Source organism: Ahaetulla prasina, chromosome 2 (genome assembly GCF_028640845.1).
Source record: "Ahaetulla prasina isolate Xishuangbanna chromosome 2, ASM2864084v1, whole genome shotgun sequence".
NCBI lineage: Eukaryota > Metazoa > Chordata > Lepidosauria > Squamata > Colubridae > Ahaetulla > Ahaetulla prasina.
Genome location: NC_080540.1, coordinates 74,757,797 through 74,818,744, shown reverse-complemented (window position 1 = coordinate 74,818,744; position 60,948 = coordinate 74,757,797). Strand labels below are relative to the sequence as shown.

Below are 60,948 nucleotides of genomic sequence, written 5' to 3'. Positions count from 1 at the left end.
AAAGCGTTCCGTGTGCCTTTGGCGTTTAGTCATGCCGGCCACATGACCATGGAGACGTCAACGGTCAGCGCTGACTCTTCGGCTTTGAAACGGAGATGAGCACTGCCCCCTAGAGTCAGGAACGACTAGCACACATGTGCGAGGTGAACCTTTACCTTTAAATAAAGAGAAAATGTCTACGGAGATTCTCAGTCATCCAGATCATGGTTGTCCCACAGGTGCTTTTTCCAGAGGCAACTAGACTTTCTGGTTTTTCTTTGAAGACCTTTCGCTTCTCCTCCAAGAAGCTTCTTGGGAGCTCTGAGCTGAAGAAGCTTCTTTTTTTTTTTTTTTTTTATAAAAAAGTTTTATTTTTACAATCTTATCAAATAATTCATCCAATGTACAGTTATATACAATTAGTCGGGCCTGCCCAGTCACCACCCCCCTTTTTAACCTTCTTCCCTCTTCTACCTTCTTTTACTTTCCAAACCTTCCTCTCCTTCTCTTATCTACCTCCTCTCCTCCCTCCACCCTCCACTCTTCTTCCTCTTCTACCCCTCTTCCTTCCTCTTCTCCTCTTTCCTACCTCCTACTCTCTCTTTTTTCCCTCCCCACCGTTCTAAAATGGCAACTGGTCAGACCCGACCCTACATTAATTATATTTATACATCTTCAATAATCCCTGTACATTAACCATCACTCCATCACTAACCTCAACCCCCAATTCCTTCCCCTTTACCCCCCATCCCCCACCCCGACTTCCCAGAACAAAATGCAGGGTATCAAAACTAACAATCATAATCTAAAATAATTCCTAAATTATAATCTCTAGTCTCTCCACGCTTATTCACACTCTCAATTCCCCTCTCCTTCAAAAATATATCTAATACAAATTATTCCTAAATTTACTCATATGCTATTTGATATTTTTTTATCTGATACTTATTTTGAATATAATCAATCCACATTTTCCATTCTAAAATATATTTTTCTTGTGTATAGTCTTTCAAGTAAGCAGAAATTTTTGCCATTTCTGCCAGATTTGATACTTTAAGAGTCCATTCTTCAATTGTAGGTAATTCTTCTTTCTTCCAATATTGAGCAATCAAAAGTCTTGCGGCTGTTATTAAGTTCAGAATCAATTTAGTCTCTATAGCTGTACAATCCATAATTATTCCTAGTAAAAGAACTGCGGGTAAACTTAATCTTCTTTTCAAAATATTCTGCATGATCCACCATACTTTAATCCAAAATGCTTTAACTTTTTTGCAAGTCCACCATATATGATAATAAGTAGCATCTTCACAATCACATCTCCAGCATTTAGCCTGTACATTAGGATACATACATGACAATTTTTGGGGGTCTAAATGCCATCTATAAAACATCTTATAAAAATTTTCTCTCATATTTTGCGCTTGTGTAAATTTAACATTCCTCACCCAAATTCTTTCCCAAGTTTCCAACATTATTGGTTGCTGAAAATTTTGTGCCCACTTAATCATACAATCCTTAACCAAATCAGTCTCTGAATCTATTTCTACTAATACATTATACAACCTCTTAATATGCTGTTGACCTTGATCTCTCATTTGTTTTAACAAATTATCCTCAATTTGCTTAACACCTATTTTTTGATCTAATTTCCATCTAGCTTGTAGTTGTCCATATTGGAACCATGTATAATTTTTCCCTTCTTCCCCCATCTTTTCTCTAGATTTTAATTGTAACTCCCCCTTTTCCATACAAAGAAGTTCTTTATAAGTAACTACCTCCATCTTTTGATATATATTTATATTTTCTATCATGTGTCTCGGGTTTGCCCATATTGGAATCTTTCCATCTAATTTGTATTGATATTTCCTCCAAACCCTCAATAATGCATTTCTAATTATATTATTTTTAAATATTTTATCAACTTTCTTATCATATAATAAATAGGCATGCCACCCATATAACAAACCATAACCTTCTATATTCAGAACTCTTTCCTCAGTTAAATTAATCCAATCAGTAATTAATGATAAAACAACTGCTTCATAATACAATTTTAAATTAGGCATTTTAAGTGCCCCCTTTCCTTATATCCTGCATTACTTTTAATTTTATTCTTGGTTTTTTGCCCATCCATACAAATTTACTAATCCCTATTTGCCATTCCTGTAATTTAATATCATTCTTAAACACCGGTATCATTTGAAACAAAAACAAAAACCTGGGCAAAACATTCATTTTTATAGCCGCTATTCTTCCCAGCAAAGATAGTTGTAACTTCTTCCAACTCTCCATTTCTTTCCATACCTTCTGCCACAATACCTCATAATTATTTTTGTATAATTTAACATTTGAAGCTGTAATATATATTCCTAAATATTTAACCTTTTAACGATTTCAAAACCTGAAGTTCTTTCTAACTCTTTTGTTGTATATTCATATTTTTAGTTATCATCTTTGTCTTTTGCTGATTCACCTTAAATCCAGATACTTTACCATACTGACCAATTATATCTTTTAAACCAGTTACTGAGTATATTGGTTGAGATACAGTAACAACCAGGTCATCTGCAAAAGCTCTTAATCTATAATCTTGATGTTTAACTCTAATTCCCTTTATTCGATCGGAACCACGTATGTTATTCAGAAGAATTTCTAAAGTTAAAATAAAAGTAATGGGGACAAGGGACATCCCTGTCTCGTCCCTTTCTCAATTTTAAAAGTTTCTGTTAACCCACCATTTACTATTATTTGTGCTGTTTGCTTCTGATATATTGCTTTAATTGCACGAATAAAATAATCCCCAAATTGCATTTTTTCTATTACTTTAAACAAAACTGCCAATCCAATCTATCAAAAGCTTTTCAGCATCCAAAAAGGAATGCCGCTGATACTTGGTTGTTTCGTTCCAAATATTCAAGTAAATTCGATTTGCCTCACATTATATCTCATCTGCCTACCCTTAATAAATCCTGACTGATCATTATGAATTATTTGATTCATCACTGGCATTAATCTATTAGCCAATATCTTGGTAAATATCTTGTAATCAGTATTTAAAAGTGATATAGGCCTATAATTCTCTGCTTTAATACCATCTCGATCTTCCTTCGGTATTAACGAAATAAAGGCTGTCCTCCATGAAGGGGGAACATCTCCTCCCATTTGAATTTTATTAAATAACTCTTTAAGTGGTTCAACCATCTCATTTTGTAAATTTTATAATAAACAGCTGTTAAACCATCTGTTCCTGGTGCTTTACCGATTTTAAGTTGTTTAATTGCTAAGAAAATTTCCTCTGAAGTAATTAATTGATTCAATTCTTCTCTTTGATTTTCTGTAAGCTCACAAATATTTTGTTGTTGTAAATATCTTTCTATCTCTGTATCATCAACCATATCCCTAGAATATAACTTACTATAATACTCTAAAATGCTTTTTTAATCAAGTTCTTTTGATAAACTTCCTTACCCCTATATTCTATTTTATCAATCGTTCGTGATTTCTGTTTTTTCCTTATTAAATAGGCAAGCCATCTTCCTGGCTTATTGGCATTATTAAACGTATTATGTTTTACATATTGTAAATTAATTGCTACTTGATCTGCCATCAACATATTAAACTGACCTCTCAATATATTTATTGATTCTTTTATTTTACTATTTCCTGGGCTATTTATCAATAATTGTTCTTTCTTTTAATTTCCTCTTCCAGTTCCTTTTCTTTTCTGCAATTTATTTTTGTATTTAATATTCATTTGTATAAGATTTCCTCTCATATAAGCCTTACTGGAGTCCCAAATCATCTCTATAGATGTCTCTTTTTTCATATTCATAATAAAAATTCTTTCATTTGTTTTTACATTCATTTACATTTTGTTCATATTTAAACAAATTCTCATTCAACCTCCATGATCTCCTAGCCTCCTTTTCCGATCAAATTCAATCCAAACTGGACTATGATCAGATAAAGTTCTTGAACAAATCTTAGTCTTCTTCACTCTAGAATACAAATCATTAGTAATCAAAATAAAATCAATCCTCGAAAATGATTGGTGCCTATCAGAAAAGAAGGTAAAATCCTCTCTTCTGTATTATGTTCTCTCCAAATATCTCTTAATTCCAAGTCCTCCATCATATCAAAAAGCCTTTGGTAATTTACCGGCTTGATATCTTCCTTAAGCTTTTTTTGTCTTTTTGAGTATCCAACACACCATTCCAATCACCCATTAATATATATGATTTATAATCCCAAAATACTATTCTTTTATGTAAAAACTTGAAAAAAATTTCTTGTTGTTGATTTGGAGCATAAACTCCTATTAATAATGTCTTCTTTCCCTCCAACAAGAGTTCAATAGCAATGTATCTTCCTTGCTTATCCACCTCAATTAATTTTGCTGATATATCCTTCTTTATATATATAACTAAACCATTTTTTTTCTCCAAAGAGGAGGCAACAAAATGTACTCCCAGTTTTGAATTTATCAAATATTTCTGGTCTAAAGATCTAATATGTGTTTCTTGTAAACAAGTAATGTCATTTTTAAATTGTTTCAAATAGTGAATGAGCTGAAGAAGCTTCTTGGATGAGAAGCGAAACGACTTCAAAGAAAACCCAGAAAGCCCAGTTGCCTCTGGAAAAAGCACATTTGGGGTCTCGCCCCTGTAGTTTAAATAAAATGCCCTGAATTTTCCTCGCCTCAAACGAGAACGCTCTCTAAACCAGGCGACAGACCCTTTCGGAGGAGGCGCGAAGGCTCAGAGAAAGACACAAGGACCACCCCCGCCTCGGACAGACCCTCCCCTTCCCACTTCAGCCGCGCCTCCCAACCCTTGGCGGGCGGCAGGGCTCCCCTTGGCCGCTAGATGGGGCCCGGCGCGTGGAGGCGGGGAGCCGGGCCGGCGGGTCGCGGAGGAAAAGAGTTGGCGTCACCAGCTCGCGCAGCGCCCGCTCGTGGGAGGGAAAGAGCGCGAGAGAGAAGACGCCGCGGCTGCGAAGCGCAGGTAACGTCGGCCGGCCGGCTGGCTGGCCTGCCCCGCGGAGGGAGGAGCGTTTTGTCCCCGCGGCGTCTGGTTTGGCTCGCAGGGTGCATGACCGGCGGCTGACAAAGGCCCTCCCGCGTTGGGCGGGCCGGGGAAGAGACACCTGGGGCGGGTGGCTGTCGGCCTATGCGCGCCCTTCCCTCCGGACCAGGGCCCGGGGAGGGATTCGCCGAGGGATCGCAAAAAAAAAAAAAAAAAAAGGATTTGCGGGAGTCTCTTCTCAGCCTTCGGAAGTTTTCGTTGCAGAGATTAAAAAGCTCGGTTGCTTTTTTAGTGCGCGCGTGTTGCATGTCAAGTCTTTTTGCAAGAAGCGCGCGGTCGAAGGGGGGAAAAAAAACCAGCCTGCGATTTTTGTGTCTGCGTGTGTGCGGTTCCCCTGGAAGCCGAGGCTGGCTCCCCTCTCATGCAGAACGGGTTGCCTTCCTCCAGTTCCCAAGGCGAAAGGGTTTTGGATTGTTTTTTTTTTTTTTGCATGGATGGCCTGTGGGCCGGGATGCCGGGCGTGGGAGTAGAACGGGAGCCGGACAGGTGCTTGGAAATGGGAGGAGAGAAATTAAAGAGGTTGACGCGCCTTTGGGGGCGAAGGGCTCTTCTTGGAAGTGCCTAAAACATCGGAGGCTGGAATTGAAAGACTTGCTGGGTCAGTGTAAGAAGTCTATGGGGAGTAGAGTGGGAGAAGATGGGTGTCGAATGTGAAACTCTTGCTTGCTCTCATAGGCCTTTGAGAATTTGTAAGCGTCTAGTGAGGTTTATATTTTCCCACCCCATTAAACAATGCCTTTCTCTCACCTTTACATGCCAGTGAAACTGCTTGAATAGAAACAGGGTTTGTATGAGTAGGTGTGCACAGTCTGAGGTTAAAAAAAAATTACCTGGTAAACAAGGGTGTGTCCTATACTTAAACCAAGCAAAGGCAGCGGAAAGCTTCAGCTTGTCTCAGCAGGAATGGTGCCGCTTCTGCTATTTTCCACATAACGATGTTTCGTCTGTTCTGAGCTGGAATTAGCTAATGGCTCCAAAGAATCCAAAAAGGAAGTAGAACAAGGGTTATGATGGATCTTAGAAGAATTCAGGATGCACACTTCTCTCCTCATGTGGCAAATTCAGTTCAGGAGCTGTTGGAGCAAATAATATCGGAACGCGATGCCTTACGCCAAGCCCTGGCATCTCTCTCTGCTGGTTTAACAAAGCTTGAGAAATGCCAGGAAGATACAGATTGCCGCGTGGGAGCCCTGGAAGCAAAGGTGGTATCTACTCAAGGCTGCGTTGTCAAACATGCTACGTTAATGAAGGAGCTGGCAGTAGGAAAGTTGGTGGCTGACTACAAGCTGGAGTCACTAGAAAACAAATTGCGAGCTCGGAACTTGAGGGTCACAGGTATACCAGCAGCCATTGGAAATGTGAACCTTATCCCGTTCATAGAAAATCTGTTACCAGCTGCCTTAGATTTAAATGGCAAACAGGTTCCTGTCTGTATAGAAAGTGCTTACCGTCTCCCAGCAAATAATGCCCAGGTGGGTAACGGTAGTACTGTACTAATCACTCTTTCTGATTTGCGGCATCGGGAGAAAATACTGAAGACATCCTGTACAACAAACTTCCATGGACACAAGGTATCCTTCTTTCCCGATCTCAGCCCACTCACATATGCCCGACGGAAACGTTTTGTGGCTCTCAAGCAACAGTTCCTGAAGGAAGGAGTTCAGGCCTACGTATTGTACCCTGCAAAGTTAAAGGTTCTGTACCAGGGGAAAATGTACATCTTCAAGGACATTCAGTCTGCAGTTCACCTACTGGATGAAATCCAAAAAGGTAGTTGGTAAATGGAGAAAAATTAGTACAGATTTGAGAAGAAAGCTTTGCTCCTTTGGGGTATAATATTGACAAGATTACTTTAGAAATTTTGACTGTTATTTTGAAGTAAGGATAATGAATACCATTAGTAACAGATTCAGTGGAATGAAATCTAGTTTAGGTGTGCCATGATACGCAGGCATGCAAACCAAACCTTCACTTCAAGACAGTGATATGCTGAGACACTGGGGAAGGCTTGGAAGGCCTTCATCTTCCTCATCACACATTGCATATGTCTGAATAGGTAAATCTGAATATATGACTTAGGGTCTTCACCTGAGTCTATTTAATGAAATAGAGGTATCTTGGTTCCTTTTGAGTTTGCTTCTTCTGTGATTCTTTTATCTCCTACTAGTAAGCATAAAAGGTTGAGAGGTATTTTTATACTCATTTGCAAGATTCTGCTATTGATATAGAGGTGAAAAGGGTGCTTCCAACCCTTGTAATCAAGTAGAAAAGTACATCATTTACAAGAGGGCTTTTTCATTGAGTACGCAACTTCTACCATATTTATAAAGGATTTTGAAATGGCATGCTAGCAAGAGATTTGTTTGTATTACTGTGTTTTCAAGCATACAGAACTCTTTAGAAGCATATATCCTATAGTGCTAGAAAATAATGGACTGATGTTTTTTCTTCGCATACGTGCTCAATTTTGCCTGCAGATGGGCTTTGCCTAAAATTGATTTTGTGAAATATTTACCAGGTTTGTACATAATAAACATAGCAATTAGTTTGCTCTGATTTTAAAAAATACATTTTCCTCACTACCGATAATCTCTCCAAATATATATGGCCAATCCTGCAGTATATTTTTCAACATTTAGTACTCAATTCTTATAGGGCACAGCAGGAGGTGCTTTCAGAGGGAGTAGTGCCCATCTTTATAATGGCAACCTCACTTGTGGGATTGGCAAATTCATATTGGACAAGTGACAAAGTCACAAAGCTACATATTCAACTTTTGTATAGATGTAGATCAGTATGTTTAGGACAGGGGTCTCCAACCTTGACAACTTTAAGCCTGGTGGACTTCAACTCCCAGAATTCCCCAGTCAGCAAAGCAAAGCTGGCTGGGGAATTCTGGGAGTTGAAGTCCGCCAGGCTTAAAGTTGCCAAGGTTGGAGACCCCTGGTTTAGGAGATCTGGAAAATAATTCCCAATTGTAGTGATGACTGGATGTCTGATTGCTGTTTACAACTGTCCTGGCTGATTCTAAAAGGGTGGGAGAAGCACTTGGTGCTATTTTAAATAATCTGTGCGACAAGATGATGATTTCTGAAATATTTGAATACAAAACCCCAATTATTGTGAGGTCAGCTAGAAGATGAAGGACCTAAATATTTATCTAAGGCAGTCTCACATATTGGAAACGGAACTATTTTCCTCAAAGGCACAGAAATAGCTGTTCCTTTGTAAGCACTTTTGCATGGATATCTACAATATATGCTGGGTGGAGTATTCTACAGCTTTCCTATCATTTTTGAAAGTGACATTTGCTCTGTTAGTAAAAAAGCTTAATATACTTTTTGTTGGGAAAAGGCCATAGACTCTACTTTTTGTGCATTGAATCTAATTATCTTTTGTGTTTGTCTTACCACATAACCTGGTTAAAGTCTTGATTTGACAAGTTGGACATATCATTAACAAAGATTGAAAAAAACCGCAGCAAAACCTGAGGGTTTAGAAGGAGAGGATGGGCAAATGTTTTGCAAAACCTGGTCTGATGCAGTGTACCAGTATGGGAGACATAGGGTGCATTTTAATTCTGTACTGACTGAGTAAACTTAACAGAATTTTGTTTCAGTGGTAAAATAAAAGGAAAGACAGATCTTTTTGCTCTTCAGTGGGACCTAACAGATAAGTAGTTTAGAAGAAGGAAAGTATAGAAAGTGGGAATCTTCTTTTCTGTGGATATGGGTAGGTCTTAAACTGTAAATGAGACAAGGAGAGAAGTATAGTTGCTGCCTTATATTTAAGATCTATTTCATATTCTTGTACTAAAATTGTTTTCACTGGCATGGATATGCAGAAAGTAAGTATTGGCAATAAATAGTAGAATGCATTTCTTTTTAATTAGCCAGCTGATAAAAGCATCAACCATTATAGAGATGGAGACAGTTTCTACAACTACCTTCTGATTATGAACTGGAATTCTGGGCTTTAGAGGTCATTTGTGCAAGGTGGGTGGGACTATCTTATACCTTCCAAAAGGTTTATAGCTCATACTTAACTTGCTAAGGAGAAAGGTGAGATTTAATATTGGCAGCTGCTATTGCTATTGATTACCTGGAAAAAGAAAGGCAGGTGGGAAAGATGAAATGACACAGGAGGGCTTTTAAAAGTATTTTTATCCTGCCTTTTTCATATACAACTCAAGGCAGCAAACGTACCAAGACTCTTTTCTTCGCCTATTTTCTCCACAATAACCATTCTGTGAGGTGAGTTGGGTTGAGAGAAAGTGACTGGCCCAAAGTCACCCAGCCGGTTTTCCTGTCTAAGATGGAACTAGAAGTCATAGTCTCTTGTGGCCATGACTTTAACCACTATACCAAACTGGTTCTAATTTATAGTTTGTAAATACCCTCTACTTTCTCTATCTTTAAAATTATGTACTTAGTTTTATACTTAGTTCTGTATGCAATTTGATCCCTGCAGTAGCCCTTGGTTGCTGATTAGAATCACCGAGTAATCTTATATGATTATCCCAATCACTCAACCATAAACTTGATTTCTTGTATCAAATAAAGCCATAAATATTTCCCTCCCTTCTCAAAAAAAGCATAATGGTTGAGGAGGAAAGAAAACATGTCAAATCACTTGCTTTCCCATGTTCTTACAGACTACAGGAGTAATCCTGCAGTTTTGTGGTGCGTGGTATTTGTTGGCTCATTGCCTTACCATAGCAAGCTCTCTGATCCTAGTGGATCTTTCTTTTTCTTTCAAATCCTTTCAGAAAAGATGACTATGACTTTGATCCGCAACAGGCTGGCGCTGCTGGTCCTAGGAATCCTTGTCACTTTTGTCCTCTACCTGTTGCTTCCTGCAATCCAGCATGAAAAATTTACTGCTTCAATAGACATCCCTAAACCACGGGCCATGGAGGAAGAGGTGAAGGGTACAGGTGCTGGGAATGTCACCATTGCGACAGGGACAATTTTGCACTCTTCCGTTTTCTTCAGAGAAGCTGTGCTGGTACAAAAAGATGTGGCTTCCTCCACTGAAAGGTAAGTTACCTTCCTGATTTTTGAGGCTTCAAAGAATTAAATTTCCTTCACATAACAAATGACACTCAAGCATCTTATCTATCTAATAGTACACAGAAACATTAGCTTGAGTTTGGGCTGCTGGCAATGATTCTGGTTGGTTTAAAGAGTACCAAAGTATGACAAGTAGTGGCTTATTTAGTTTTTAAAAGTGAATTATTCTCTTGAATGGTTGATTTATTTTGCTTCAGTAAAAGTGGCAGTTTTGGTATTTACTGTATTTCAGTGAATAGGTGATGAAATATATATTTACTGATCTATTTTACTTGGCACTTCCTAGACAGATGTCATATTACTTATTTGATTCATAAGCTGCCCCTATTTGTATGGTCGTGCAGCTTTCAAAAAACCCGATTATTATTCCTAACTAGATCCTGAATCCATAGAGAGAATACATTTTATTTCTTGCAGAGTGCAGAGTAATTGGTAATCCATGGCTGAATCGTGCTTGCTGATGCTGGAATTTTCTTTCTACTGTGCATTTGTTGTGTTAATCTGTGGCTTTTTTAGTGTATAAAATAAGAGACGGAACTATTATTCGGACATTACAGGAAGCCTAAATACATTTTTCTCACCACATTTGCCACAGAGCAATCTCATTTGCTAAGTTTGTAAAAGCATCACTTTTCATCTCTTAAAAAATGACTTTCTCTTAAATAGCAATTATTTACAATTTGGAGCATCATATGTTTTCCCTATTCTAAGAGTGCATACACTTCTATTATTGAGTGATTGTGGTAATTACTCAAGCTGTTTAAGAATATGTTTTCTATCAGATAATCTGGAGTATTTATTTCCTTCTCTATTAGTACCTGTAGCATATAACCTTTTAAAGATTGGAAAATAAATATGGCAAAGATTGCCAAATATATCTGATTTCTTTAATAACATAGCATGTTGTTTTATGAACTTTTTTTCAAGTCTTCAAATTGTTTGAGATTAGTCTTCTTTAACTTGATGGGAATTGGATGCATTGAAATAATCATTACCAGATCTCTGTTGATTGTATTGCAACAAATCTGATGTATTGCAATGTATCCACCAGGCAATATTGTAATAAACAATAGAATATGCATCTGTTTTCCCCAGCTGTATTTATTCATTACATTGCTCATGTAACTCATAGCCAGATAACTTTCCCTAACCATACTTCAGGCAAGTATTATTTTGGTGCTAAAAAATCCCCAAATTCTCTTAATTTTCCTGAAAGATATTTGGATGATGTTTCAAAGTGATAAATTTTTTTCTTTTCCTTTTTTTGAGATTAGTTTAGGGATTTTGTTTTACTATAATATTTTGGGACTTAAGTATTTTTAATACATTACTCATATCAGAATAGTAAAAAAAATATGACATTAGCGGCTGTTCTTTTTCTTAACAGGCTGGCAGTGATCTTTTTGCATGGCCAGTCCTTCACATCCAAGACATGGGAGACTCTAGGAACACTGGCTTTGCTTGCAGAGAATGGCTATCGTGCAGTAGCTATTGATTTGCCTGGTAAGAGTAAACAGTGAATTAATATTTTTTTTACCCATTTTGGCTTTTCAGTTTTGGCTTCATTTTCTCTTGGGCTGATATTCAGTAATAATATATATTTCTGGGGTTAGGGTTAGGCTTTGGCAACTCACTTTGGATAAAGGCAGTGAACCAAAGTAGAGGGATGAGCATTATTTAGTAAATCACTCCCATCTGCATGTTCCATTGGCAGTAATCCCTCTCTCTCTCTCTCCCTGGAGTGAATACCAACAGTTGTAGAGGCCTTTCTAATACCTTTGATCTATTTTCATAACAGGGAGAATGTAGTTTATTATTATTATTATTATTATTATTATTAATAATAATAATAATAATAATAATATTTTAATTTGTATACTGCCCTTCTCCCGAAGGACTCAGGGCGGTGAACAGCCAAATAAAAACAACAATCAAATACACACAATACAGATAAAACAGTAGCTAAAAAACTTAGTCAAATTTGGCCCAAATTTAAAATACATTTGAAATCTTAAAAAACTAATTAAAATTAAAAACATCTAAAAATTCTATGCCAGTCCCGCGCGGAAAAATAGGTACATCTTGAGCTCGCGGCGAAAGGTCCGAAGGTCAGGAAGTTGTCGAAGTCCAGGGGGAAGTTCGTTCCATAGGGTAGGAGCCCCCACAGAGAAGGTCCTTCCCCGCCAGCTGACATTTAATAAGGGGGAAAGGTTCTTGGAATCTGTTAAGTAGAAGGGTGAGCCAGGTTTGTTTGAATGGCATGCCCTGTAAAGATTGTGATCAGCAGCACACTGAAGTTTTCATTGCCAGATATATTTGCCAGATTTATTCCCCTCTTTCAAATACTATTGTATTTTATTGTCTTTGCTGGAAGAAAATGTTTGGATTGTGTTTGTTTAGCATCCTCCTCCCCACCTAGAGTCTCTTTAGCCCCCGTTCCAGAGGTGGGTTTCAGCAGGTTCTGACCAGTTCTGGAGAACCGGTAGTGGAAATTTTGAGTAGTTCAGAGAACCAGTAAATACCACCCGACTGGCCCCACCCCCATCTATTCTCTGCCTCCCGAATCCCAGCTGCTCGGGAGGAAATTGGGATTTTGCAGTAACCTTTCCCTGGAGTGGGTAGGGAATGGAGTTTTTACAGTATCCTTCCCCTGCCACGCCCACCAAGTCACACCCACAGAACCAGTAGTAAACATTTTGAAACCCACCACTGCCCCATTCTAATGAAAAGTCCCTAAAAACCTGGCTCTTCCAGGCTTTGGAAGTAAGGTAGCTTTTGAATCCCTATAGAGTACATTTTGTACAGTGCTTGGCATTTGTGTCTGGCTATGTATGGTGTCTTTGTTTTTTATTCTTTATAATGTAAGCCTCAAGAGTCTCTCTTATTATTATTATTATTTATTAAATTTCTATACCGCCCTTCTCCCGAAGGACTCTCTGGAGTTGGGTAGCCTTAAGTCTAATGAAAAGCATAAATACGAAAACATGAATAGCTTTAAAATTAAAATTAACAGCAATTAAAAAGAAGGTTAAAACCAAAAGCGCAGGGTAGGCTTTTGTCAACCAGCCTAGTGCACCCCCATCGGGGTCCCAAGCCAACCAGCAGAGCCAGGTTTTAAGGCCAGAAGATTGGAAGAGGATCTTACCCCTGGAGGCAAGATGTTCCAAAGGGCAGAATTATAATTATCATTTTGGAGATGTGGCAGGGCTAGTTTATAAAAGTTCAGCTTGCATTATCAGTGATTTATATTTTAGAAGGATTTCTAATGGCTGGTGCTATAGGGTGAGGGAAATTGCTTAACTAGTCAAAAGAAAGCCCGAAGTAAAGTTAGGCTGGTATAACTGCATAACCATGTTGTTTTTCTCTTTGAGAATACTTTGACCTCTGCACAAACTCAGTGCTGTATTTTATAGCATATTTCAGTCTCACAGGTGTGAGTTGTATAGTTTATTTATGCTTGAAATAAATAATGCTACTTTGGAAGGACATAAATTTGCCACAGCTTCTCTTAAATTGTATTTGACTAGAGGATCAGAAAGAAGAGCCAAATTTTCCCTTGAAAGTTGGAGGACAATGGTACATTGCTGATTATGACAGCCTTCCTGAGCCTGGTACCCTCCAGAACTGTGGTCTGAGAAATTCTAGGAGCTGTGATTTCAGCATATCTGGAGGGAGGTTTTTTTAAAAAAAGGTAGTTCCTCTATAAAGATCAGAATGATATGAATTAGAACAATACATGTGTTGATTTCTAGATTTGGTATCAATGATTAAAGCTATTAGAATTGTTTTAATGATTCTCATTGTTTGCTTAAAATTATTGTCCAATTCTACTTATTTTAGTCATTCCAATTTTTGTTTGTTTCTGAACAGGTTACGGGAGCTCCCCACGTTCAACCTCCGTCGGGACTGCAAAAGGCCGCGTTTCCTTTCTGGAGCAAGTCTTCAAGGAGCTAGGCCTTCAGAAGCCCATTTTGATAAGCTCGTCTATGAGTGGCCGATATTCCATTCCATTTCTCTTTTCTAGTGGAGAACAGCTGAAGGGCTTTGTGTCTATTGCACCAGTGGGTACAAAAGATTTTACAGCTCAACAATATCAGCAGGTCGAGGTAAGAGATCAATGGACTGGAAAAGCTAATTATACTTATTTGCATGGAAGACATCTCTCTTCCCAAAGCAGAAAAAAAAGTCTCTTGGTGAATCTAAGTGGAACCTCCAGTTTAAAGACAAATGATTTCAGAAAAATACATATATTCATTCCAAGCAAATACAATTCATTTGATTTAATATTAGCTTTTAATTCCATTAAATTAGTATGGTTATTTTCCATAAATTTAACCCTTCTTTCTTAACATCCCAAGGAAATAGTCACTCTTCGGTATTAACCTTCGGGGCTGTGTAAGTTACAGATGTTTTGCAGCAACATGTGTCTCCCTGGGAATGCAGACAGTACAGACCCTGGTCTAGAGTTTATTAAGAAAAGATGTTTTAAATTTTCCTTGCAATTTTAGTAAGGAAGTGGAAAAGTGGGGATGAATGGAACCTTTCAAAGACACATAGCGGGTGTAGAATCTGATGTCTGGCATAGAGGACTTTTTATATAAACCCATAAGGCCCCATAATATAGATGTCTTACGTATGTTGAAATGCAGAAATAGGAAAGAGAGACAGAACTTGGAGAAAGTTACATAGACAGTGATGCCAGGAAGGACAATCTCTCTAGTTTTATATGCCTGAAAGAAGCTGAAGGGAAGAAGTTCTACTGTGTAGATATTAGGTAGTATAATCATTGTGTCGGTACGGTATAGACCAGTCTTTCCCAAACTTTATAGCCTGGAGAAAACCTTGAAGTAATTTCAGGCCTCAGAGAACTTGTGCATAAAAATAGTAAAAAACAAAACAAAACACAAGAACATCACAATACAATTTACTTCTAACCCACTCAATCCTCATTTTACACTGTTCACAACAACAGCAAAGCAGCAGGCCAGCAGCTAAGTTGCAGAATGTAAAATTTCCTTTCCGGTGAGTGCCAGCACTGCACAAAATATGTAAAAACACCCCCCCCTTTCCCCCCCCCCCAATTGATCACCTCTTACGGAACCCCACTTAAGGCTGTTGTAGACACTTGCTGGGTTTGTAATTCTCCTTATGACAGATATAGCAAGTATGTGTTAATGGTCCACGTAGGATTGCAGTACTTCAAATATCATTTCATCACCAATCCCTACCATTTATTTCTTTTTATTCCTGCCATGGCACCTCCCCTGTGGAGCATCATGCCTCCTGAGATTAGATTGTACCTGTCACTGTTTGCCTTTTGTAAGATCTTGAAAACTTGCCTTTGTGCTTGAGCATAGGCTAGAGTTTATCTCCTGGTTGTATGGATGATAGGTTAGACTGTGCCTGACTGCTATCAGTTTTTATTTTTATTTATTTATTTATTTTATATTTTATTTGCATTTATATCCCGCCCTTCTCCAAAGACTCAGGGCGGCTTACACTATGTCAGGCAATAGTCTTCATCCATTTTGTATACTATATACAAAGTCAACTTATTGCCCCCCAACAATCTGGGTCCTCATTTTACCTACCTTATAAAGTATGGAAGGCTGAGTCAACCTTGGGCCTGGTGGGACTTTTGTTTTCTATTTCTCATTTTTTTCTTTACTGTAAGCTGCTTACAGTGTAAAAGATGGGCAACTATATGCATTGAGAAAATAAATAAAATACACATTTCCATAACAATATCCTTTGAAGCTCCTGATGTTCTGTCCCTTGATTTGAGTAGCCAAGAGCAACTGGTCGAAGGGCCCATAGTAATTGAAGATCCCACCCTCTAGAATTGATAGAATTATTATCTGCTGTATTAATGTCAGTCTTGGGAGTACTGCAGACAAGAAGTCTGTAGACTGTAGTTACTAGCTCTAACTTTCATTGTAAGGTTACATTAACAGAATCTTGAGAGTCTGAAAGTACGGTACATTTCTCCCCACCTCCCTTTGCCAGTCTAAGAAAGTAAGGAAGGTTTCTTCTGAGATGTTCGCCACACCCTCATTTCTTCTGTGGACCATTGGTACAAATAGCAGTGATACCACTGCCATTGGGTAGTCTGCAACTCTTGCTCCTGTCTCACAAGGTCATTCCCATATAGTAGACCAGTATCCAGATTCTGATCACTGTCTCAAGTGCAACCTTTGGAAAGGGCATCCAGATATGTTATGCTGATGTATTTCACAGGGCCTTTTCGCAAGTTTCATGGAAGAGAATGGTAATTGTTTAGCAGTAGTTGGGAAGTGATCTTAGTGTTTATTTACATAATTCTTGTGGACCATTGCTCATTTATTTATGTTTTAATATTTTTAGATACCAACATTGATACTTTATGGACAGCGTGATACTGACCTGGGTATACAGTCTCTGCAAAGTCTTCAGCAGATTCCCAGATCCAGAGTTGTCATGTTGTTGGGAGCTGGCCATGCCTGCTATCTTGATAAGCCTCAGGAGTTCCACAAAGCACTGCTGAGCTTCCTCGGTGAATTAAAATGACTGTGGTATCCATTCTCACTTGCTCTGCTGAATCCCATTTTCCTTTTCCCAGGGAAAAAGTAAAGACTGAATGTCTGTTATGTAACCTGGATGATGTGCATATAAATCTGGTTCTTTATACTTCAAGGGCTATAGAGTTTTCTGACTGTTGATAGAAGAATTTATCTCTACTTTTTTGTGGGGTTACTTCTTTTACAAGTGCTCAAGGTATAATTGCCAGAATCCTACAAACTGGCAGAAGTATTGGATCAAGGACATACAGAGCAGGGTAGCATTTTCACAACATGTTTGTGAAAAGACTGAAGAACTTGATCTGCACATCACTATTCAATTTTCATTTGTTTTAAGAGTGGATGTCTCCAGAGAAAGGTACAACATCAACTCCAATATCTTATTTCAGGAACCTGGGCCACAGATATTACACCAAGATTGATATTTTGCTTTTCATTAACCACAATCTACTACTTTTAGTGTGCATACTTCTGTTTTGAGGGTGTTTTATTGTACTTTTTATCTTAATTCTACAGTTGTGGTTTGGAGGGTCTGCTTCAGTTTTTTTCAGCAGGGGAAGGAGACAAAATTGATGTGCTTGTCCTTGCTAGGAGTAAGTAATATTTGAAATTGCCCAAGAGACACTTGGGAAATTTGAAGAAAAACTTTGGAAAAGAAATGACACATTTTGAAGTATGTTTTTTCCTTTAACCTTGATGACCACTGTAATCTGTTGGTTGCTCAGCTGTAACATGTTGACTCTCTGTGAATGAAGTATTTAGTTAGAATTTGTCATCCAGACTCTCACCTGAGCAGGAAAATATGGAAGAAAATAAGGAGAATGAGTCGACCTTTTGAAGAAGCATAGTCCACATGTTAGGAGATGGATAATTTCTCCTACTCATTAGGTCATACGTTATCTATTTTGAGTGTTGCAAACTGTTTAAGGGTTATAATAAATTGTTTATACTGGTATTTGGTGTATGTGTCTATGTGCAAATATACAATGCTGGACAGACTATTCAGAGGCTATTTTCATTGGCAGAGAGTTGGAAGAGGCCATCGCAGCTGAAAACAGCTCACGTGGGCTGCGCACAGCCCTTCCGAGCTCCGTTTTTGCTGGCAGAGGGTTCCAGGAGGCTGTTGCAACCAAAAACGGCACTCAGGAGCCCATTTTCACTGGCAGAGCACTCAGGCCACCACAGATGCCTAACACGACTGACATCAAGCTGGCCACGCCCATCCTGGCCCCATGCACTTGCCCCCCACCCCACCCCCGAGGTCAAACACAACCCTGATGTGGCCCTCAGTGAAATTGAGATTGACACCCCTGCCTTATGGAATAAGATTCTATTTTGTTAGATATTTTAATTATAATCTATTACAAGAATTATGCCCATGATTACCTATCTCCCTATAATCTAATTTTTTTAAAATTTTCCAAACAGGTTTTCCAACTTCAATGCACAGACTCCTAGTCTGAGTTTTCACCCAATTACTAAATTCTCTCTAAATATGTTCAAGTGAGTTTCTTTATATATTCTGTTCCAGACTGAATTACCAGGGTATTTTCAACCATCAGTTGAATAAGAAAAGCTGATAATTCATTTTCTTCCATGATAAATGAAGCTAAGAAGTTCTGTTTTCTTGTGCTCTCAAAACAGAGTTATGAATTTATTAGAAGAGAAAACTTTTTTCTGAACAATTCTGGTATTCAGAAATTTCTAAGCAATGATATTTAAGAGGTTTGAGCGTTTTGTAGCTTATCTTGATGAGTGATAGTTTTAGAAAGTTTGTAAAATGTAAATGTAAATGTATATTTCTTCTAGCTACCTTTTGAAACTAATGCTAGAGTGAAGCTACCTGATACATTCTATTGCTTTTGTAGAAATTAACTGCCTATGTTTTAAGATTCTCATTTAATGGCATGTGCTTTCACTTTCATTTTATCCAGACCCATCTTTTATTGGTCAGAATTATAAGTGCTCATGTGAGTGAGAGGGCAGTTAAAAGAAAGTACTGTAGATAGGGACAATTGGATCTGTGTCCTTGCACCAACAGATCTCTTCTATTCTTCTGGAGATTGTGAACTTTCCCTTAGCTTATAGAAGGGGTGTCAAACTCAAGGCCTGCGGGTTGCTTTGATCTGGCCCATGGGCCTGCCCTGGAAACAGCAAAGGATTGGCTCGCAGTGCCTCTGCCAGTGAAAACTGAGCTCGGGAGGGCCACATGCAGCCTGTTTTCGGCCACAATGACCTCCTGCAACCCTCTGCCAGTGAAAACGGAGCTCGGGGTGGCCGTGCGTGGCTCGCCCAAACTCCATTTTTGACTGTGATGGCCTCCACCCAGAGGGCTCTCGGAGGCTGTTGCGGCTGAAAACGGAGCCTCAATGACTGACGTCGAGCTGGCCACACCCTCCTCCAGCCCCCAGCCCCCTCATGCAACCCTGATGCGGCCCTCAATGAAATCGAGTTTGACACTCCTGGCTTATAGTGACCTGTGTTACACATTTGGTGTCTCTGCTGCTTAGTTATAGGGTAATAGGAATAAGACAAGGCTTATACTTTAGTTCTTTTTTTCATAGATACGGATTAATATTGGAACGCATGTTAACATTTTAAAGCAGCATTCCTTGGCCTGGTGCTCAAATGATTTCCAGCAAATTGGATATTATGGCAGTATCCAGCCCATTGTAAAGGCATTGAGTTGGCAGGCTGACCTACAGTACAATAATACAAAATCCAGAGGGAGACTAAATTGCACAGTTAGATGCTCAAGATAATTATTGAAAGGCTAGTTAGGTAATAATTATCTGTGCACAATGCAGCACATACAAAGTCCAACATTTTATATGCAGTAGAAGTTGGTTTAGACTAATTTTCCTTTTGGCCTAGATTACAAGTAAGCATTTATGTATGTGAAATACTACGAGATCCAAAGAATATAACATTTTATTACTGATATTTTATTGAATATCCACATACACATTCTCTTAGCATTTGCAAATCATTTCAAATAATTTTCTTCAAAAGCTGTTGGCTGGTTATTTCTCTCTCATGAAAAGCATATCCGCTAATCCTTTAATTTGCAACCACAAAAGCCATGTTATACACTACTAAATGTGTGGGGTATCTGATAAGAATGCTAATACTGGCTGGCCTTGTCACCTATGTGCATGCTGCATATTAACTATTATTTGCTGCAAAATCAAAATAAATTGGATCTGAAATATCAATTCAATATAATATGAAACTTAATTGTCATAATGATTTGAGAGATGGAAAGCATCGCTATTATCCATGTGAAATCTGATATAGCTAAGAAGTCTCTCACATGATACAATAAGCGAGATCCACCTAGCTCAGTGTTGGTGAAACTTTTCGGCACCAAGTGCCAAAATGGGAGCGCGCGCGTGGTTGGGAGTGCCGGAAACTGGAAGAGCAGTTCCCTGGTGCACATGTTTGCGCCTGGAAACTGAGCTTTTGGTTTCTGGCGTGCGCAGGTGCACTGGTCACCTGGTCTCCCAGTTTCTGCCGCACATGTGTACGTAATGACCAGCTGGCCGGCGTGCATATGCACACCGGAAACCAGAAGCTCAGCTTCCAGGCATGTGCATGCGCACCAGGGAGTTGCTCATCCGGTTTCCGGTGTTCCAGCATACGAAGACCAGTTGGCTGGTGCAGAACCCGAAAGAGCAACGGGTGATGGCTGGCGTGCCCAAAGAGATGGCTCTTCATGCCACTTCCAGCATGCGTGCCATAGGTTCGCCATCACTGACCTGGCTTATTTCAACCTTCTTACTGAGTACCTTAAAACATCCCTTCTATGAAACTTATAGATTTGTATAAAAGCTTCATGTCTACGTTAATCTTTCCTTTTTGCAAGCCCCTGGGAATTTGACATATATACCTGTCATTCCTTTCACTTTCAGGATAAGCAATGTGATTGAAAGTGCAGAAAGGAAATGAATACTAAGCCAAAATATTTTTTCCAAAGCTGTGTGATTAGAAATCAGGAAATATAACTAATTCTAGTTAGAATAAGTTAGAATGAATTCTAGTTATATCATCACTGTACAGCAAGACTATTTACTGTACCACTTGAGATCGTTCTCTGTGTCAGCCCTGGAGACCATCTTTTCTTTGGGACTTCAGTGACTGGAAGCTGTTCGGACAGTTCGGACAGTGGATTGATTGAATCATGTGACAGACATGTGGGTGTAGGGGATGGGTTTTTGACTTTCTTTGGGACTTCAGTGACTGGAAGCTGTTCGGACAGTTCGGACAGTGGATTGATTGAATCATGTGACAGACATGTGGGTGTAGGGGATGGGTTTTTGACTTTCTTTTGGGTGAGAAAAACCCGGGAACTTTCAGATTCGGGTTTTCCCGGATGCGCCAATATGACATCTCTAATAAAATGGATCTTTAAGGACTTGCTAGCCTCCGAGTCTTCTTTAGTTGGGGGTGTTACTTGGAGCCCTGACACTCTGTTTGCAAACCATTCCTGCTTCTACCATTTCATACATTGCCTTTTCATCTTCACACATTTCATCTTTTTCTATTTGAGTATATCATCAATTTCTTTTTCATTTTTTTTTAGTTATCATTTTTCTTCTCACCCCGTTTAGTTTCCCTCTATGTATTCGTCTTTTATTTGATCCTCTCTATATGATGAAACTACCTTAACATTATTTCATTTTGGTAACTCACTTTTTTGTTTTGCTCACTTCCATTGAATATTTATCCATTCTTGATCTTATCTCTTATTTTACCACATTTAACTATTCCATTTCCATTTTATTTAACTTATGTTGAAGTTTATAATTTATTTTATTTGTAAAATATATAGGCGGTCCATTTTACCTCAAGATAACTTTGGATGGCTTACAAACATTAAAAATTTCTCTGTATATTTCAGAATCAGTCTGTCTAACGTAGTGGCCAGATATATATCTTGATAAACAGACATTTTTACTTTTTTTTTTTGACAAGCATTAATTCCTCGCAACACTTGTATTTTTAATTCAATTCACTTAACCATCTTCATCTATTTTCTAAATCATTTTTATTTCCACGAAAACCATTGTGCATTTCTTCTGCTTCTTTATTGTTCCTGTTTTAACTGAACCCTTTGCAATTTTTCACATATATACATTCTATACAATATATTTATGCATATATTTCTCTTACATAATTTCTTCCACATTCCACCAAGCATCCTTTTGCCCTACTTCCTTGTTAGCATAACACCATATATTTCTCTGTGTTACTTTGTAACATAATCATTTTCATTTTTTTTTTTTTTTGCCAAGCAGGTTCCAAACCATCTTTCTTCACATGTAGTTTCTTTTTTTGAGATTGGGAGATTCATATTCTAATACTTTCTCATAATCTCTTTCTATAGTGGCTTTATTTTCACTCTTACTTTCCTTAATTTGCTCCCCCCCCCCGCACCGGAATCCATTCTTGCCAAACTGCAGTTTTGGAATCTCCTGTCACCTTTGCATCCTTTCATTGTCTCAGTCTTTCATCTTAAATAAATCAATCACACTTTTAGATTTATATTAATTCCTTTGGCACATCCAGGTATGAAGACTTCTGCTTAAACCACGTATTTTTAACAAAAGGTCTTTTATCTAAGCAGATACCTGTCACTATTTTCATTCATTCTTAAGTCTCTATGTAGCCCAATTATTTCTTCTTTATTCTCTTGGCACCTAAATTCTTTCCCCCTCTTCTCCAACTGCATTCATTAATTTTTTTTATTTTTTTCCCCAAAACGCTCCCTCCAGGAGTTCAGTGAGTAAAGCTGAGTAAGATTTGCCTGTTGTGCTAACTTTGACTCCAACTCCAGTGACTATCTGGTAAGATGATGTACTATGACCCACCAACCTGGACGTAGATGCAGTGTACTGATAAACACTCAGGATATCCCACAACATGACTAGAGGTAATTATAAGAATGCATCAGTGGTGGGTTGCCCCCGGTTCGGACTGGTTCTATAGAACCACTAGTAAAACTGGCGGGAGGCTCTTCCCACTGACCCAAACGTCATCAAAAGTAATCTGTGCATATGCAGAAGCTTTATGATGCGAACCGGTAGTAAAAGTAAGTACAACCCACCCCTGGAATGCATATAATAAAGTAATTGGAAACTTTAGGGGATTCATAATGATTCAATCAGTATAAAAATTAATAAAATGATCAAGTGCATTTATACCTAAAGTATCATTAGTATGTTCTGTATATTTTCCATGATACTGTTTTTGTTGAATTTAGCTATTGCTGCTATGTGAGCACTGCAATTCTGCAATATTAGATCTTTTCTAGGGATGCTGGGAGAGGATCCTTCTAGGCTACTTATTTGTATAAATTCTTGTTCTTGCCTGACTGAATTTTAATGGTGACACTCCTGGGAGCAAATATGAATTGCTTACTTGGCTTTCGACTTCAAAGGTGTGAATAAAATATTTTGTATCCTTATATTACTTTGTTCATAAATGATACTTGTAGTCAAAGTGACCGTAAGCAGTTCAGCAACTTATTCTTTAAACAATATGAAATTACCATTTAAGATAATGGGGAAGTATTTCAAAAGGTTAAGTAGAAACAGCTAGAATTTGATACTTTTTTTTAAAAAAAGCATTTGTTTAGCAAAATGAACTAATGTTAATTAGGCTTTCTTGGTAAAAGCATGAGTTTGGTATAGTGTAGTCTCATCTTGCATCAGGCTAGACCTGAATTCTAATTCTCCCTTAGGCACAAAGACAACTGGGTAACCTTGTCTCATTCACTTTCTTTCAGACCTAGAAAGCAGCCAATGGCAAACCACTTCTGAATCTTGCCAAGAAAACTTGCAGAATTAGTCCAGGTCGTCGCCAGATGTCTCCAGAACTCAATACAACACCACAGAACTCAAAGGAACACACACACACAAGCCCTCCCCCAGATATATAGTAACTATAATTTGAAAGGTTCAAATTACAACAAAAATCTTTTCCTATTGTGGAGTCATTCATATTAATTAGGGTCCTCATATTTTGAAAACAATCTGCAAAAAGACCTCATGTGGGTTGATACAGAAATACCTCTCTGGTATTCTGTATATGCAAAACAAACAAACAAAAAGAGATGCTGTTTCTGGAACGAATCAAATAATTAAAGCAGCATGTTTTTAATAGACCTTTTTTAGTTCATGCCTAAGTCTGATAAACTAGGTTTACATTCATGAATAGCAAGAGATATTATGCTTGTGAAATCAGAAGCACTTTAACCAAATAATTTTCAAAGTGCCAAGCCCTAGTCTATGTAATGAAAAATATCGTCATTGCTGAATAGTGATGAAGCAAAATTTAGATCTAGTCTTTTCTACTGTATAACTGGAACCTTACAGGCCTGTTCAATCTGGAACTTTTTGTGGCTGTTTTAGGAACAATATTCAGATTGGCTCTCTCAGCCAATGCTGAAAGATGCTTAAAATTCAGACCCTGTGCTGCAGCCAAAACTGCAACTGAATGAACACACTGGCCTGTAAGGTTTTGTGTGGCAAAGGCAGTAAATAATACCAAAGAGTTTGGGAAGCTGAAAGGGAACATTGGCAGCAAATGTTCCAGCAAAAAGCCTGGTGTCATGTCACTTCATGCCACAGGAAGACTAAAAGTATGCAACTTTTATGCAAGGTGCATTCAAAACTCACTGGACAGTATTAAAAATTCAGAATGCTTTCTGTATATAACTGCATTTCTTCTGGAACCTGTTAAACATGAAAAATAGACATAGTTGTTTACTTAGAATTGGGTTACAAACTGAAGTACTGGACAGAGTGGGTAGATTTTAGAAGTGTTCCACCAAGACTTGTACTCAAAGGAGAAAACTTTGGTACTTTCTTCCCTTTGTTAAATTGGCAACACAATAATTGAATATAAAATAACTCACTTTCTTTAAAAAAACAATAAAACAGATTATCCAAGCAGGAGAGAAGATCTGGAATCTTGGAACTGTTTTAGTAATGGAGCTTTGTCTCTTGACTGTTAAAACTTTGCAAGAGATGGAAAAATAACAGCTTTCATTCTCTACATGCTGAATTTTAGTAGCCTAGTTTTACTGGAATATTATGATATAAAGTATAATGGATGATTTCCAAATGTTCTGCCACAAGTTTCTCATCCTCAGATCTTGATTCTACTATATGCTTTTGCTCAGAAACTATACAAAGTTATATAAATTATATAAATTTAAATACTAAATTTATGCAGTACTTTTATCACCAGGCTGCATAGAAAACCCGATTTTAATTCACTAGAAGTTACCTAAGTGCTTAAATGTACATTTGGTCCTGTGGTGAAATCCAAATTTTTCTACTAGCGGTTCTGTGGGCATGGCTTTGTGGGTGTGGTGTGGCTTGGTGGGCATGGCTTGGTGGGCATGGCAGGGGAAGGATACTGCAAAATCCCCATTCCCTCCCCACTCCTGAGGCCAGCCAGAGGTGGTATTTTCCGGTTTTCCGAACTACTCAAAATTTCCGCTACTGATTCTCCGAACTGCTCAAAATTTCCGCTACCGGTTCTGCAGAACCTGTCAGAACCTCTTGGATTTCACCCCTGATCTGGTCCAAAATCTGAACTGTTGGTTTCACAAATTTTCACAACAACACAAATGGCTAACCACAATTGGCTGTGTCGTGTCCCACTCCTCCGCTGATGGCCGGGTCGGGGAAGTCCGTATCAAGCGTGCCTCTGCAGCTCTGCCAAAGTCCTATCAGAGTTCTCAAGGCAGGCAGGAGACCAGGAAGTGACTTCAGCAACCCAAGTTAGACTTTGCCTGACTCAGAGAATGCCAGAAAGCAGATCCTTTATATAGGCCATGGGGTGTGGCTCCATGACTCAGCACTTATCCAGGCCTGCCCCTCCCTTCTTTTTGTTGACGTCTCCGGAAGCGAGGATCTCTCCAGCCTCCAGCTGTTGGTAATCTGAGCTCATGACTGGCTTCACATTCTTCAGGCTCACATGCTGCGGGGGAGGGGTTTAGTTGCTCCGTTTGCCTGGGCATGGTGCCAGGACTGGGGGCTGAAGGCACGTCAGGCCCTTCGTCTTGCTCAGCCTGTCCGGGCATGGTGCCAGGACATTCTTCCGAACTATCAGCGTCTGGCAAGAGATAAGAGGGGCCCGGCTGCGGCAGGGGGAGCGGGCAAGACATAACAGGCTGTGCTTGTACATCTTTGGTGATTTTACCGTGAATTACTCAATCCATCTTCTCTGCTTTTAAACACTATGGTAGATTAAAATATGCTTGGCTTGTGCTGCTGAAAATGAAAGCAGGTGGTTTCTGGCTGAGGAGGAAATGTTCATAACCCTGGAGGATCCCAATTCTGAATAACAAAATAACAGAATTGGAAGGGATGTTGGAGGTCTTCTAGTCCAACCCTCTGCTCTGGAAACCCTATACCATTTCAGAAAAATGCTTGTCCAATCTCTTCTTAAAAGCGATTAGTGTTGGAAGTTTTTAATTTCTTGGGGAAAGTCATTCCACTGATTATTTGCTCTAACGATCAGGAAATTTTTCCTTACTTCTAGGTTGCTTCCCTCCTTGATTAGTTTCCATCCATTACTTCTTGTCCTGCCTCCAGGCACTTTGGAGAAAAGACTGACCACCTCTTCTTTGTGGCAGCCCTTTAGATATCGGAACAGTGCTATCATATCACCCTTTATCCTTCATTTAACTAGACATACCCAGTTCCTGCGACCGTTCTTTATATGTTTAGTCTCCAGTCCCCTAATCATCTTTGTTGCTCTTCTCTGCACTCTTTCTAGAGTCTCAACATCTTTTTTATATCATGGTAACTCTTGATTACATGGTAGTTTGATTGCTATGGAGGGCAGCCAAACTATATTTCTCCTAAAGGGCCATCGCCCATTGTCCTGTGGAACCCCAAATACAGGTAGTCCTCCACTTACAATAGTTCACTTTGTGACCATTCGAAGTTACAACAGCACTGAAAAAAAGAAATTTAGGACCATGTTTCATACTTAGAACTGCAGCAGCATCCCCATGGTCACGCGATTTACATTCAGATGCTTGACAACCGACTCAAATTTATGACAGTTAGTGTCCCAGGGTCACATGATCACCTTGGGCTACCTCAGTGCTTCTCAATTATTTTCTGTCATGCCCCCCTAGGAAGAAGAAAACATTTTTTGCGCCCCCCGCGCGACTGTAAATAGTATCATTATTAAAAAAAACGAGATCAAACGCGCCCCCCTTTACGGAGCCTCGCGCCCCCCCTGGGGGGCGCGCCCCACTATTTGAGAAGCACTGGGCTACCTTCTGACAAGCGAAGACGGAAAAACCGGATTCACTTAACAACCTGGTTACTAATTTAAAACTGCAGTGATTCATTTAACAAATGTGGCAAGAAAGGTGATACAATGGGGCAAAACTCAGCAAATTTCTCACTCAACAATATAAACTTTTGGGCTCAGCTGCGGTCGTAAATTGAGGACTACCCGTATGGTTAGATTTGAGACCGCCCATTCCCTCTGCCAAAGTCCTGACAGTGCTTTGCGAAGTCCCTGCCTGCCCTACACAGCTACTTTCTCAGCTTTCTGCTTTCTTGCTTTGGAGAAGAGGACAAACACCACGTCCAGGCGCTTCTGGTCGTCCCGAAAGAAATCCCGCAGCTGCCGATTTGTCCCCCAGTGGCTTGGGCCGGAGCAAGGCAAAGGGCTGCAAGGCAGGGCGGGCGTCGGATTGGGCGCGAGCGGGCGCCTGAGCTCAGCCCTCCCCAGCGCTACTGCTTACCGCCGCCCCCGAGGCCGGCGTGGAATCAAGTCGTGGCGAGCAAGGCTTGAGGAAGGCGGCGGCGGCGGCTTCCGCAACGAGCAAAAGAGGCGGGTGAGGGCTAAGGAAGGAGAAGGGGAGACTCTTCGGGGTGCCACTTCGGGGAAGGGGGGCTCTTTTGCTGCCCGGGAAAGCTTCCCTGTCGCTTTGCCCGACCGTCGGCTTTTTTCACTGAACGGGGGGACGGGACGGGTCGACGAGGGGCAAGGCCAGCCCACCGTTGCCTCCGAGGTGCCTGCCGAAGAACTTGTTTACTTGGCTGCCGCTGGGCCGGGAGCTTACAAGGGAGGCAAGGCGAGCGCTGGACTGCGGTATCTGGGAGAGAAAAATCCAATGAAAGGGGGCGGGGGCGGGGGCTGTTTGGCTGGCGCTAAAGGGCCAGAGCCCGGGCAGTTTCCAGCTGCCTTGCGCGCTTGTACTGTAGTCTGCCGGACTTTCGCTCCTGCAGCCGATGAAGCACTCAGTGAATGGGGTGTAACTCACAGTTCTGCAGAGCGCGGTTGTAGCTAATTCTGCCTTGACTGCAGCTGTTAAAAAGACAGACCATCCTATATCGGGGGAGAGTGGCAATTTATTTATTTTTTATTTATTTATTTTGTCACAATATCATACAAAAGATTATATAGTATATAAACATATATATTATATATATATATAAAATATATATACATATATATATTTCATGCTATCCTCTGTAACTCTTCCGGGTATATTTTTTAAATACTCGGTTGCTTTTGGCTGAAGTGAGTACTTGAAGGTATAGTACAGTACCTTTATAATGTACAGTGCAGAAATTCGAAGTGGCAAACGTAACTACCATAACCTCCTTCATTATTTCCAGAATAACTGCCTTCTCACCCAGTCCCAGTTGAAAAAGTGCAGTTCTTGTATTCTTTATCCTCACTTTCTGTATGTTCCTTTCTTGCTACAATTGATATAGTACTTTACTCTCCGGAGACAAGAAGGCTAACATGCTACCAGACTCTAAAACGCTTGGGGAGAGGGATCCCAAAGAAGACCCATCTGTCACTCTCTTCCGGGAGTATCTGAGAATCAAGACAGTCCAGCCTCAGCCTGATTATGGTATTAAGTCTCATTTTTTCTTTCTTTCCTTAAAGAAAGCCAAAGTGGTACGGCTTTCTATTTGACTAGTTCCAATCTGCAGCCGGCTTTTGGCTGAACCGTTAGGTGTCCACCATCCCATAGGAGCACACTGTCAAAAATGTGGTTCCTTTTAGAGTTGGCACTCTTGCATGATTTGTTAGACAAAGAGAAGCAAACTGATTTCTAAAGTTTACTTGAACAGAATTTATCTTACCTGTTCTGTCCATGGTGTACTCGATTCATTTGCCACGTACAGTTGGTCTTATTGTGAAAAGAAAAGGCTCGTCCAATTCAATTGTATGTATGTGAACTATAGTATATGTCTAAACTCCTTCATTCCTTTTTATTCCATATGAATTAAATGCTGCAATACTACATATCTTGTGCATATTGACTTTCAGAATTTGTTGCATGATAAGCAGCATTTGGTACCTGAAACCTGTTAACAAAATGTGTGTTGGGGGAGGGAATTAACTTTCAAATTATATCATGGGTTTTTTTTTATTTTGAGAGCAATATATGATCAGACTGTACTATATTACATTATGAGATTATAATTCTTGGTAAAGAAAAGGTTTTTTTTTTCATTATGCATAGCTTGCTATGTACTTTTGTACAAATAACTAGCACAATGGGTAGCATATCTTTGCAAGCTGGCTATATTAAATGACATTTTAAATATATATGTACTAAATGAAGATTTTCCTGAGCAAATACACAGTACCAACATAACTGTTTGATTTATGATTTATTTATGCATGGTAATACCTGCATGGTATTTTGTCCCTGGCACGCTCAAATAGAATTCTGCCTATGTAAGAAACATATTAGGAGTGCGATTATTTAGGATAGTTCATTCATTACTAAAAATGGCTCAAATAATGTGATAAGAAAAACATATATGTAGTTTTGTGTTTGTGTGTGTGTGTGTGTGCGTGTGTGTGCGTGTGTGCGCGCGCTCATGCACACGCATCCATGTGTGTATGTATGTAGTCCTGGATGTATGACCATAATAAGGACCAGAATTTCTATTGCTAAATGAGATGGTTTTTAAGTAAATCATACCTAATTTTATGATCTTTTTTCACATAGTTGTGAAATAAGCAAATCATTGCAGTTGTGAGGTGAATCGTGCAGTCATTAAGCAAATCCAACTTCCCCCACTGAGTGTTTATTGGAAAATGGCTGGGAAGGTTACAAATGACAATCATATGTTCCAAGGATAATACAGCTGTCATAACTACATGTTGGTTGTCAAGCAACCAAATTTTGATTGTGTGACTGTGGGGATGATAGAATCGTCATAAGGGCCAGAACTGATTGTAAGTCATTTTTTTTCAGTGCTGCGGTGATTCGAATGTACTCTAAACAAATGGTTGTAATTTGTTTACAAATTAGGTTGTACATGTGTGTGTAAGTATATGTATACATATATTGTGATCCAAATCCATTGAGAGTAAAGCAAGGTTCTTTTGCATTAGTGTGGCATACTTTTGAGATGTAGAAACTAGGCAGAATGATGTTGTGTGACTTGTTCCTTATGTCCAAAAAAAGAAAGTTACACTCATACACACTAGCAAGCACTGAAGGAAGAAAATATTATTACCTCTCTTTTAAGTTTGGTTTGAAGGGGCATCTCCAGGAGAAGAATCCATCAATAGATAGATAGATTTGTAGAACTTTCATTGTAAACAAGTCTATTCAATAGAAACATTCATTCAGAATAACATTCTGAAATCTTAAGGCCTCCATATTAATTCTAGAATGCCTCCGTATGTCAATGTTTCTCCTTTTAATAATTGATGCTTTTATTTTAATTGTTTGTGGACTGGATGATACATGTCAAGGAGAACTGAAATGCACCACCTTGAAATGTAAAGTAGAAACAATGATGGCTCAGTTGAAGGAGTGCTGGAAGCACTGCTTGTCTCTTCAGGGGTGTCTCATTGTTAATTATATGGCTTTGGGCAATTTGCTGTATGTCTTTCCACAATAATGGTTGTCATCTTTAAAAATATTCGTAAAATAATTAAAATAAACTTGTAATACATGACAAGTGAGCTTAAACACATGTTGAAGACTTAAAAAGGCCCATGTTTTCAAACCTTGTCCAATGCTTTATCCTTGGGGCAAAGTTTTAATCCAAATATTGCACATGGGGAAAAGTTTTACAGAACTTGTACTGTCATTTTTAAAAATTAACTATTGATTGAAATAAAAAGACATGTAATTTTCATGGTGGCTTCCTATTCTCTTTCAGAAACGGCAGTAAAATTCCTGGAAAGAATAGCTTCTGAACTCGGTCTACGGTGTCTAAAAGTGGAGGTAAAATAATGAGAAACTCTTGCACTTATTCGGATTCTGTCAGTTTCTAATTTGTTGCTGCATGGCCTCTTTGCGCTCATAATTTAGGAAGAAAATCAGCAGCATTTATCTTAGTCATGCAGGTTTAAACTTTGAGATAAGGATTTAAAAAAATAAAACTTCACCAGCATATATTGTTATTGATAGCAACATAGAAGTGATTTGTTATTGCTTTCTACAAGGATAGTTGTGGGAGTGGGGGGTGGGGAAAGAAGGATTTCCCTATCTAACATCAGGAAATCTCCCATTAAAGTTGTATGTAAATCTAATCTAATTTACTTTTTAGCTTATAAAAATGTCAGGTAGATCCTGCTATCTGCTGAGTCAAAGTAAAGGAATACTCTTTTATATACCGTATATACTCGAATATAAGCCGATCCGAGTATAAGCCGAGGTCCCCAATTTTACCCCAAAAACTGGGGTAAACTGGGGACTCGAGTATAAGCCGAGGGTGGGAAATGAGGCACCTACCGGTTGGGGAAACCCTCCCTCCCTCAGCTGAGAAGGCTGGCGGCTCCCCCGCCCCGCCCTCTCACTGCACCGGCAGGGCTTCCTCGCGCCGTCCGGTAAAATGTGAAAAAAAGAAAAAAAAAAACTCGAGTATAAGCCGTATATACTCGAGTATAAGCCGAGGGGCTTAAAAAAAAAAACCTCGAGTATAAGCCGTATAGACCCGAGTATAAGCCGAGGGGACGTTTTTCAGCACAAAAAACGTGCTGAAAAACTCGGCTTATACTCGAGTATATACGGTATATATATTCCTGCTACAGCTCAGGATTTCAATTTCATTCCATTGTTAAAATAGATATAATGGTAAATTGGGGCAATGTTTGTTTGGGCAATTTTCCAAAGAGATATTTCTGTGCGTTGTTTAACTAATGTTGCTTTACTCTGTCAACTGAGTTAATAATAAGGAATAAGATGACATTCATTTCAAATTAGGAGGAAAAAAAACTAAATGATTTTAACGAAGTTCAGTAGCATAGGCTAAAGGCTTGCTACCTAGAAACATGTTAAAAAAATAGGGACCCGAACATCTATCAAAATTAAACTCTTTAATAGCACATACTAATTATCCACAGGATAAAGTGGACAATTGATGGAATTTTATTTTTCGCAACTTCAAATGTTTTTGCTGTTCTCATCTGTTTCTTTTCTCCAGGGTTGTGTAAAGTCTTATTTCCTGTATAGTTGCAAGCCACATAACCATGTTACAATTGCATGTGTGATAGAAATGCAAAGATACAGACATATGGGCAGTAGATCAGTTCACATAGCTGTTTTCCATGAAATCCGCATGCGTCAGTCACAGAGAATAAATTCATGCTGCTAGAATTAGTCCAGGCAGTTGCATCATTCACATATAATTGTCTAAGGTTACAGCATGGGGAACTGGTTTCCATGTGTCTGTACAAAGCATATTATTGAGATAGTGATCATTATTCAAAATCATTTGGATCATGTCATTTACCAGCTATAGTGTTAGCTGCCTATTTTGGTAGTGAATAAGTTTATAGAGGAAATGGGTATCCACCTTTGTTAGTCTTAATCATTGTTATCTTACTTCTAAGTTCAAAGACAGTGTATCTAAATATTAGTTATTGGGGACCAATAATCCTCATGTCCTGCTTGTAAATCTCCCAGATAAATTTGGGTATAAGTAATATGTTGGATGAAGTAGATATTTGGCCTGATTCAACAAAGATCCATTTTTAATCATTTATTAATGACTTCAGAGCTATAACAATATTATTTAAAACTGATTAACATAGAATTAAGACATTCTATGTTATCTGATGTAATGTTCAAAAAACTGTGCTAGTGTTGGAGAAACTTAAATCTGAATCTGCAAACATCATGTGACTGATTTGATAGCCTCACATACCAGAATCTAGTTATGAAGATGAAAATGAGCTGATAATACAAACAAGGACTTATTTAGGTTAGTTTAATCATTTTGGACAAAAAGCAAAATAGAGATGTAGTAAAAGAGTGCCACTGCCAGGGTTTTTAAAATTGATTTTTAATTTTGATTAATTTGGGTCCATTGAATGCTATGTTTGACTAATTAGGGTTCACAGCATGAAGATAATTGATTCAGGCTTACTGTCAAGTGTCTGATTGAATCATACTGTGGTATGTTTTAGATTACTTATAGTTTGTAGTAAACCTGTTGGAGCTGTGATCCTTTGAAGAGCCTGCTATCCAGTTAATCTGTTATTACGGGTTCTATATCCAATAACCCAACCTGACCTTTTCAGCTTTATGTGCTGCATTTAGACTGATATGTTTTACAAATGAATGCTATGGAAAATGTTTTTACTAGGAAAAGGCAAGAAATACCATTTTGCTAGGCTGTTCTCTTATTTCTGTTCCTGTGTTAAAACCGATTCTCCCCAGGTTGACTGAGTTGAAAGTGTTAAAATGCTCCGATGTAAATAAATCATTTCAAGAACTGGAACTTGCCTTTCTTTCAATATTTATGGTAATCAGAATCAGTTTTATAAAACTGAATTTACTTCCAGCCTGTTTGAATTTCCCATGCCGTTTGGAGTTGCTGTAGACTCCCTCTAATGACATCTGGAATGTCTCTAAACAGAAAATTAAAATTGAGAAGTGGTAAATGGATCTTGAATATATGGTACTTTGGAGCTGCCTGAAGATACAGTAGAAAAAGAAGGCATGTGTGTCTGAAAATCATTTTCTTTGCAGTTGCTTATATCTGGAAAGCAGTTTTATATGTATAAATACTATATGTAATGATTATTGCTTCCACTTTCTGTGTCTATACTTCTGCTATTGTTTTCAGTGTCTGGATTCACATAGCACACTAAACAATAATGATAGGGTCTTAAGCAAGATGCTGGGCTAGACATAAGTTATCTAGCAAAAGTGACTATCATACAAGTCAGGATTTCAGCAATGAAACTGTGAAATTCTTAGCAATCATGCTGTCTGCTTTTTCTTATTAAATTTAATAAAAGTATTTTGCCATTTTCTTAGAATAAACTTTTCAAATTTAAATTTAATTTTATAAAATTTTCTTCCCCCATGAAAAGCGAGGACGGTGTATATAGCGTGTACTTACTGAAAACTACACAAAGTGAGTCCTATTTTCCAAAGTGACACAAAGAAGAATCTTATCTGATGTAATGTTCTGTTGCAGGTCTGCCCTGACCGTGTGATCACCATTCTGACTTGGAAAGGCACAAACCCACAACTCGGCTCCATCTTACTGAATTCTCATACAGATGTTGTTCCTGTGTTTGAGGTTAGGAGATGACACTGGATTCAGTAGCAACTTTAACCTTGCTGGAAAAGAGAATTGGGTTCCTTTTTCAAAACAACTTGCAAAAGCCAGTAAATATTATTCAAGGGGAGAAGTGGTGGATCTTATCTTCCTCTTTGTTATTCTTTGTTTTAATTTACAAGTAGTCCTCGACCTGAGATCATTTGTTTAGAAATCATTTAAAGTTACAGTGACACTGAAAAAATTGACTTATGTCTGCTCCTTGCACTTAAAATTGATGCAATGCCTCCATGGTCATGTAATCATGATCCAGGCACTTTTGCAACTGGCTTGCATTTATGATAGTTGCAGTGTTCTAGAATCATGTGATCACCATTTTCCTTCCACCATTTTCCATCCAGCTTCTGACAAGCAAGGTCATTGGGGAAGTTGGCAGGGAAGATCGCAAATGGAGATCATGTGATGTCTCAGTGATCATGGTGATTCACTTAATGACCACAGTAAAAAAAGGTCATAAAATTGGAATTCCTCACTTTAACTACTTCACTGTTTAACAATGAATTTATGGTTCCAAGTGTGGTTGTAAGTAGAGGACTACCACTGTTAGTGGTGCAGTGTTAGAATGCAGTATTGCAGGCTAACTCTGCTGACTGCCAGGAGTACAATTCTGACTGGCTCAAGGTTGACTCAGCCTTCCATCCTTCCGAGTTCAGTAAAATGAGGACCAGATTGGTGGAGGACAATATGCTGCCTCTGTAAATGTCTTAGAGAGGGCTATAAAGCACTGTGAAGTGGTATATAAGTCTAAGTGCTATTGCTACCTATACACAAGATACAGATCATAATGTTTTTATGAAGATGTGATGGAAATTCATATGTGGGCCATTAATAGTGTATGAAAATTCCTTTCCTCTCGGGAAATGAAAAGATGAGTTACAGGATGAATCTCATGATTTTTCAGTCAAGGTTGAATCTGCACTTTGTAACATTTTCAGTTCTTAGATTTGTAGGAACAGAAACACTGTGAGGGAAAATAAAAATCTTATTACTAGTAGTTGTTTAATGAAGATATTTTATTTTACTGTGGACATTTGCAAAGAAAATAAATGATTGTTTGGTATATCTGTCTATAATATTGCATCAGCAGGCAACTCCTCATAATAACAATGGAGTAAAGAGAAATCAAACAACTTATTTACTTACTATCGGAGCAGTAAATTGATACTGCTTATATAAGCATTCAAGATGGCTTACAACAATTATATAAATAATAATTATTAATGATTATTGGATGTCAAATAGCAACAAAATGATAATAGGTGCAAGGGAGGACTTTGTAAGCCAAGAGGAAATCTATATTTTTCAGCAACTAGAAGTATATCCCAAAATGGAAAGAATGGGTAGGTGTAATATAGCCTCCACTCAATGGATTTTTTTACTTCACATTGTTTACAAAGCAGTCCACACAACTGACAGACATAATGGCATTATATCAATTTGTATAATTATCCAAGTAACATAAGTTATCTCAGTTACATAAATTAGCATTTAATGGACTAAACAGACTTTCATTCTGTGAATGAAGGCAAATATACATGTCCCAGGATAATGATGCAGATTCCAATCTGAGTCAGTCACTAGGACCAGAGGTTTGTTCTTCCAAGCTTTTGAATTCGTACTATTCCTTGAGGATGGGCTTCAGCTGGAAGAACAAACCTTTGGTCTCAATGTCCGACTCAGATTGGATCTTGCAGACATTCATTCCCTCCATTGGTGGGTTAAGTGTATTTTTACAGAGACATTTTAGATAAAAGGAATATAATAAGCAAAGAAAGCAAAAATGGGTATATTTGTTTCGCTTTAGTGGAAAAAAGAGCACAAAGGGCTATACTTTAGTCGATCCCGATTCTTTGGCATCCTTAGTTTGTCCTCAGAAGAAGGACTGATGCTTCTCTCATCTACTCTGAAATATTCCAAAATATTAAGACTTGAGCAAAAAGAAAAGCAGTGATGACTGAATAAGTCATTCTAGGGGTTTCCAGAATTTCTCACTGAAACATGATTTGGAATATAGTACAAACATAGGATATAAAAAGTTTGTGCTTTAGATCCTGACTATTCAAAGGAAAATTTAAGCACAAAGCAGAAAGGAAGCTTAGGGAAATGAGATGAGAAAGAAATATCACTTAAGTGTGTACTTATGTTTAGCACACTCTCCTGAAATAGTTAAGCCCAACAGTTTAGGCTGGTGCATTATCTACTGGAGGAATAAATAAAAGAAACGAATAATTCAAGAAAAATGTCATTCCTTTCCTTCCAACTATGAGTTTCACTCTAAAATTGTGTTCCATATGCAGTATATTTGTTCCAGACAAATCTTTTGAGCTTGTATTACATTGTACTACTGTAGTGGAAAATTGCTACAAAAGAACTACTCCAAGTTGCTGAGATTTTATTGTGGTATAAATAGTAGAAAACTGCCATTCAGGGCAGTGAATAAGTTAACATAAAAACTGGTTTTAAAAAGGTGATTCTGAAAGAGGAAGCTCTGTGAAATGTTAATATAAATCCAGAAAGCTTCAGCAAAATTTGGAACTGGATGATGCAGAGTTCCTAAATGAAGTTCCTAGCTTTAATTAAATTACCATAGAAGATTTATAGACTCACCAACTTTTGGTAATGATAAAAGGAGGCAATTAACATGATACCTTCATGATTATTTTGCTCCTGGCTACCTTGCAGCTTTCATGCTTTGCAATATTTCCCAGAAAAACTACTACTTCACACAAACAGAGAATCCAAAAAGCACCTTTCCAAAAGGCATCCTTGCTGAAGCAAGTTTTTCAAAGGTTTCCTAGTTTCTTGTGTTAAGAAATGTGTAGGTTTATGTAGATTTGTTCCCAGTATTGTAGCATGTCTCTGAAAACAGCCATTTCTTTTAATGTCTTAGCAGGCTGCTGTAAGGCCAAAGTCTCATTTCTCATCCATTCACATTTTTTTTTTTGTTTCATTTTCTTTCCTGTAGGAATATTGGCAGCATGATCCTTTTTCAGCTTTCAAGGACTCTGAGGGAAATATCTATGGACGGGGAGCTCAAGATATGAAATGTGTATCTATCCAGTACGTGTAACCCATCTTGTCTTTCTATTTATGTTCTAGACCAGAGGTGTAAAACTCGGCATCGTCACGTTGTCATATGACTATTGTGACTTTTCTCCTAAAGTCTAAAACAGGGGTGTGGCCAGCGCAGGATGCATCCATATTCTAGACAGTATAAAAGACATGTATTTAATAAGTAAAGGTACTTCGGCATTTTGTCTTGCAAAATGATGGAAGTGAAGGGATGTGACCAAGGGAATAGTTCGTGCAAAGAGCATTTTAGTTATAGCTCTGAAAGTGGTAGAAATCAATACATAACTTGATTTGTTAAACCTGTCTCTTTTGATTATGTGCTATTATGCCATATTGTTTCATAGTGACAACATAGATCAGGGGTGGGCGATTAATTTTCCCAAGGGACCACATGGTACTGTTATGGAGGGCCAAACCAAAAGATATATAGGCATGGACGCAGGCCCATATGTCAATTAAAAAAATATAGTCGCTTTCAAAATAAAAGCAATGCAATAGTATTGTATGTGTGATGTAAGTGAGACCAGTCTTCTGGGCCTCTGGCAGCCGCAGGAGGAACCTGTCTACCCGCCTTCCAAGCATGAGAGGGGCTGGCCTGCCAGTCTTGCTTAGGCTGTTAATTTCCCCCTTTGGTACTTCTTGCAGTTAAGTCTGTTTAATTTCTGATTGATATGAGCCAGACAGAGATAACCAAAGGGCTAGATTTGGCCTGTGGGCCATAAAATACCCAGGTCTGACCTAGACTTTCTCCATGATAACCTGTCCCTAACCTAGTCCTTCATGTCATTCATAATCTCTGTAACTGAGTCCATCTACCTTGCTGTTGATTGTTCTTTTTTTCTCTTTCCTTCCACTATAAATTGACTGCCTATTAACATAAAGTTGATCAATATTATTTTTTTTTTATTTATTTATTTATTTTTCGTATTTTTATACCGCCCTATCTCCCTAGGGACTCAGGGCGGTTCATAGCCAGATAAAATATACATATAAATACAAAATAAAATATTCATTAAAAAACTTATTACATATGGCCGAATAATTAAAAATAGCAATAGACATAATAAAATCCCCATTAAAACCAATTCAAATTTAAAAATCTAGTCCAGTCCTGCGCAGATAAATAGATGTGTCTTAAGCTCGCGGCGAAAGGTTTGAAGGTCAGGAAGTTGGCGGAATCCTGGGGGAAGTTCGTTCCAGAGGGTGGGAGCCCCCACAGAGAAGGCCCTTCCCCTGGGTGTCGCCAGCCGGCACTGCCTGGCCGACGGCACCCTGAGGAGTCCCTCTCTGTGAGAGCGCATGGGTCGGTGAGAGGTATTCGGTAGCAGCAGACGGTCCCGTAAGTAACCCGGCCCTATGCCATGGAGCGCTTTGAAGATAGTTACCAGAACCTTGAAGCACACCCAGAAGGCCACAGGTAGCCAGTGCAGTCTGCGCAGGAGAGGTGTCACATGGGAGCCACAAGGGGCTCCCTCTATCACCCGCGCAGCCGCATTCTGAACTAACTGGAGCCTCCGGGTGCTCCTCAAGGGGAGCCCCATGTAGAGACCATTGCAGTAATCCAGACGAGACGTCACGAGAGCGTGAGTGACCGTGTATAGGGCATCCCGGTCTAGAAAGGGGCGCAACTGGCGAACCAGGCGAACCTGGTAAAAAGCTCTCCTGGAGACGGCCGTCAAATGATCTTCAAAGGACAGCCATCCATCCAGGAGGACGCCCAAGTTGCGCACCCTCTCCATCGGGGCCAATGACTCGCCCCCAACAGTCAGCCGCGGCTACAGCTGACTGTACCGGGATGCCGGCATCCACAGCCACTCTGTCTTGGAGGGATTGAGCTTGAGCCTGTTTCTCCCCATCCAGACCCGTACGGCTTCCAGGCACCGGGACAGCACTTCGATGGCTTCGTTGGGGTGGCCTGGTATAGAAAAGTACAGCTGAGTATCATCAGCGTACAGCTGGTACCTCACACCGAAGCCACTGATGATCTCACCCAACGGCTTCATATAGATGTTGAACAGAAGGGGTGAGAGAATCGACCCCTGCGGCACCGCACAAGTGAGGTGCCTCGGGGCCGACCTCTGCCCCCCTGTCAACACCGTCTGCAACCGATCAGAGAGATAGGAGGAGAACCACCGATGAACGGTGCCTCCCACCCCCAATCCCCCCAACCGGTGCAGCAGGATACCATGGTCGATGGTATCAAAAGCCACTGAAAGGTCTAATAGGACCAAGGCAGAGGAATAACCCCTATCCCTGGCCCTCCAGAGATCATCAACCAACACGACCAAAGCCGTCTCAGTGCTGTATCCGGGCCGGAAGCCGGACTGGAACCCCATTTGTTCAGATTTAATGCTGTATTTTAAAGATGAGCTGCTTTATATAAATACAGTATATATTGTAGTGTTTTTGTCCCTTATTTTATTTTCTCCTTTTTCTGTTTGGTTTTATTGTTATATCTTTTTCCCCTTTATTTCTGTTTATTAATGCAATTAAATAAAAATATAAAAATTGTATCTCATTGGCCAAAAAACAGCACGCTGGAATAGGCAGATTGCTGCTGCATTGGGAAGATGGTTGAATGGTACCTGGTTAATTCTTGCAAACAGAAAATAGGTGCTTTGTATATGAACAACTGGCCCTGCTTTTCCCTGGAAAGCATGTTTTAGAATTCAAGGAATTTTGATCTAGACTGCAGCTAAGTGTTTGTTCCTTTCCAATATCCAGATCCATCATCAACACATGCATACTCCCTTTCCTTTAAAACGGCTATGTTATCTTTTTAATAAGCCACTATATAAGGCATTTTTTCTTTCAGATACCTAGAAGCCATACGGAGGCTGAAAGCTGAAGGAAGACATTTTCCACGAACCATTCATATGAGTTTTGTCCCAGGTGAGTTAAATAATAGGCATATAATATAATTGAGTGTCTCCTAGTTTTTGCTCAAAATGATAGGTCATATAAGCAAAAAATATGGCAACTCAACACCATAAGGTTTACTCTGCTTTCATGTGCAAAGGGGCCTCATTAATTGTCTGCTGAGGACATATTCTCACAACAGAGTATATTTTGTGTGTCCATTCAGCAGCAGACCAAAGTCAGGCTAAGGTGTTCTGGTATGAAAATAATGTTTTGCTGGCAGAACAATTTTCCATGTGGACATTCTAGGACAGTGATGGTTAAACTTTTTGTCATTGCGTGCCAGGAAGGGGGGGCTGGGGGGCTCACGCACGTGCATGCCTACAGCCATAATTCTATGTGCCCCACCCCCGTGCATGCGCACACAACTCTTCCCCTCCCAAGACGCGATGGCCCGGTAGGCCCGTTTTTCTCTCTTACATGTCTCCAGATGCTCTCTATGAGTCTGGGAGGGTGGAAAATGGCCTTCCCCATTTCCCTGGAGGCCCTCCGGAGGCCAGAAATGGCCTGTTTACCAACTTCCGGTTGGACAGGAAGTGACTTTTTTGCTGTCTCCAGCCTCCAGACTCCTAGAGAGGCTCTGGTGGGGCTGGGGACAGCAAAAATGTCACTTCCTGTCCAACCGGAAGTTGGTAAACGGGCCGTTTCCGGTCTCCGGAGGGCCTGGGGAGGGGTGAGAAAGACAGTTTTCCACTCCCCTAGAATCCTAGAGAGGCTCTGGAGGCAGGAAACAGCCTGTTTCCCTACTTCTGGTGGGCCCAGAAGGCCCGAAAATCAGCTGGCCAGTGTGTGCATGTGCACCGGAGCTGAGCTCGTGTGCCCACTGATATGGCTACGCGTGCCACAGGTTCGCCATTAGGGTTCTAGGATATGTTGAGGAGAAACCTTCAGAGATCAACCATCTACTAGCTTCTGTTGGCCTGCTCCAGAATTGCCCTGTCCAACTGGCTGTGTTTCATGCCTACTGCCATTCTTGCTTTGGTTGCCATACTGACCCCTTCTGTTTTCTTATTGTTCAAATATGGGAGCATGTTTTGTGTCTTTCACAAGATAAGTATTTCCATTGAGATGCAAAACTACAATCTTCCCAAGTGGAAGCCCCCTTGTGCCCAAGGGCTTTCCTTCATCTAGGAGCTTCTCTTCTTCCAAATCAAGAGTCACGCACTGGTTTTTAAAAGTTCTGTCTACAAGAATACCAAGCAATTGATGCATATATGCATATATATATGATGCTAGGATTTTAAAAACCATTGCATGATTTTCAGAGCCCAGATGATAATAATTTTAAAGGGTTGAAGCTTGTGATTCTAAGCATGCAGTGCTGTGTTTAAAAAGTGTGATGCAATAAAAAGGGCTTTCAGAGGTACTCAAAGCAACTGTTCCAATTTCCATCAAAGGCAGCTGGAGCAGAGGTACAAGGACAGCAATCGGCAGTTCATTTTTCCTAATAGATAATTCTGCATGAAAGGGAAAAGGAGAAATACTCATCCAACCAAAGCTCTGAAACCTTTTTATGCTCTCATATTTTTGATTTGAGGACAGAATTACTGTGGATGTGAGGAAGAGTTTTTACTTAGGATTGGTGATGTTATTTCCCTAGCAAATGAGATGCAAGCTAAGTCGCCTAGTAAAACCCACAGAAACCAATAAAGTAAGCATTTTCAGTATGGATTTGCAACAGAATGTTTTCAGTATATTGTTTTGGAAGAAAAGCATAGATTTTATTTCTGCAGCAAAATCCCAAAACCACATATTTATCACTGTTGGTTAAACAATATGGGGAGATTGAGTTAAACATATAAATACAAGAAAATATTTGTAGCTCAGGGTTGAACTTTTACAGATCACTCATACATCTTCCAGCAAAATGCATACCCACACAATTTTATCAAAAAGTGCCTGATCATTTAACACACTACAATTCAACCAATACAATCTATGGAAAAAATAACACTACTATACATAAAAAAACCTAAAAAACTACTACCACAACATGGCATCACCATAGCCCACAAACAAACTAAAGCCTCTAAATTCTAAAATATTGTAAATAAACCAAATGACCTACAGTAGTAGCTCCAAAAGAAAAAACAGGAGTAATCTACAATATACAGTATACGCACTGTTCCAGCCACTGAATAGGACAGACAGGCAAAAGACTAGCAGAGTGCATCCATGAACACTAACTAGCAGTCAGAAGACATGATGAAAATTCCTTAATTTCACAACACATGGACAGATCTAATCATAGTTTCAAGTGATGAACTGTGAGTAGCCTAGACCAAACTAAATCCAATATGCTGGAGAATTCCTGGAAGCCTAGGACTCAAACAAATCAGCCATATCAATTTAGATAAACAACAGCCTAATCAAGAAACTACCAAGAAGAAAACAACACTCCCACCCACAGCGAAATGGCAAGCCACAGTGTATATACAGAGAGCAAACCCCACTTGCTTCTAGCACTGAAGATGTTACCTAAGTGTGTAATGAAACATCTGCAAGAAAACAAGCAAGCTCAGTATCAAGGACTCTATAAAACTTACATGTTTTACATCGGGAGAAAAAGCTATATTTAGGAATGGAAAATATGTGAAGAATGGAAGACAAACTATTGGTCAAAATTTCCTAACAAGGTTGATTAGCTGTTTTTATTACTAAATTGTAGTGTAAAGATTAAAATTTAAAAAAAACAACAACCCACAAACTGCAGCAGTTGTTTCCTTTAATACTTCTATCAAATCATAAATGATAGCTTTAATAACTGTGTAACTATTGCTATACCAAACCTCTGTTTCCTCCCTGGATGGCTGCTTGTTCCACAGATAATCCAGTAGCAGCAGCTTGGTGGAATGAGAAATTTCTGATGGTGGTGATGGATTTCTTTAGCCAGAGAAAGAAAATATTTACTGATAAGAGTTCTCATCTTCTTTTGCTTCAGGACTATCATTGGATCATATTACATGGCATGTGTAGAAGATAATTAAATTCAGAAGTAGTTAGATACAACACCATCACGATGCCATTTTTAAAAATGATAATTTAAAAAAAATCACAGTGCCTCCAAATTTTCATTGGGACCCTAGTATAGGGGAAGAGAGACTAACCCTTTACCTTGGGTTCTTTGACAATTATTTCCCATCATCTCATTTGCGCCTGTCATCAAGCAGCATAATACTAGGGTGTGTCATACTCTACTCCAGGGCTTACAGCAGCTTTGCGGGGAAAATTAATTGAAGAATGATGCAGAAGCTTTTGAGCAAATAAATGATTTGGGATCTTTTTGCAGTTCTTCTAAGGTGGTTCTCCTCTGTTCTTTTGTTGAATCCCAGTGAGACTGCACTTGTGGTCTCAAATGTGATGTTAAACAGAGTGATTGCTTTCCTGATTAATAGCAGGAAACAATTAGTACATTACAAATTTTGGAGCAGACACAAAAAAGCTGATGAATGGGTTTTGGAGAAAAAGCAATTTTTGTTCTTTGTGGGCTATGCTAGTACAAAGAGAGGAGGCCCCCTGCGTGCCAGATTGCAAAGCACAAAAGCTCTCTTGGATCCTAGTGGGAACTTTGCACTGTAATTAGCTCTTCAAATATTTCCCCTCTGAAATGCTGGTTTGGAGATCAAAGCAAAAGTAAGTAACTGTCCGGGCTTTCTTTTTCCTGCAGATGAAGAGATTGGGGGCCACAAGGGGATGGAATTGTTTGTGAAGACTCCTGAGTTTGCGGCACTTAATGTTGGCTTTGCCCTGGATGAAGGTGAAAAACCATAGTATGGCATTTTTGGAATCGAAAAATATGCTGTAACTCAAATCGTTTCCCTTTTTTTCTTAATAAAATTATTCTTTGTGATTACTTAGTTTCCTTCTCAAAGCTGTATGACTATAGGTTTGTTGTCTTGGAAGGAAGATCTATGCAGCCTTGGTGCAGATTCTTTACTTGCCAATATAATAATAATAATAATGTCCTGCCCTACATGAATACAAAGCCAGTTAGTTGATGCTATAATTACTAGCCAAAAGGCTTTGAAGAAAGGCTCCTCTATATTTGAATGGCATTTGTTATTTATTTTATTTATTTATTTATTTTGTCACAACAGTATATATAAGCATAAGCATGAAAATAACTATATAATTTATAAGCATATATATAAGCATAAGTATGTAATAACTTTATTAATTGGATATAACGAAAGGAAACAATAGGACAGGAACGGTTTGCACGTTTGTGCTCTTAGGAATGGGGTGAGGTCAATAGTAGACAGTTTTTGGGTAAAGCTTTGGGGATTTTGAGAAGAGACCACAAAGTCAGGTAGTGTGTTCCAAGTGTTAATGACTCTGTTACAGAAGTCATATTTTCTGCAATCAAGATTGAAGCAGTTAACATTAAGTTTAAATCTATTGTTTGCTCTTATATTGTTGTGATTGAAGCTGAAGTAGTCTTCAACAGGAAGGACATTGCAATAGATGATTCTAAGAGTTAAACACAGGTCCTGTCGAAGGCAGGATTTACGATTATTGTTTTATTTTCTCCTAGGCCTGGCAAACCCAACAGACACTTTCACTGTTTTCTATGGGGAGAAATGCCCATGGTGTAAGTAAGATCTGAAATGTTGTACTCCCTCTCATCTGTTTTCTTTTTAATCTGCATCATCCTAAAATCTATACTGAAAACCATCTGCCATATCTCCGCCACACACAATGCATGAATTTTTTTGAACAGTTTCTGGAGTTTTGACAGTTTTATGTCTACTGTATATTTTTTCTTAGTTGTAGCTGTATTTCTTTGTCACACCAGTTTTCACTCTGTAGAACTGTAGTCACAGTTACATCACTGGATAGATGTAGAATTTTAGACCTCCCCCGATGCCTATTGTTTTATAGTTTGGAATTTCAATAAAGGCATTATGAAACTTTCTGATATATTATATTATGCCTGCAATTTAATTTAATGCAAATGTTGAAATCTGATTCTCTGAAAACTCAAAAATACTGCACTTAATGTTGGCAACTAAATCTAGTTATTAGCTTTTACTTGTGAATTTGTAAATTATGTGAATATGGAATATATATCTATTTATTTCATATGAGTGTATGGTGTATAATATGTATATATGTTATTGTTTTTATTATTGTGTTTATTATATTCTATTTTATTATAAAAGATGGAATATGCATTATCTTTTCCCCAAATTTTATTTATAAATTACAAGAAAATATGTGAAAGATAAATATATTTTTAAAAAGCAACACAAAGAACATACACAGTTAACAAGATAATCTTCAAACAGAGAAAAAAGATTAATAGAAATTAAAAATCTTGGAAAATTTTTGTTTCTCTTCAAAAGGTACATCCATTATGGTTACAAACCACAGATAGAGATAGAGTTGTATGGATCATTTTGTTGCCATTTCCAATGTGAAGAAGCAAGCCTGCTGATTCCTTTGAAAGAAGAGTTTATCTGTTAAATATACCGTATTTAGGTCAATAGGCCAAAGGGTGGGGGCCAGTGGGTGGGTGGGGTTACATTTGGTATATAAGACGCACCTTTTTCCCCCTAAAAGGGGGTGAAAATTTAGGTGCGTCTTATACACCGAATGTAGCCCTGCCTACCCACTGGCCCCCACCCTTTGGCCTCTGCCTTCCAGCAATTTACCTCCTTGCAGCAAGCAGCAAGAAGAAACAGCCCATTTCAGCTTCAGCACAGCCTAATTAGCACAAGTTGATTGTCCATTGGATCGGCCTCCCGACTCAGCTGTGTTGCAAGGGTCTCTGCTACTTGCTGCAGGGAGGTAAATTGCTGGGAGCAGATTTTTTTTTCTTGTGCTAATCAAGCTATGCTGAAAACGAAAGTGAAAGTAAAGCAAGCTGTTTGCTGTTTGCTGCAACGAGGCAAAATTGCTGGGAGGCAGAGGCAGATTTCTTTTTCTTGTTTTCCTCACCAAAAAAGATAGGTGCATCTTACAGTCCGGAGTGTCTTATACTCCAAAAAATACGGTAGTTGCATCCTTCAGTGCATTATTACTTCTTTGGAACATGGCACACTCTCAGGTGGAAGAGAAAGATATATAGATATATATAAACTTTATTCAAAATGTGTTAATTTTTGGGATCTAGTTTGAAATAATCTCTCTCTCTCTCTCTCTCTCTCTCTCTCTCCCTCCCTCCCTCCCTCCCTCCCTCCCTCCCTCTCTCCCTTCCTCCCTCCAATTTATATATAAATTAATGGCAATTACCAGAATGTCAAATACCTGCTGTATCTTGGGAGTCGTGCACTGTGCACTAGGAGCCATAGGCTGTATAAATGCACATTGACATCTTAATTACTGTAGCACAATTTTTTGAACTTGTCAGTGCTACAGAGGCACAGAATAACTGACCCAGAATTATTCTGCTTCACACTTGTATTTAACAGGAAGAAATATTGAAGATAATTGATTAACTCAAAATTAGTTTGCAAATTATTTAAGTTTTTTCTCACTATATTAATAGTATTCAATCTTAAACAAAACTACCTGGAGACTGATGTACTTTTTAACTGCACCCGTTCCACTTGCTGTGGTAGTTAAACCATGTAATTGTTTGGCTTGCTTTGCTTTATTTTTTTTTACATTTACATTTTTGATCTTTCTTGAAATGACCTCAGGGATTAAAGTGAAAGTAGAAGGGAATCCAGGACATGGATCCAGATTCATTGAGAATACAGCTGCTGAAAAGATGGTAAGAGACCATTCTCTATAATATACAGGGCCAAGGAAGGGTGGGAGGTAGAACTACTTATTAGTATCAACATGTAAAAGTAGAAAATCAAATCTGACATCATATATGAACTGGCTGTTTTGCCTGCTGTAATGTGCAGTTTAGAGTTGGATTATCCAACCACAGTGTTCAGATTTCATTAGGCCATAACACTTGATTATGAAATTCAGCCAGAAAACCTCTATGGTCAGATGTTATGAAAGTTGTAGCCCATCAGCTTCTAGAGAGAAAAAGAATGCTGATTTTTGGTTTACAAAGATTTTTTTCCATTTTATCATAATTCGCGAAAAGGTATAATCCCATCTTGTCCAGAAGCTGACACTAAAGGCAGTGCTATAGAAGCACTGACAGTGGGGAGAATGCTTATCATTGCATTTACTTTTGATTTTCCTGTTCATAGCACAGAGTGATCACTTCTTTCCTAGAATTCAGAGAACATGAAAAACAAAGGTAAGAAATAAAAATAGGTCAAGTCTGTCAAGATAGGGAAAGGCAATGCCTGACTTTTGGACCTTCATGATTGAATAATGGCATTTCCCCATTCTGTGTATTTTTTTTATAAAAGTACAACAAAAGAAGAGGGTTTTGTCACTTCAAAAACATTAGATTGTGGCATGGCTTTCATAGACAGTACAGTACATACAGTTATCCAGCACTGCTCTCCCAATCTTTCATTGCAAATAGATTCCTATCACAAGAGTCCATTTGAACCATCAGCCATGATACGGAGGAACCGTATAAGTGCATTGATAATGAAGGTACAGAAGAACCTTCAGCCATGATATGGAAAACAATTCAACTTTTTTTCCCCATAATGGGATTGAAAGATATAGGTGACATATTTCTTTCATTGCCCTTTGATTCTCTAAAATGGATCTGGGAGTTTTTCATTTTAATGATGAAGATGGTGAGTAATGAGTTGCAGAGCCCAGCTCTGCCATAACTCTACTGAGATGAAATTCACAAAATAATTTCACAAAACCTATCCTTGCCTTCATATAATACTGTATATGGTGATGCACTTTGCATAATTCCTAAGAATTTCTGATAAGTGAAGCACTTTAAAGAGGTGCTTTGTAAATCCAGAATGGCATTATATTCACAAAGGACATTTAATTTTGAAAATTATGTGTGTGATGACATTTATTAATATATTGTTGGATGTTACACTGTCTACCATTTGTCACGTATGAAGAGCCAATTTTCAGAAATATGGCTGGGTCCACTTGTAGGAGCCACTCTCCCAACTCTAGTATATAGTTGGTTAGAATCTGAGAACTTTGAGCAACACGTCTGAGATTAAATTAATGCATGTAACAATTCTGATAAATGCAGAGATGCTTTACTGTAATGTAAACTACAGAATCGGGTATCTTCTGCAGTTTTTGTTGGGCAGCGATTCCTATAAATATTTGGGCAGGCGATCACATGCCCTTCCACATGCCGTTTCTTCATTCTCAGGGATTTAGCAATGAATTTATTTAAAAATTTCAAAGAAACTGTATAATTTTTTTTTGGTTCTTTCTCACAGATTGAAATCAGAGGGACATCTCACTTTAGGAGATGTAACATCTGTGAACCTGACCATGTTGAATGGAGGCGTATCATTCAATGTGGTCCCCTCTGAGCTCTCTGTTGCCTTTGACATCCGAATCCCTCCCACAGAGGACTTAAAGGTACAGAGAAGAAGGTTACCAGTTTTCATTCCATAGAGATTTACCTTCAATATCTCATCATAACTGGCCAGAGAATGTATTAGCTCTTCCCACCTAGAAACAGCAACGGTAGTGGAATGGAATGGAATGGAATGGAATAGAATGGAATAGAATAGAATAGAATAGAATAGAATAGAATAGAATAGAATAGAATAGAATAGAAACGAGTTGGAAGGGACCTTGGAGGTCTTCTAGTCCAACCCCATGCCCAGGCAGGAAACTCTATACCATTTCAGCCAATATTTATTATTTATTATAAAATGAATGTACAGTAGTTATTTGCAAGTAGTTATGAGCATATCTTGTTTTACCCATGTAATATCACTATTTGATAAACTACACTGGTTCCCAGTAGGCTTTTGGGTACAATTCAAGCTGCTGGCTCTTATCTTTAAAGCGCTACATGGCATAGGACTGGATTACTTCTCCTAAGAACATCTCCCTGTGTCACATTCTCTCACATGGAGGGCATTCCCTTCAGGTTCCTTCTTTTAAATCTTGTCACCTTCAGGACCTAAAAAGGCTGCCCTTTTTTTGTGCTTAGTCCTAGAAATATCTCCCCTCCCTCATATATGACAGCCCCCAACCCTTCTCGCCTTTAAGAAAACCATTAAGACCTGGCTCTTCCTTCAGGCATTTGGGGCTAGTTGTGTGGGAGTTCCTCTGTGGTGATTTTGTTGTGTGCCTGTCACCATTTTACACTTACAGTTTGTTTATTGTTATACATGGGATTTTCCCCCCTCCTTTTTTGATTTATTGTTATTTTTATGCTGTATACCACTTATTGTTTGAGATGAGCAATCTTATAAATCTTAAAACTGTTTCTGGCTGGGTTGTTTTTTGTTTTTTTTTTATTTTTATTTTTTACAAAACTTCTTTAAACTGTCCTATAAAATATTGTTAATTTGTTTAAAAATCTTGCAGTGTTTGCAGTTCTTATTATGGAAGCCCTTAATAACTTTTCTTGATGTTTGAAAGAATTGGAGATCTTAATTCCTTTGCTTGTAGATTACTTTCAAGAGTCCCGAATTCTGGTAGCCTTGAGGGCTTTCATGTTCAATGTCTGTTTAATGAAAGATCAACTGCATTTTGCAACACATTCCTCCAAAAGCTGCCCTGGAGAGAAATGTCAGGTATCTATCATACAGACCTTTGATCAATATGTAGCTTTGAAGCTACGTATTTGATGGTTCCTTACCTGTGAGGGAAGAAGTATTCTTAAACAGCCAGGAAGGAGTGCAGAGAATTGTAGAATAGAATAATAAGATAATGAAAAGTAGGGTATCTGGCCAAGAATTGCTCAGAAAAAAGTGCCTTCTCATATCACATATTGACTTGTCTTTGCTTTGCAGGCATTTGAGGAGCAACTGGCATCTTGGTGCAAAGCTGCTGGAGAAGGTGTTACATATGAGTTCCAGCAGGTAACTGGGAAATGAGGGTTCATTCCAATTGCTTTTCCTTTAGTTCTAGAAGCAAAACTCTAAACTGCTTTTGGCTTATAGCCTTCTAGAGTACTGCCACTGTCTTTCTCTCCCTTTCCTCCTTGGGCCTTTATCTCAACAGGGCTGTCTTTCTATGGTGCCCTGTGCTCCACAGCCTCTTTTAGTGCTACTGCTGCTTCTGCCAGGCTTTTGCCAGACATTCCTGGATTTTGAGAATCTGTTGCCTCCTACGAGTTTCACCTTCTACCTTTTCCCTTGGGCTAGAAATACATGGATCAGACAGTTACCTCCACAGAGGAATCTGATCCCTGGTGGAAGGCATTCAGTGACACCTGCAAAGACATGTGAGTACATTGTTACATTTGCCTTTTCTCATTTTTCTTCCTTTTTCCTTAGTCATTTTGGGATAGGAGCAATTTCACCTCCTCGATAGGAGCAAACTATATTTATATTTGGTGGAGAAGTTGCTATTGACTGCATTCAGAAAAAGGTTGATATATACCAGGATATCCCCTAGTATAGAACAGCTATTCCCAGACTGCCACCTGTCTAGCTTCAGAGATTACACGGGCTAAACCAAAAGAGTGTTTGTAAGATGTCTGGATTGCTTCAAGTTGGGAAAAATATGGAAACTCTATCTGATAACTCTTATCTTCTCAACTACTCCAATTCTGGATCATCCCAGAAGCCCGCAGCTCCGATTTTTTCAGTTGATAAATTTTACCTTTGGAATAGCTTGAAATTTTTGAAGCTACAGAAAAATCAAGTTAAATAACAACCATCACATGGGGAGCTTCTCTGCCATTGTGTCTCTGTCTCTTCAGGAATATGAAGCTGAAGTGTGAGATCTTCCCTGCTGCCACTGACAGCCGCTACATCAGAGCAGTGAGTATAGATGTCTTTCCTACAGGTACCTGACCAGTGGAAGTGCTTATCATTAAGTGTTGTACCTTGATGAAGGTATCTTTTCTTTTATGTACACTGAGAGCATATGCACCAAGACAAATTCCTTGTGTGTCCAATCACACTTGGCCAATAAAAATTCTATTCTATTATCTTCTACTCACTTGCTCTGGCCTCGCTTTCTCACAGCTGCTTCTCCTTCTAATGTATTTCAGGCAGGTCGCCCTGCAATTGGCTTTTCCCCCATGAACTACACGCCTGTGCTGCTGCATGACCACAACGAATTCCTGAATGAGCAGGTCTTCCTTCATGGGATTGAGATCTATGCTCATCTCATCCCGGCACTGGCCAGTGTCCCTCCTCTGCAAGCAGAAGCCTGAGATCCTAGCAGAAGGCAGTGATTTGGTGTGTCTGGTAGTGGTGGTAGGGGAATTGGGGAGAAAAACCAAAGAAATTGAGAAAGGACACTATGATATTGTGACCAAGGACTTACGGTGCCTGATCATCTGTGTTTTGCCAAGAGGAAGTGGAATTCTAGCATCCCTGGATGTTACACAAGAGACAAAGCAAACTAGCAGCATCAGTTAATGCAACCACATGTAAATTAGGGTCTTATTGATGTCAATGATTTTTTCTCTGCTGCATACTAATGAATGTAGAGACTCTTCTTCTCACAAGTCCAGATGGAAAACCACTTTTTTTTTCTACTAACAATTTCTCCATTTGGAGATAAAAGGATAGTCTTCGTGGCTTCTAAATCAGCAAATTCTAAGGACCAGTTTCTCACTACTGAAATGCAGTTGAACAGGAAAATATTACTGTCATATTAATTGTCTTCCTGTGACTACCATACCATTTTGCTGTGTAGTGGTTTTTTTTTTAAGAAAAAGAACATCATTTACATTGATAAATCCAAGGAGAAAGCAAAATAGATATGAAGACCCTGAAATCTTGAGACATTGGGGGTCAGGTGAGAGTGCTATTTAGGCTGATGGGGTTGACGTGAAATTATTCTTTGTTCTTTTGCTTTCTCTGGCATGCCTAGTACTACTATGGAAGACCATCTCAACACTTATGTAGAATTCTACAACAGAGAAAATTTTTCCAACTCTGCTATAATATTGAGCATTTTTTCTTAATTTCCCTATTTGTAAAAGAGAATCAGCTATGACACTTACTCTTTGGCCCATGAGTCCTTTCAGAGGAAAAAATGTTTTGAAAGTAAATGAAAGGGAATTTAGCATAGCAATAGCACTTAGACTTATATACTGATTCACAGTACTTTACAGCCCTCTAAACAGTTTACAGAGTCAGCATATTGCCCCCAACAGCCTGGGTCCTCATTTTACTGACCTAGGAAGGATGGAAGGCTGAGCCAACCTTGAGCCAGTCAGGATCGAACTGCAGTCAGCTGAATTAGTCTTCAATACTGCATTCTAACCACTGTGCCACCACAGCTTTTTATTAAATAAAGTTTAACTACAGTGAGAGACCAAGATCTTGAAGGAGGAGTTAAGAATTAATACAACCTGTTTAGGAACTTTCTTCCCTACTCTACTACCTTATCCCACAGGAAGATGGTGATGTCCCTGAATTTTTGCTCCTTGAGGATTCACTAGCAGTATGGCTGACTGCCTTAATTATCTACTCAACCTGTATTTCAGCTAATTATATATGAATGCCATTTGGATTGTTTGAATGCCAAACTTAAAGGGTGAAATGGCGATTATCCCACCAATAGCATAGATGACTTTTCTCCCAAGAATACCTTGGGTATTGGCACTATATCAGAATGGTGTATCCTTTCCTTTGAGGCATTCTTTTCCAAACTTTAACTGGAATTCTGAAATATTAAAGACAGTCAGTAAAGGTTATTGGTTTAAGACAAAGAGAAACTTTCAACCACATTGCCTTGAATTGGATGCATTCTCTAAAGAATTTGTTAACATACACCTGCCTCTTGAATATTAGCTATGTTTCCACCACCCCCTCACAGCCTTGGCAAACCATCCCATGAAAGAGGTATTTTCCCCAGTTTTATATAAGATAATTAATTCAGATTGGAAAGTGAGAGAAATTCTCCAGATATCATATTGGCATATTTTATCTCAGGTTCTCGTCATCCAACTTGTCATTTGTAACAAAACCTGAATTTCTTCCAGAAGGATTATTTTTCACACACTGCTGTAATGGTACACTTTCTCTTTTTAATATTGGATAACATCTGTTAGAAACATCACTCCTTTCTAGTGTCATAGAGCAACAGGGAATATGGAAATTTCCCCCCTTTATTAGTAGTCTATTAACCACAAGTGATTTTTAATATGAAACTGAAGCACTGGTAAGAACACTGTGATTTGTCTTATTATGTATACAATAATAATCTGTAAAATTTACTGTGAAAATATAAATGCTTTGTAAAAGTCTTGTGTCCCAAAATGTTCAGGTGTGAAAATTGGGCTAAATCAGGATTCTTTTAAAAGCCTAGGGAAAAAGCCTAACTCATGGATTTTTAAAGTTCTGTATAGTTTTGTACAATCTTACTTGGTAGAAAGTCCTGTTGTGCTCTGTTGTGTTTTGGTAAACATGCACCGAATTGTTGCATATGTGGATGTGGAAATTTTTTAGATGAAATTTCTCCTTTGGAGAAATGACACTTCCACAGAAGTCTATAGTGTCAAAATTTTGTTTAGAGTTGCTTTTTGTTTGTTCTGTTTGCCATGTTTCAGGATGAATTGCTTCTCTTAGTTAAGTTTGGCTGAAAAGAGAAATAACAGGACTATATATGATTATTAGATTGATAACTAGGAACTTGAACAGAAAGCTGCTTATGGGCTTCCAAGAGGTTTTCAGTGCTCTTTGATCCAATAGAACCTATTGAGGGAGGTGGGGGGTGGGCAGCATCTTGTCTCACATAAATTTAAATTGCCCCTGCCCACATGAACAAAATGCAGTGGTGAAATCTAAATTTCTTTCCTACCGGTTCTGTGGGCGTGGCTTTATGGGGGGTGTCATGTGGCTGGGTGGGCATGGCTATGTGACTGGCGGATCAAAAGACAGAAACTCAGTAATAATGTCCTGCTGGAGCAGGGTTGGACTAGATGACCTCCAGGTCCCTTCCAGCCCTGGATTATCTTCTGAAGCTGCATCTAGTGCCAGGTTTGTAGTCCTTCCTTTTTCTCCTTTCTTTCTTCCTTCCTTCCTTCCTTCCTTCCTTCCTTCCTTCCTTCCTTCCTTCCTTCCTTCCTTCCTTCCTTCCTTCCTTCCTTCTTCCCTCCCCTCTCACCCCGACCCCTCATTTTTTGCCTACACTCCCCCCATTTTTTGCCCAACAGGCTTCAGCTTTTTAAAATGCTTTTAAAAGTAAAAAAAAAAAGCCTCTGACGATCAGTCACCTCAGCTGGGATTGACGGAGCCTTGTTTTAAACCTTTAAAAGCATTTTTTACAATCTCTTTGGCTGAAGAGGTTGCAAAAAAAATGCTTTTAAAAGTTAAAAAAAAGGCTCTGACCATTGCATGGCTCAGCTGGGCATAGGAGGGAGGGCAGGGATTTTTGCTACCAGTTCTCCGAACCACCCACTGCCATTGCTACCGGATCGACTGATCCAGTCTGAAACGGGAGCATTTCACCCCTGACAAAACCGTATAGTTCATACTAAGGATTATAGCAACGCTTTTCAAAGTTGGCAACTTTAAGATGTGTGTACTTCAACTCCCAGAATTCCCCATGTTAAAATTTTCTTGGCAAGATTTCAAAAGTGGTTTGCCATTGCCTGCTTTCAAGGGCTGAAACAGAACGATCTGTGCAAGGACATCCAGCTGGCTTTGTGCTTAAGTTGTAACTAGAACGTCCACCTGTCTTCTGGTCCTAGTCTGGTGTCTTAACCACTGTAACAAACTAGCTATCGTATGTCTCCTCAACAGCACAGAAAGACTGTTTTTCCACAGACAGAAACCTACAACATGTCATAAATAGCTGTCAGCACATGATATAACTTATTTTTAGTTTCTATAAATGTCAACAAAATCAGCTATATAAAACTTGTATATCAGATATGTGGGAGCAGCAGACATTATCATTTCACTCTGTCTTTTTCCTCAGCAGACTGTGAATATGAGAGTTTAAAAGGAACTCCTGGTCTTTTTAAATCAGGTGCTCTTTGCTGTCCTTCCTAGCTGAGCCTACATAGAAATGTATTCAATCTTGGAAATATTTTTCCCCAGTTTATATATAGAGGTGATTTTAAGAAAAAAAAATACAATTAATAAATCAAAACTTACTCAAATTTTAAAGTTAGATTTGTATGCTAACTTGGGAGATGCAAACTCAGCAGGTGGTAACATTTTGACTTATTGGAATTCCGAAGCAAAGCACGGCTGGGACCTGGTTGGCATTTGATAGGAGACTAATGAGGAATTCTAGGATTGTAGGCTTGTCTGGGAACTCAAACCCATCACCCTAAAAAGGTAGTGGCAGACCATTTACAAAACTAACATGCCTACAGGTAATTCTCAATTTATGACCATAATTGGGACTGAAACGTCTCTTGCTAAGCAATGCATTCATTAAGTGAATTGGACCCAATTTTGTGACCTTTTTTCTGGGATCAAGTGAATCACATGATTGTTAAGTGAACCTGGCTTCCCAATTGACTTTGCTTGTCAGAAGCCCCCTGGAAAGGTCACAAACAGCAGTCATGTAACTGGGGAGCTGTGATGGTCGTAAGTGTGAGGACTGATTAAAGACACCTTTTCAGCACCTTTTTTATTTCAAACGGATATTAAACAAATGGTCAAAAGTCCCTGTATACCAGTAATCCCAGTAATCCAGCTTGTCTCAAGTTTTCCAATTTGTTCCAAACAGTAATTGCTTGGAACTATTTTCCACTAGATGGCGAACTGCACCTATAAATCCTCCAACATGGAATAATTCAACCTATGGAACAACTATCAAATATTGGTAATAATGTTGATATTGCTCATAGTTGTTGGGAGTGGGATGCAAAACTGCATATATGGATATAACACAGAAATAATTAAAAATGATTGCTTGATAAAAGGAGAAGATGCACAAATATTAAAAAAATATTTTTGCAACAACAGAATAGCATGATAAACAATAGTCTAAAGCTTGAACTATGTACATGTACCTAGTTCATAGGCCAACTTTATCAGAGAGCATAGAGGGGTGATCATTTCAAACATAGTAGCCCAATGTGTGAACTTTTTTAGCTGAGGGACAATGAGTACAGACAAGTAATAATATTTTTTTTGCAATTACTCAAGCAATTACTTCATAGATGAAATATTAATACACTGTTACATTTACATCAAGTTCCGCAAGAGTCAGCAAAACTTTTATAAGAGAATATTCCTTTACTCAGGGACTTGACATGTCTTGGTTTTGACTTAACATATCGTGTGAACCTGGGCAGATATGATCATACAGGTAGCATAAAATAATTTTATGAATTGGTTATAAAAAACAGATGTAAATGAGTAGTTTTACAGTAGAAAGCAATCTCAAGCTGTCTATTTTGAATGTCATCAAAGGAAGAATACAATGTTATTTATGGTTATTTTTTTACTGAGGAGAGTAGGAAGTTGTGTGAATGTTCAGTCTCAGGTTCAAATACCATTATCAGCCTTAGATATTACACAACTCTGAGGCAAATAATCACTTAAGGAAGCAAAATGCATTAAACCAGCTCTAGCAATGCAGAAATTTTATTAAGAACATGAAAAAGGATACGAAAACCAAGTCGGGGGAAAATGCACCCACAAAAGACAGCATAGCTCTTTTCAAAACAAAGTGAAAAGAGCTTCAGTGATCAGTGGTAATCACATATTGAAAAAGTGGAAATCAAAATGACAAGGCGAAGTGACCATACACATTGATCAGAATGTAACAGCGGCAACAAGAAATCTAGCAATAGTTGCATTAGAAAAAATGGCCGTGTTATTTGGTTTTGATCAACCCAAATGGAGACAGCTTTGCTGACAGGTTTACCCTGCTATAGCACAGGAATAATACTAGGAGGAAGGAGGAAGAGGAGTAGGAGAAGAAAGAGAGAGAGAAAAATAGAAAAAGAAAGAAAGAAAAAAAATATTCAGAGGAGAGATAAAAGAAGATCCTGGAATAACTGGTCTGTTTGTGGAAGCCATCCCCCAACTAGCTGTAGCTATCACAAAAATTTGAATGGGATGGAGTTACAGGGGATGGAGCAATTTTGTATTGCTCCAATATGTTCTGTTACTGGCAGCTAAAAAAAAAGAGAGAGAGAAATGTGACTGCTGTTTTGATCCAGTAAAGCAGGGGTGTCAAACTCACGTCATCACGGCAGCATCACATAGCATATCGGGACTTCTCCCCCCTTTGCTAAACCAGGCATGGGCGTGGCCAGCGCATGACACATCTGGCCCATGGGCCAGGAGTTTGATAGCCCTGTAGTAAAGCTACTTGCATTTGAATCTGCGTGTTTGAGAGCCACATTGGTGTAGTGTTTAAGGCAGGGGTGTCCAAACTTGGTCCCTTTAAGACTTGTGGACTTCAACTCCCAGAGTCCCTCAGCCAGCAAAGCTGGCTGAGGAACTCTGGGAGTTGAAGTCCACAAGTCTTAAAGGGACCAAGTTTGGACACCCCTGGTTTAAGGCATCAGGCTGGAACTCTGGAGACCATGAATTCTAGTCCCACCTTGGGCACAAAGTTAGCTGAGTGACTGGGCTAGTCATTCTCTCAGCCCTAGGAAGGAGGCAGTGGCAAACTTGTTTCTGAAAAACTTTGCCAAGAAAACTGCAGGGACTTGTCCAAGTAATCCCTGAGAATTGGACATGATTGAATAGAAGGGGGGAAAATAGAGGTAAACCAAGATACTACTTTGCTACTTGGATATTTGACAGAAATCTGATCAAAACCTCTTGAGTTAGACACAGCCTAGATGCATCTGGGATTTGACCTGGCTCTGACTCGGCCTCCAAATTTTGAGTGTCAAAACAGGCTATTTTCTCCCATTTGATAAGTCAAGCCAGGTGTGGAGAATCAAGTCTGCTCTTTAGCATCTTTGTACACAATACATCCCAGTACAAACATCTACATGGTGCAATGTGAAGTCAAGAGAGGGCATCAGGCAAAACAGCATATGGTTTCTCCTTGGGGAGTGGGAGGGTAGCTGATCAGTTTCCACCACAGTCTGTTGAAGTTGCATGCCAGCATTTGCCGAGGCCTCTTACTGTGCCGCCCTGCTGTCTCCACACTACTCAAAACACAACAGCAAGCAGCAAGCTGGCTTAAAGCAGCTGTTGAAATTGAAATCAGATGAGATGCAAAAATATTATGCTTTGGGTCTGAACTTTCCTCTCTTCATAAATGAGATCCATGTCTTCCAAGGCAAGGGCTCTCTCTCTCTCTAGGGCCGCCCAGATGCCTTGATCGGAGATGGCGAGTAGCTGTGATGGCATCCAAAGAGGGTAAAACGGGTCAGTGCAAGTCCCCTCAGTTCAATTTCCTGAGCCCTGAACCCCAGATAAAAGATGGGACTGCACTACTTGTTCTAGGACTGATGGCTTTTTCTGTGGGAAAAATGGGAGATGGAATTTTTAGATTAGGGTTTCATCTCAGTACTGTAAAAACAACCTGGGCTGTTTCAGGTTACTGGTTTCAGACTGACAAATTTAGTTTGAACATTAATTTTCTTAGAATAAATAATATTCTAATGTGAAGCTGAGTCAGTGGTTCAATTCCTGATGCTAAAAAAACAATGCGATGAATAGCTTCATACAGTATATCATGACAGATTTAAAAAGTGTAATCCTGTATTTTTATTCAGGGGGGGGTGACTGCACATAAAAAGGGGCAGGATTTCACTCATCATGAAATTTTTACCCTGCCCCTCCCTCCAATTACTGTAACTAAACATCCCTTGAAAAATGGTATCAATAAAATCTTTTCAAAAAATCTATTTTGAGTTGTACACTGAGATTGGTTTTCCAAAACATATTTGTCTCCATGACCAATGAAGAAATTGACAAAGTTAATTTGCTTTCCATAACACTATCATTCAACTTTATTACCTTCCTCCCACAAACTTGTTAACTCCATTGCATCTTTCCTCTCACAGCCATAATTATTTTCTGGATTTCTGAGAGAAAGCAGAGTGGAGAGTGCAGAAAACCTAAAAGCAGTTGACTCACTGTAGCCTAATGCACCATATTTATCCATTTAATCCACTGTTGATGAAGTGAGCCATAGGCACTTTCTCTAAAGTGGATCAGTTGCAAAGATGAAAGGGCCCCTCTCTACATTTGTAAATGTGCAAGTGATGAAAAAGAAGAGGTGCATCTTAGGGCAATCTGTTTTTATATTGGAAGGGATTTTTATCTTTTTCTCCCCAAGCTTCTAACCTTGTCCACCCATTATAATAATTTCATTGAAGCTTTTGGCTTAAAGATGATCTTCCTTCATTCCTCAACACTGCTATTACTACTACACTACCCTGCATAGTAAAATATTCCTGGGAAAGGCATCTGAATGGGGAAAAAATGCCAGAAAGTCCCACTTCCCCATTACAGAGATGCCATCTGACATGGTGACTTGGAATGCAGGGGCCAATCATTAATGAAGGCTTTTTAAACTTTTCGGGATATTTATTTTATAGGGTTTTTTTTCCCCTGCAGTCCCTCTCATACATGGCTCTTGAAAGTCATTTTTTTTATTCAGGAAATGTAGAAAATGCATATACTATAGGTTATGTATGCAGGGGGAGTACAGTACTACCAATTTTATAAATGGATTGTATTTGGGGGGAGTACAGGTTGTTTTTTAAATTAATCTGCAATTAATGGACTCTTGATGGTCTTGGTAAGGAGGATATTCATCTGTTAGAAAGCTGGAGTCAGCAAAGAAGCAGTGAGTAATTAGATTCAATGCTGGAAGTTCCAGATTGTCCAGAGCATACAAATGCCAAAGCTAATACATTTGCTTATAGATCATGAAAAGTAAAAAATGATACGGAATAAGACCAACTTTGAACTAAGGTTAATAATAATACCTTGATGAACGTATCTTTTCCTTTATATACACTGAGAGCATATGCACCAAGACAAATTCCTTGTGTGTCCAATCACACTTGGCCAATAAAAAAAAAAATTATATTCTATTCTAAATTCTATTCTATAACGTTTGCATATCTGTATGGAACTTACAAAAATGAATGTTGTTTATGGGATAAGACTGATTTTTATATAAGATATTAGGAAGGCTTGAAAGTGCTCTTAGAATATACTTTTGGATCCCTAAGATTTCTTGATATCTGAGACACTCAGTATTATGAGTATATATTTTTAAAAAAAATCACAAATACTCCCCAATGTATACAAAATAAGAAGCAGGAGAGCCACACATACATAGTGGCATATCTGCACATAATCATAGTAAATCATTACAACACAATAGTGACAATTTGAAGAGGGAAACCAAGAACCCCGGTTTAAAACTTAACTGAATTAATCTCTAGAACCAAAATTGGGAGGAGGGCAGGGAAAAGAGGGAAAAAAGGGGGTTTGACATATCATTCATCCCAGCAAATTGCCTCTTTGAGAGTCTGCCAGCCTTCCACGGGGTCTGCTCATCCTGTTCTGACAGAATGTGTTTGCTTTGAGACCCCTTTTTAAAACAATAACACCATCTAGTATGAGTCAAGAAGTGGGCCTCCTCTATTGCAGCATCTGCCCTTTGAAACAGTTTTTCCTGGAAATGCATATACCTCAATGGTATTTGTGTCACCCAACAGCTAATAGGTTCTTCCTCCTTTTTTTTTTTTTTTGCATGATTCCCAGAATCAGTGTTCAGTGTT

The 60,948-nt window shown here is 38.9% G+C and overlaps 2 protein-coding genes across 4 annotated transcripts; both read left to right on the top strand.

Moving 5' to 3' along the window:
• The first annotated feature begins 4,996 nt into the window (after positions 1-4,996).
• Positions 4,997-17,647, top strand: LOC131191670 (protein ABHD14A-like). 2 transcript variants are annotated; one of them, XM_058170051.1, is made up of 6 exons: positions 4,997-5,661; positions 9,256-9,316; positions 9,863-10,102; positions 11,523-11,638; positions 14,006-14,241; positions 16,499-17,647. In XM_058170051.1, exons 1-6 carry the CDS (start codon positions 5,148-5,150, stop codon positions 16,679-16,681), a joined length of 1,350 nt encoding a protein of 449 aa, XP_058026034.1. In that variant the 5' UTR covers positions 4,997-5,147; the 3' UTR covers positions 16,682-17,647. The 2 variants fall into 2 exon arrangements, with proteins under 2 accessions (XP_058026034.1, XP_058026033.1); XM_058170050.1 differs by lacking the exon at positions 9,256-9,316 and having other exon boundaries at positions 5,523-6,833; positions 9,832-10,102.
• Positions 17,648-27,204: 9,557 nt separating this feature from the next.
• On the top strand, positions 27,205-57,658 carry ACY1 (aminoacylase 1). Of its 2 annotated transcripts, none has more exons than XM_058170766.1 (15): positions 27,205-27,565; positions 28,452-28,594; positions 30,876-30,940; positions 34,146-34,250; positions 37,255-37,349; positions 40,177-40,253; positions 43,948-44,037; positions 44,815-44,871; positions 46,925-46,998; positions 47,438-47,487; positions 48,569-48,713; positions 50,105-50,173; positions 50,459-50,538; positions 51,019-51,079; positions 51,313-57,656. In XM_058170766.1, exons 2-15 carry the CDS (start codon positions 28,483-28,485, stop codon positions 51,475-51,477), a joined length of 1,245 nt encoding a protein of 414 aa, XP_058026749.1. In that variant the 5' UTR covers positions 27,205-27,565; positions 28,452-28,482; the 3' UTR covers positions 51,478-57,656. The 2 variants fall into 2 exon arrangements, with proteins under 2 accessions (XP_058026749.1, XP_058026750.1); XM_058170767.1 differs by lacking the exon at positions 27,205-27,565 and adding an exon at positions 27,619-27,800 and having other exon boundaries at positions 51,313-57,658.
• Positions 57,659-60,948: the final 3,290 nt, after the last annotated feature.

Excerpts from the sequence above, each read along its gene's own strand:
- LOC131191670 (XM_058170050.1), top strand. The coding sequence starts at position 6,071 with ATGATGGATCTTAGAAGAATTCAGGATGCACACTTCTCTCCTCATGTG. Across the intron at positions 10,103-11,522 it reads GTGGCTTCCTCCACTGAAAG|GCTGGCAGTGATCTTTTTGC; the intron begins GTAAGTTACCTT and ends TTTTCTTAACAG. Across the intron at positions 11,639-14,005 it reads AGTAGCTATTGATTTGCCTG|GTTACGGGAGCTCCCCACGT; the intron begins GTAAGAGTAAAC and ends GTTTCTGAACAG.
- ACY1 (XM_058170767.1), top strand. The coding sequence starts at position 28,483 with ATGCTACCAGACTCTAAAACGCTTGGGGAGAGGGATCCCAAAGAAGAC. Across the intron at positions 37,350-40,176 it reads ATGAAATGTGTATCTATCCA|ATACCTAGAAGCCATACGGA; the intron begins GTACGTGTAACC and ends TTTTTCTTTCAG. Across the intron at positions 48,714-50,104 it reads CTCCCACAGAGGACTTAAAG|GCATTTGAGGAGCAACTGGC; the intron begins GTACAGAGAAGA and ends TTTGCTTTGCAG.